Source organism: Marmota monax, unplaced genomic scaffold (assembly GCF_021218885.2).
Source record: "Marmota monax isolate L192 unplaced genomic scaffold, Marmota_monax_Labrador192_F-V1.1 WCK01_AAM20220418_F8-fsc00001, whole genome shotgun sequence".
NCBI classification, from domain to species: Eukaryota; Metazoa; Chordata; class Mammalia; order Rodentia; family Sciuridae; genus Marmota; species Marmota monax.
In genome coordinates this window covers 46,908,199-46,975,565 of record NW_026693777.1, presented here as the reverse complement: position 1 = coordinate 46,975,565, position 67,367 = coordinate 46,908,199, and the positions used below count along the sequence as shown (strand labels likewise).

At 37.6% G+C, this 67,367-nt stretch overlaps 1 protein-coding gene and 1 pseudogene across 1 annotated transcript; both read left to right on the top strand.

Annotated features, from left to right (window-relative positions):
- Positions 1 to 20,346: 20,346 nt before the first annotated feature.
- On the top strand, positions 20,347 to 21,585 carry LOC124104736 (sequestosome-1-like; annotated as a pseudogene).
- A 6,739-nt stretch (positions 21,586 to 28,324) lies between these two features.
- Positions 28,325 to 43,065, top strand: Gatm (glycine amidinotransferase). Its single transcript, XM_046461471.2, has 9 exons — positions 28,325 to 28,489; positions 30,243 to 30,461; positions 36,163 to 36,358; positions 37,110 to 37,300; positions 38,555 to 38,692; positions 38,831 to 38,995; positions 39,378 to 39,441; positions 39,897 to 40,013; positions 42,027 to 43,065. The coding sequence occupies exons 1-9, from the start codon at positions 28,421 to 28,423 to the stop codon at positions 42,137 to 42,139; spliced, it is 1,272 nt and encodes a 423-aa protein (XP_046317427.1). The 5' UTR covers positions 28,325 to 28,420; the 3' UTR covers positions 42,140 to 43,065.
- Positions 43,066 to 67,367: the final 24,302 nt, after the last annotated feature.

The window sequence follows — 67,367 nt, the reverse complement described above, 5'->3', positions numbered from 1 at the left end:
AGTAACTGACTTATTCTTACACAATTTCTGCATGTCTCAGCCCATGGAAATCCCAGTTTCCAAGTTAAAACTTAATTTCTGTATTAAATTTAAAAACAAGACTCTCCTCGGATCCAAAATTTAGTGGTAGATCAAAATCCAGACAAACTGAATTTATCTTGCTATAGCCTAGAAACATTTCTAGGTTTAAATTGTTTCAAACAGGTTTATTATACAAAATATTTCCTGAGATTTTTCTAAAGAGATACATGTAAGAAATAGTTTCTCTTGATTTCCATTGCTACATTCAAAGTTACAATTTGTCAGTCCATGGTGGGATTATCTGTTAATTTCAGTGACTGGGGAAGCCAAGATAGGAGAATCACAAGTTTGAGACCAGCCTGGGCATTTAGTGCGACCTTGCCTCAAAATACACAATAAAAAGGGCTGGGACTGGGAAGCTGGGGTTGTGGCTCAGTGGTAGAGTACTTGCTTCATATGTGTGAGACACTTGGTTCTATTCTCAGCAACACATATAAATAAATAAAATATATAAATATAAATAAATAAAATAAAGGTCCATCAACAATTAAAAAAATGTTTTTAAAAAGGGCTGGAGGGCTGGGGATGTGGCTCAAGCGGTAGCACGCTTGCCTGGCATGCGCAGGGCACTGGGTTTGATCCTCAGCACCACATAAAAATAAAGATGTTGTGTCCACCGAAAAACTAAAAAATAAATATTAAAAAATTCTCTAATTCTCTCTCTCTCTCTCTCTTTAAAAAATAAAATAAAATAAAAAAATAAAAAGGGCTGGAGATGTAGCTCAGTGCCAAAGCACTCTTGGGTTTGAGCTCGTGTACCAAAAAATAGTAACTATTTTTAAAAACCACACACAAAAGTTAAACTTAGTATAATAATTAATTTAATTGATAAAAATCTCAATATACCTAGAATTCAGAAGAAGTAATTAGAACTTGTTTATTTTTAGGGTAATGATTATACATGAATTTTGTACCTTTAGCATCAATAATAATATATGTTAAATATATTTCACTACATGAAACATACCATAATTATGAAAAAGCTAAAGAAAATAGCTAAGCCATCAGCATGAGTCATCTGTAGAAGAATGGATACTAATCTTTTCTGTTTTTCCATTTTCAAGTTATATTTAACCCTAATATACTTGAACATTAGCAATGATTATAAATTATAATAGATGAATATAGAGATCCATTTAACCACACTGGAAAAAGCATGATTTGCAAATGTTTTAATCTCAACATGTTCATGCTGATTTGTCAAGTGGCCTCATGTGCCAAACAGATGATCTTTTTTTTCCCCCTAAAACTGGGGATTAAACCCAGTGACACTCTACCACTGAGCTATATCCCCAGCCTTTTTTTAATCTTTTAGTTTGAGACAGGATTTTGCTAAATTGCCAACGCTAACCTCAAACTTGTGATCCTCTTGCCTCAGCCTCCTAACTGGGATTACCTTTTCTTTAATAAGATACAACATCTTTTCACATGTCCTTATCTTAAGATATGTAATGAACACCCCCCCTACATATGACATGATTAAAATTCTTCTTTAGAATTTCTGTCTTTATTCTTTCTCATATATCTAGGCTAGATTAAGAAAATATGGAGTTGGGAAGGTAGGGAATGAAAATATTTGTAGTACTACAAAAGATTCGCAGGCTCTAGGTGACAGAATTCATTCTGAAAGTGTTTTTTTTTTTTTTTTTTTCAGGTTTTCAGGAAATTACTTGATTCATCTTTTTTTTTTTTTTTTTTTTTTAATGTTAGGGATCAAACCCAGGGCCTCATGCTTACTAAGCAAGTGCTCTACCACTGAGCCACATCCTCAGCCCTAAAAATTAATTTTAAGATAGTTTTTTTCTCTATGATGTTGGTTCACACTTATCAACTAATGATATTTGTGTATTTTTAAACAAATGTTAATTGAACATTTACTTCATACTAGATTCTGTACCGGAGACTGAATATATGCTGGTCAAAAAACAAAACAAAACAAAAACATGTTCTTGTCTTTATAAAGCTTAGTCTACTGTGGAAGCATTAAATCAGTAAACAAGTGAATAAACTGGATAATTAAAAGGTGATGAATATTTCTCTGAAAGAAATAAACAGAAAAGTGTTAATTTAAACAGATATTAAGAATGGGGGATGGATTGACGTGTTTTTTCTAATTTCATAGGCCATTGAGTCACTCAGTGCAACACTTCTAATCCCAGATGTCTGGGAGTTTTTCTCACACACCAAGTAATTCACCAGTAAACAGCTGGGTGTACTCCAATTCAGTTCAGTTCTGACAATGTCCACATGCAGATAGCATTAGATCCAACAGGTTAAGTGGTTCCGTCCCTCAAAACTACCCCCAACTTCAGATGCCAATCACAATCCCAGGTTGTAACCTGTGCTTCTCACCCACCAACTGTAAATTGGATATACCACTACCCTCTTCCCTGGTTCTGTTAATTTTCTAGGACAGCTCATGATCTTGGGAGAAAGCTTTATTTACATTTACCAGATTATTAATAAAGAACATAATAAAGAACACAGATGAACAACCAAATGAAAAAATACAAAGGGCGAGGTTTAGAATGGTCCAGAGCACAGGATATTTTGTTTCACAAAGTTGTGGGACACCAACTTCTGAGCATGTGGACATATTCACCAACCTAAAAGCTCTCCACACCCCTCTTCAAGTTCAGGGAAGATTATGGAGGCTTCATCACATACGCATGACTGATTATTAACTCCATTTGTAGCCCTCCCCTCTGGAGATGGGGTAGTAGCTGAAAGCTCAAAGCTTACAATCATGGTTAGCCTTTCTGGTGATTAGCCCCCAACCAAGAGCTCAGCAAGAGTCACCTCATTAGAACAAAAGACTCCTATTACCCAAGGAATCTCAAGTGGATTCTCAAGGAATCTCAAGGAGCTCTGTGTCAGGGACTGGAGGCAGAAATCAATCTGTATACTTCTTATTTCACAGCAAGGAAGGAAGGAAAGCCTCTCTGAGGCAGTGACATTCCAGCTGTGTCTTGATAGATAAATTGGAGTCAGGCAGAGGAACTAAAGGAGGAAAGTGTAGGAGTGAGTGGGAAAAGCCTTAGCTAATTCCCTGAAATTAGAATATGCATTTTGTGCTTAAGAAATTAAAAAAAAAAAAAAAACTGAGCATGGTGGCATGAATGTGTAGTCCCAGCTACTCAGGAGGCTGAGACAGGAGGTTTGCTTGAGCCCAGGAGTTTGAGGCCAACTGGGTAACATAACAAGACCATCTCAAAACAAACCACCAACAAGAACAGAAAGAAATACAAAGATGCCAGTTTTTTCCTTTACCACACTTTTGGCATTTATTTTCTAATAATATTTTTTAATTTTGTTATATAGAGATAGATATATCATTACCTTGGGGACATAGTTAGCTGTTTACGAATAGAAACTAACTTTAAATATATTTAAAGTTTTGTATATTATATATAAATACATGTATATTATATGTATATATTATATGGCATACTTAACATAAATCTAGTGGTATACTGGAGTATAGTTGATGTTTACTAAATACTTGTTTCTTACTATCTTTACTGTGTGGTCAACTTTATTTTCCAGATTGTATACCTTGTCTTTATTATCTGACGTTCTTTCTTCCAAGTGACCTAGTCTGTTGGTTATGCTTTCTATTGAGTCTTTTATTTGGTTTATTGATTCCTTCATTTCAAGGATTTCTGACTGTTTTTTTTTTTCCAGAGTCTCTCTTTCTTGAAGTAATATTTTGCTAACTGTATTTGCTCTCTTATCTCCTTGTTGGAGTGATCAATTTTTCATCAACTTTACTGTCCATGGGTTCTGTTATTGTAGTATGGTTTGTTTGGGGCATTTTCCTCCCTGGTTTTTTCATGTTGTCTCTGTGTCTTCCTTTCTTGCAGTGGATCTGACACATTACAGTTTCTTCCCAATATTCTTGTAGTACCCGTACAGATTGTCTGTACCTCACCTTGATATTGGGCTTCCAGACCCTGCTGGTGTCCCTCATAGTATGCTACTGCAACTAAAGGTGGTGGCAGCAATAGCCGAAGTAACGTGAGATAATAATGGAGGTGCCCCAAGATGGATGTAATATCTTACAGAGATGAGGCCAAAAGGGTGGGCCTTACACTGCCTTTGGGATGCCTGCTTTGAAATGCAACTGCTTATAGGCCCTGTTTGTTGTCAAAAAGGTAGGGGCTACTGTGTGGGGAAGGTTATGGCGACGACTACAGTGTCCCAAGATGGAAGTGGGTTAGGCTTGGGTTACCAGGTGGGGGGGTGGGGTGAGTAGCACATGGATCCTTCTCTAAAATAGACCATATATTATGCCACAAAGCAAATCTAGCAAATATTTTTAAAAAGTAGAGGTACTATTCTGCATTCTATCAGTTCATAATGGAATGAAATTAGAAATCAATGATAAAATAAGAAATAAAAGCTACTCCACCACCTGGAGACTAAATAATATGCTACTGAATGAACAATGGGTTGCAGAAGACATCAGGGAGGAGAGATGAAAAAATTTTTAGAGATGAATGAGAACACAGATTCAACATATTGAAATCTCTGGGACATTATGAAGGCAGTTCTAAGAGGAAAGTTCATTTTATGGAGTTCATTCCTTAAAAGAAGAAAAACTCAACAAATAAATGACTTAACATTACATCTCAAAGCCCTAGAAAAAGAAGAACAAATCAACACCAAAAGCAGAAGACAGGAAATAATTAAAATCAGAGCTGAAATCAATGAAATTGAAATGAAATAAACAATTGAAAAATTTGACAAAACAAAAAGTTGGTTCTTTGAAAAAACAAATAAAATTGACAAACCCTTAGCCATGCTAATGAAGAGGAGAGAGAAAACTCAAATCACTAACATACATGATGAAAAAGGAAATATCACAACAGACAACACAGAAATACAGAAGATAATTAGAAATTATTTTGAAAATCTGTATTCCAATAAAATAGAAAATATCGAAGTCATTGACAAATTTTTTGAGTCATATGATTTATAGAAAATGCCATCAGAAACTTATCAACCAAGAAAAGCCCAGGACCAGATGGATACACAGCCAAGTCCTACAAGACCTTTAAAGAAGAACTAATAACAATACTCTTCAATTTATTTCAGAAACTAGAAAGAGGAAGCACTTCCAAACTCATTCTATGAGGCCAATATCACCCTGATTCCAAAACCAGGCAAAGACACATCAAAAAAAAGAAAACTTAAGACCAATATCTCTCATAAACATAGATGCAAAAATTCTCAATAAAATTCTGGCAAATTGAATACAAAAACATTGTATCAAAAAATACATTATGATCAAGTGGGATTTGTTCCAGGGATGCAAGATTGGTTCAACACACAGAAATGAAAAATTTAATCAATCTCATCAATAGACTTACAGATAAGAAACATATGTTCATTTTAATAGATGCAGAAAAAGCATTCAACAAAATACAGCCCCCCTTTATGTTCAAAACACTAGAAAAACTAGGCATAACAGGACTATATCTCAACATCATAAAGGCTATCTATGCTAAGCCCCAGGCCAGCATCATTCTAAATGGAGAAAAATTGAAAGCATTCCCTCTAAAAACTGGAATAAGACAGAAATGCCCTCTTTCACCACTTCTATTTAACATAGTTATCAAAATACTAGCCAGAGCAATGAGATGAAAGAAATTAAAGGTATATGGAAAGGTAAAGAAAAATTCAAATTAGCACTATTTGCCAATAACATGATTCTATACCTAGAAGACCCAAAAAATTCCACCAGAAAACTTCTAGAACTAGTAAATGAATTCAGCAAAGTAGCAGGATACAAAATCGACACCCATAAATCAAAGGCATTTCTGTATATCAGTGACAAATCCCCTGAAAGGGAAACAAGGAAAACTACTCCATTTACAATAGTATCAAAAAAATTAAAAACTTGGGAATCAACGAAAGAGGTGAAAGACCTCTACCATGAAAACTACAGAATGCTAAAGAAAGAAATTAAAAAAGACCTTAGAAGATGAAAAGATCTACCTAGTTCTTGGATAGGCAAAATTAATATTGTCAAAATGACCGTACTATACAGATTTAGTGCAATTCCAATCAAAATCCCAATGACATTCCTCATAGAAAAAGCAGTCATGAAATTCATCTGGAAAAATAAGAGACCCAGAATAGCTAAAGCACTCCTTAGCAAGAAGAGTGAAGCAGGTGGCATCACTAGACCAGAACTTAAACTACTACAGAGCAATAGTAACAAAAACAGCATGGTATTGGCACCAAAATAGACTTGTAGATCAATGGTACAGAATAGAGGACATAGATACTAACCCACATAATTACAGTTATCTTATATTTGACAAAGGCACCAAAAACGTACCAAAAAGAGAAAAGATAGCCTCTTCAACAAATGGTGCTGGGAAAATTGGAAATCCATGTACAATAAAATGAAATTAAACCCCTTTCTCTCACCATGCACAAAACTCAACACAAAGTAGATCAAGGACCTAGGAATTAAACCAGAGACACTGCGTCTATTAGAAGAAAAACTAGGCCCAAATCTCCATCATGTCAGATTAGGCCCCAACTTCCTTAGTAAGACTCCTATAGTTCAAGAATTAATATCAAGAATCAATAAATAGGATGGATTCAAACTAAAAAGCTGCTTCTCAGCAAAAGAAACAATCAGTGAAGTGAATAGAGAGCCTAATATTGGGAACAAATTCTTACCACATACATCAGATAGAGCACTAATTTCTAGAATATATAAAGAACTCAAAAATCTTAACACCAAAAAAACAAGGGTGGGAGGGAAAGGGAGGATGCAGGGGGTTAGCAAGGATGGTGGAATGTGATAGACATCATTATCCAAAGTACATGTATGAAGACACTAATTGGTGTCAACATACTTTTTATACAACCAGAGATATGAAAAATTGTGTTATATATATGTAATAAGAATTGTAATGCATTCTGCTGTCATTTATTTTTTAAAAAATTAATAAAAAAGAATAATAAAAAAACAATAAATGGAACTGAACACTTCTCAGAAGAAGATATAAAATCAATCAACAAATATATGAAAAAATGTTCAGCATCTCTAGCAATTAGAGAAATGCTAAGAATTCATCTCACTCCAGTCAAAATGGCAGCTATTGAGAATACAAACAATAAGTTTGGCAAGGATGTGTGGGGAAAGGCACACTCATACATTGCTGGTGGGACTGCAAATTGGTGCAGCCAAAATGGAAAGCAGTATGGAGAATCCTTGGAAAACTGGGAATGGAATCACCATTTAACTCAGCTTTCCCACTCCTCGGTCTATACCCAAAGGATTTAAAAATAGCATACTACAGAGACACAGCTACATCAATGTTTATAGCAATACAATTCACAATAGCTAAACTGTGGAACCAACCTAGATGCCCTTAAGTAGATGAATGGATAAAGAAAATGTGGTATATACACACAATGGAATATTATTCAGCATTAAAAGAGAATAAAACCATGGCATTTGCAGGTAAATGGACAGAGCTGGAGAATATAATGCTAAGTGAAGTAAGCCAATCCCCCCAAAAAAGCAAATGTCGAATGATTTCTCTGATTTGAGGATGCTGAGTCATAGTATGCTGCGGGGGGTTGGGGGGAGGCAGATGGAATGATTATATGAACTCTAGATAGGGCAAAGGAGAAAAGGGGAGGGAAGGGAACGGAGGGGGCATAGAGGTAGGAAAGACGTGATATGCGATGGTCATCATTACCCTAAGTACATGTATGAAGACATGAAGGATATGACTCTACTTTGTGTACAACCAGAGATATGAAAAATTATGCTCTATATGTGTAATATGAATTGTAATGCGTTCTGTTGTCATATATAACAAATTAAAAATTTAAAAAAATAGTTGGCTATAAGCCCCTTATGAAAATATTACTGTGTAAAAATATTAGAAGAAATATATGTCTTTTGATTTTAAAATATGATTATGGGCTCTTTTTGCTCTTTTTATTAATATAATATCAATATGTTAAGATTAGTATAATGACACCATTGTTAACATAAAGTAATGAACCTTTGAGTTTTCTATTCCAAGAAACTCACTAAACTCATTGGCAAATATTGTATGTTCAAAATTACATTTTATACATTAATTTAAAATCATTAATTTATCATTTGTAGCAGCAATATTCAAATATACTAACCCCACTAACCCAAGTTATCCGCTAACAATCACTTATACTTTTTTTATCCTTCAGAAGGTCAATAGAAATAGATTTTATATTTAAAGAACATATCTTTATGATATCTTTGAATTAATTTTATTTAGTTCTTCATGAATATGAAACATTTTTATTTACAGATAGTAGTATAAATTCTACCTCAAGCCTAGTACTAAAATTAAGCAGATATTAACATTTGGGTATTTTTTTTCAGATCTTACTGTTTTCCTTTGAAAAGAAATAAACCATATCAGGTATATCCAAAGCTTCATCTCTCTTTTTCTTCCCTTTCTCTCTAGAATTAATGACTACCCCATAATCAGGGTTGCCTATTTCCATGTACATTTTTATGCTTTAGACTTTTATGTGTGTTTGAGTATATGCAAATTTCATGTGATATATGTTGTGTAGTATTATTCCATGTACTATAACATATATTCTATGCATAAATATTTGATATATTTTTAAATTATACACAAATGTGTTAGATATAAACCAGATAGACATGCATAACTGTATACATTAGTATCATCTATGTTTTAAGCTTTTAAAAAAAAGATTTTTTATTATCTTCTTTTATGGCTTGTTTACTCAATCATTTTTGTCTTGGATATTGATTTTTATTCATGAAAATCTAGTTCTTTAATTTTATATGATGTAGGGAGTTTCCCCATGTATAAACATCATATACATTCCAAAAAAAAAATTCAATAACTGTCTTTGATCCCATTCCCTTCTCCAAGATGAGAGTTCGTGCTCTACATTTCTTCAATTCTCTATGCATACCTCTCAGCAATTACCATACTGTATTATAGTTGTTGTATCCTTGTCTATTTAAACTCCTTAAGGACAGAAAATGGGTCTTGCTCTTGTTTGAATATTCTGTACCTGCCACAGAGCCTAAAACAGTTAGGTGTAAAATAAAAATCTGTTGAGTGAATAAGTATTCATTCAGAGGCTGGATTGGTCATGGAAAGTCCTCAGTGCCATTTCATTTTGTTCATTCTGTGTGCCTGGCAATGCACTGGGAAATGGGAGGAAATGACATCCAGAGCTCTAAAATGTAAAATGGCTGAGAGGACAGAGTTAATGGCATTCACTCTAAAAACAACAACCAACCAACAAACAAAAACCCCTTTACTCTAGTCCATTCATTTACAAAGCCTCAACATAAATCTAACTTCCTCCAGATAGATTTCCTTCAGATCTTTGGTTTAAATTTCTCTTAATTTAATCTGAGGTCTTGTAGTACTATCCAAACATTTATGCATCTAATTACATTCTGTTTACATTATTAGGCAATTATTTAAATTGGCTTTGTATTCTCTCTCCAATGAGAGCCTACATGATTTGAGAATGTAACCCCTTTTTCCTAAAGATTTATAATTTTTGTTTCCCATTTTGAACAAAATGCTTGGTATTTAATAATTAAATCTGGCTGTTCCCTCCTCAATTACTAGAGATTTACTTAGGTTTTATTTGAATTCAGAGGATGAACTTGAAAAATCTCAAGACAATATGGTTTGGATATTATACCTAGGTAAATTAGAGTCGAGAATTTTAGTCAATCATAATGACGCCTAGAGTTTTTGAACCCAGGCTTGTCAAGTAGTTGGCCTAATATTATATAAGGTCTGATCTTGCAGGCTGAGCTAGAGTCAAGGTCAACCTAGAGAAAGGAAAGGACTGATATATTATAGTAATGCCCAGATATCTACTTCATCAGAGTTTCCCTGAGTGCTTTGCTACACCCCACTCAAAAATGGGATGAAATCTTTAATATCTACTTTCTTAGGCACCAGAATCAAGCAAAGGAGAGAGAAATAATTCTTTGATGTACCATTATATTTCACTGATTAACAAGATCTCACTGGAACAGTCCTGAGAGAGGAGAGAGGAGAATATGGAAAGAGGGAAGGAGGGAGAGAAGAACTTTTGGCCTTAAAATGGGAGAGCTACCTCCAGAAGAAACTTATCCATGGTTGCCAAAGTAGCAAAACTAAAAATGAAGGGAGCAAGATTCATGTTCTGGATCCTCTCAAATTGAGCAGATAGGAAACTTTTCTTTAGAATAATCACATTGTTCATATTATCCTTGGTACTGAATGTTCCATTTGTCCGTGTAATGAAGGTCAGTGTTTCTCTCCCACACCCAAAAATGTGTACGAGTGGCCATGAATGCCCAGGCATTTAAAAAAAATTTTTTTGTCCAACTTTTTTTTATGTTGCTACTCCCAGGCCTTCAAGCTTTTCTGACTTCAAGTAAACTCAGTATGTTCGAGAACCATGAATTGGTGTCTGATCTGCTTTGTATTGGAGTCTTGGCAAACATCTCACCTCCAGATGGAATTCATTTATTCTTCCACTGGTTTTCCTCAGCATATAATCTACACCCCTTTTAGTGCTTGGCTTCCTTCTGCCTTTATTGAGTTAGTTGTTTTCCTATCAGTCATGACTTGAATCCCTCCTGATTTAAAGAGTCATATTAGTCATCTTTCATGTCTTGTTCTATCTTTTCCCAACAGGCGTTAGCATTGCTACAGGGTTGCTGTGTGGTCTTAAACAATTAATTTAACTTTTCTGAGCCTGATTCCTATAATCTGCAATAATGGATTATTATGATAATTATGATAATATTAATATAACATACTTTATATTAATTGTAATTATCACCTACCTTATAAGGATATTATGAGATAATTTATAAAAATTTATTTTTAAAAGCAGAAATTCTATTGGCACGTAATGTAAGATGCTATCAAACAATAATACTTACATATATCGGATGCCAGGGACAGTGCTAAGTGCTTTATATGTGTGATTTTGTTTAATCCTCTCAGTAACCTTGGGAGGTTAGAACTATATAGATGAGAGAACTGAGTCATAAAAAGGTTAAGTAACTTTCTTAAGTTCACACAGCTATTAAGTGAGCTAAGATTTAAAACCAAGCAGTATGGCTGGGCCCAAAGTTCCCACTCTGAACCACTACACTATGCTATACTATAACTGACTTTGGATTTACAAACTAGGTCCATTGATTAATTGTTATGTGACCTTATGCAAAGCTGAAAATTTCTATATGTAATCTCAATCATTTATAAAATTGAGGATAAACCTACTACCTACGTTGTAGTTTCATTTATCCAACAAATATTTATTGAGCTTCTACCATATGCTATACGTGGAGAGGACTACAATATTATGATAGTTATATTCACATAATGCACTTGCTACATTTTCAGGCACATATTTAATGGTCAGTGTAAATTATTTTAATTAATAATAGTAAGCCAATAATCTCTCAGACATATTTCCTACTTGGCTAGAGATTATGTATATGTAATCACCATGTAGCTGTTTTATATGGTATTTGAAATATTTCTGTGTCACCAATCTAAAGGATATTGTCCTGCTATTTTAGCAAAAAAAGAAGAAATAAAAAACAAGAAGACAAGTATCTCTTAGGACTAAATAGAGAAAATGCCTTGAAGTGGATCTATTACATGGTAAAGGCCAGGTCAGGATGTGAAACATTCTTCCTACCAAGGAGCTTGAAGCAAATATGGTAGATGTGAGGATACCAAGGTAATCAACTATCATGCTTTCAGGAACTGTATGGTGAGGTCATCTTGGGAAACAAAAATGGGCCCCACATTACTTTTCTGTAGCGTGTTAAAGAGCCCAGCAATCACACATCTCAGAGTCCATAGAGAAATGAATGGCCTATGATGCTCTTCTGTGCTGGCCTATGGCACCCTTGGGGTATGCACTTGATTTAAACCCACATTGTAAGAGTCAAAAGTATTTGCTAGTAAGAGACTTTACCTTTCTAGATTGCTTATAATCAAATTAGATGATACATATGAAATCATTTTGAAACATTATACACAAGCATGTACACATACACACAATGAAGAGTTTCACACAAAAGTATTGTCATCATGCACAGAGAATGCTCAGTGTAAGAACCAAATGTGGAAAATGCTTTCTTCCCCATTTCTGAAGTTGCTCTGCATCTTCTTTTTCTTAATGTAACTTCCTGTCCTGCTCAGTTCCTCTTCTCCCCATTTCAGTTCCTAATAAGAATAATAGCAATGATGACTAACATGTAGTGAATGATTTAAATATTTTACATGTAACAATTCATTTGGTGGAACATGCCTGTAATCCCAGCAATTTGGGAGGCCGAGGGAGGAGGATTGCAAGTTCATGGCCAGTCTTAGCAATTTAGCAAGGCCCCAAGTAACTTAGCAAGACCCTCTCTAGGAAAAAAAAAAAGAGGGCTGGGGATGTAGCTCAGTGGTAAAGCAACCCTGGGTTCAATCCCAAGTACCAAAGAAAACAAAATAATTCTATGAGTTACATACTATTGTCATTCCTATGACATTGAAGAAGCTGAGGGACAGAGGGCTTAAATAACTTATACAAGGTCATACACCTAGTAAATTTTAGGGTCAGGCATCTATGAAGTTTAGCTCCAGAGCCCTCACTCTTCGCTACCCTGCTAGACTGTTACACTGTGTGGCAATGCTTGCCATGGGTTTACGTACACATTTGCTTTGCTAAAACCTTTCTGACAGCAGTCAGCAGTTTTCCTCTTCACCTTTCACAATTTAATTAATGAAGCCAGAGTCATATTTTTATAAAACCAACTCCAACATAAAATGTAATATATGTGAATCAGTTATGAGAAATAGCAAATTTTACCAATGGATACAATTCATATTACAAAACTTTATTTGTAGCAATTATCTGAAGAAAATAATAATTTAGCAATTCTGCACAATATTAACTGAGCAATTAGCTATCTTGAGACCATAAACATATCTATTCACGAAATGAGGTCAAAAATCTCAGCTGTTTATTTCCTGCCAGTTATTTTGTATAAGATAACATTCAAGTTGCTACTTGCTGAAGAGTAAGGCACAAAGTTGGCAAAATCAGCTTTAATAATGGCATTATAAAAAGAGGTCTTCAAATGTCTCCAAAATGCTTTTCTAAAGTATCAGAATGGAATGGTGAAAAAACTAGGACTTGAAAGAAACTGTGGGAATGAACTAATTTGTGCAGCTAGGCCTGGAGAGGTTAAATGACTTGTCCCAAGTTGTCCAAGTAGTTAATGACCAAACAGTGTCTAGAATTCAGGCATTTGGGTTGGCATGCATGATACACTTCCCTCAGCATGGCCTCTCCCCCTGGAACTTCCACAGACAGATTGCTGTCATGCATACAGTGATGTGAGACTCCTTCCAGTTGCAAAACCTTGTATTAGCTTCTCTAATAAAGACACTACCATTCTTTCCGGAATCATATACTTCATTTTATATTTAAATATATAGATTACATACATCATGCTAGCTTAATTTAAAAACAGCTCTAAGGGTTTGGCTGCTGTGACTTAGATCCTGAAGGACTGACAAGCCCACCCTCTATTTATGTGAAATAGTAACAGAAGCAATCTCAGTGATGCTGTCCTATGTTATTTTAGGATAAGAAGCTTCAACTTCTAGAAGTGGGCCTTCTCTCCACCAAAGTGATGATTAAAAGTAGCTTATTATCTTTTTAGGATGGTCGAGAAAGTATTTTACCATCAAAGTATTTTAGCATCAGAAGAACCATGGAGTCAAGGAAATTTTTGCCTTAAATGGTAGTTCTCTTAAGGAAAATAATTCCCCTTCCTTTTATTGGTTTCTTTTAGATGAATATTTTTTTTATTTGTGTCATCTAGATATTTTTTGTTTTTCCTAAGTTCATTACCAAATGATTTGTGTCTATTCAAAACACTTTGTTGCCTAAGAAAAAAGCTCTGTACTACTCAGGAACTCACTGGACCTGTTAGCAGCAGACCCTATAATGGTTGGTATGTTGGGTCCCCTTGGAAATTGCAATCTAGCAGCATTGACATTGCCTGAGGAGCTATTAGAAATGCAACTCTTGGGCCTGGATCAGAATCTGCCTCTCAACAAGCTCCCACCTATTCAGATGTGATTTTGAGTGCCATCCTGGATATCTTTGTGTGAGCATCTCCTCCATAGTCTAAGTAGGGCAGACTGCTGCACTCCACCCTGTGTAAATACTTCAAGTTAAAAACAAGAAGTTTTGGATAACATGGGGAAATCACTTAGTTGATTTTGTTTGACAGTTATTAGGTACAGAAACTTGAATTGGAAGAAAGCTTAGAAATCATCAAATTCAACCATCATCACTACTGTGAATTTAATAAAATGGTCATTTTTTTTTCTAAGAAGGTGAAGTTGTGTTCAGGATACTCTGTTCAAGAAAGTAAAAGCACTTGATTAATCTAAGAAAGGCAACCATAAAAATTGGAGAAATATATATATATATATATATATATATATATATATATATATATATATATATATATATATATATATATATTTGGTACTGAGGATTGAACCCAGAGGCATTTTACCACTGAGCCATATCCCCAGTCATTTTTATTTTTTTAATTTTGAGACAAGGTCTTGCTAAGTTACTGAGAGTGGCCTCAAACTTGCAATCCTCCTGAATCTGCCTCCTAAGTCACTGGAATTACAGATGTGTACCACTGTGACCAGCTTACATATTTTTAAAACAGTTTAGTAGTTAAAGAAATAAGTTTCTGATACTGTGAAAGCTTATTGATATGAAATATCTGTGCCATGATGGCATGCCCTAGAGAGATTTTTAACTTAAACTCATATATAAAGCCACATCCTAGGCTTTATATCTGCCAAAAGTTGCTGTTTTGTGCAGTAATCATTTTAGTGTGACTTTCCACAAACTCAAACATTGCTCTTATTTATTAAACTAAAATTTCCATTAATAAATTGGGGAGAAGGGATGATTCTCCCTGACAAAAAAAATCCCACCTTTCCTCCTTCAGGTTGGTCTTAATGACTCACTTTCCAAGAAAGAGCATGAAAAGGAAAAAACACTAACTTTACAGTCAAGAAATCTGGGAAGCATTACCTTAACCAAATAATCAGGGTTACTTTCATTAGTCATGCAAGGATATTATACACTCCTGGTATGATGTGGTGAACTAGGAGCTTTATTTCTGCAATATTCTTTCCCCAAACCTACAATGGCAGCCTACTTATGAGAATAACATAAAAAAACCCCAGTTTGAAGGACAGTGCAAAATACATGACTAGTATTCCTTAAAACTGTCAAGGTCTTGAAAAACAAAGACAAAGAGATTGTCACAGAGCAGAGGAGATGAGAGGAAGACATTATAACCAAAGGTAATATGGAATCCCAGATTGGAGTCCAGAACAGAAAAGGTACATTGGTGGCAGAACTAGTAAAATTAAGTAAAGTTTAGAGTTTAGTTAATAATAAAATTTAAAATGCTGTTTCCTTAGCTTTGACCAATTTACCATGGTCATGTAGGATGTAACATTAAAGGAAACTGAAACAGGTTGACAAGTATACAAGAACTCTCTGTACTATCTTTGTAACATTACTGTAAATCCAAAAACTTCAATAGAAAATAATTTTAATATTAAAGTACAGATAGGTGTCTTCATCATCATCGTCAATCATCATCATGTCTTTCACAAGTTTAGAAGGCAGATTTGTGCAAAAATGCCTACTTAAGACGTACACATTTAATACCATTTTGCTAAGTCTGGAAGTTGAAGGTTTTCAGATTTGAATTACCAGAGTGTAAAATTAAAGTCCAGTTTTCCGAAGTCCACATAACTCTTGAAAAGAGAACTGCTCTGAGAATCTCATTAGTGTTTGATGAATTTGAATGGGCCATTTTGCCTTCCTGGGCCATGGTTATTCCAGCTACAAAACCAAGTCTGTTCCAGTTCTAAAATTATAAAAATATGCCTTTCTCAAATGTTTTAAATATTGTTTTAAAGCATGATATCTATTCTAAGGACAAAATAAAAATTTGATGAGGTGATTAGTTCCACAAACACATACAAAGCAGCAATCTTTGTACTAGGCACAGTAGTGATAGCCCTTGCTCTCCAGAGGTCTCAGCTTGATGAAAGAGACATATCCATAAACAGCCTGTTAAGCTATGTGATAAGTGCTATAAAAGAGCTATTAACGAGGTGCACTGATGCACAAGAAAATATCACTTCACTCCTCCAGTAGAGGTTAGAGAAGCATTGAACAGAAGAAACTAGAAATACGTGAAATAGGCTGGATGCAGTGGCACAGGCATGTAATCCCAGTGGCTTGGGAGGCTGAGACAGGAGGATTGAAGGTTCAAAGCCAGCCTCAGCAAAAAGCGAGGTGCTAAGCAACTCAGTGAGACCCTATCTCTAAAAAAAATACAAAATAGGGCTGGGGATGTGGCTCAGTAGTTAAGTGTCCCTGAGTTCAATCCTGATACCAAAAAAAAAAAAAAAGGAAGAAAGAAATACTTGAAATGGTACTATTTGGTTTAACCAGAGTCAGTGAGGAATCAGTGCCATAAATATTTATCTTAATTGGTTGCATATGAAACTCTGGTAATTATTGTATTTTTCCAGCAATAAATTGGCTGCCAAGTCAGAAATTTGGTTGCTACCAAGATGAGCCAGAAAAGCATAGTGAGTGTTTCATGTTGCAGACACACTCTTATGGGAATGTTGGTATGCATGAAATCTGTCCCCTGAGGTGAGTTAATTGCTGACACATGAACAACATAACTTTATAGAAAAGGCAGTCTGTTGGCTATCATAGTCTGCGATTTCTAAATCAGGCCTTCCTTAAAAACAAACAAACAAACAAAACAAAAACAAAAACAAAAAACCTCACACTTCTCAGACTACACCATTTCCATTTTATGGTATATCTGGCCCAGGCTTTGCCATATGCAGTCTTGGTTATTTGTTTTGCTTTTAAATTTTGAATAACATGGTAGTAAAGAGAATTTAGGGCTCCCAAGCAAAAGTTTAAAATTTTCTCCTACTCTGGCCCTAATCTGGAAAAGGTGGCTGAAAAAATTCTAGGGGAGTAGTTTGGGCTTTAAGAATGAAATGAGGGACAAAATCTAGGGACAGTTGTCCTCCCACCACTATGGTGTCCAAATAATATTTCCTACAAATCCAGGAATTGTTTGTGGGTAGAGGCATCTTTACAAATTTACCAATTTTGAGTAATTCTATTTGATCGAGACTTTCTTTAACAGATAGAACATTACTGTGGTAAAAATTTAAGTGATCCCAGATGCAGGGGATAAATACTTTCTGTTGGAATGTTGCCCAAGACAAGTAGGACTATTAAAGAGTGGTGTTGAACACTAGCAAATGTTGATTCTCCATTTCTCATGACCCAACAAGAGAAGTGCCTTTTGTTGGGAAATTTTGAAAAATTCCCCCTCATCAGCTACAAGTGAGATAGACAAGAGGGAAATAGCAAACACAGATCTAAGCAGACCCTGCAAAGTGTACAACAGAGAGACAGACAGAAGTGCCTTCCCACGCTAATCTCCCTTTCCTACCAGATCAGTGTGGACATAAGAGGAGCCAGGTGTCTGTGGGAGGTTTTCTCCCAGAGCGGTGTCTACAGTTTTCTTGGGGGCAGAGTTGCAAGGGAAAATAACTGTGACAACAAAAGTTCTTTCTAAACAGACACAAGACCCTTTGCTTTCAAAAAAGTTAGCATTTAGTTATTTTTTTTTCTGATTATAAATGTAATAATTATCATACAGAAAAGTATACAAGTTGCATAAAATTTTAAAAAAAGAATGTAAAGATTATACCCATTACATCTCTATCCAAAGATAAACACTGTTATTGAAATTTTGGTGAATTTCTTCCCAGGATTTTATTTGCATGTGTATTTGACATGTTTGAGAGACCACTGTATATACAATTTCCCATGCTAATCTTTTTATCTTAATACCATAAGAATTTTCCTAGGTTTTTAAAAAAATTCTTTGTAAACATTCTTTTTAGCAGCTGTGTGTTCCATCCTATGATGAAATTTAAATATTCTAAATCCTAAATTTATTCATTCACTTGAGAAATATTAAGAAAAAATTATTTATTCATCTAAGAGCCAAGAACTTTGTCAAACACTGAATATATTGTAATTTTTTAAATTGTTGTCAATTAAACAGATTGGTCAATCTGTTTCTTATTTTATAGCATTTTTTAAAAGATGTAGAGCAGAAATGAAAAATAGTAAGTCATATTGGAAAAGGTGGCTGAAAAATTCTAGTTTGGGCTTTAAGAATGAATGGGAGACAAAATCTTGGGACAGTGGTCCTCCCACCACTGTGGTGTCCAAATAATATTTCCTGCAAATCCAGGAATTGTTTGTGGGTAGAGCCATCTTTGTGGCACTGATTGTATGAAACATAATAATAGAGATTCACTAATTTCTATATGGTTTCTGGAATTGTACAATTCACCTTCCTCACTCTTAAGCTCTGTCTAGATCTGACTCACCTTCCCTGGCCAGCACTACCAGTGCCAGGGTGTTGGATTAAGAAAAGGAAGTGTGCCAACTTAGGGAGAGACTTGGGGCACAGCTTCTTCAGCAGGGTGGATGAAGCTATTTTAGCTCCTGCTAAAAGTCTTATGGTTGAACTCAAGTGGGGTGAATATGTAGTGTATTTCCAAAGAACTGTCCCAATGGAACAGACCCTTCTGGAACATTCTTCTTCTTCCCTTATTTGACTGCAGTGCAGTGATTTGACTACCCATGCTTAAATATCTTTTCTTACTTCATAGAGTTTTCAATAGAACATCCAGGCCATTCCTGAGTTTGCTCAGAGCCCCCACACTATGTTCTGTTCTCTATCTTTAGCATTCAGTTATAACCTACATAAGTTCAGTTTATCAAAGTACAGTATTATCCTAAGAAAGAGAATTATTTGATAAAGAGCTCCTGTAAGAAAAACTTAAAGATATCCTAAAAGATAAACAGTAGCATGTGACACAGCATGAAGCTTACAGGAGAGGATCTAATATTGGGAGTAGCTGGACTGCATATATATATATATATATATATATATATATATATATATATATATACACACTCACACATATACCATGCAACAGATATTCCTCAAGAGAATTTATGGGAGTATAAGTGGCATAGAAGTTAAGGGCACAGGCTTTTTGTATTTTGGCTCTATCGGCCACTTAGCGGATTTAAACTCTGAAGGCAGTTTCTTCATCTAAACAAGAATACCTCATAGATGAATAACTATAACATTTGTGAAGTTATGTTAGTCAGTTAGTGGCGGATGGAAAATTGCTCATCTTATGGCAACTGGAAAGCAGTAGGGCGGGGGAGCAGGGGACACGAAATAACTTCACAGGGCATGTTGGTAACCTACTTGCTCTGACCATGCCCCACTACCTACTGTTTCCACCACCTCCTTGTAGTCCATTCAATTATCAATGGATCAGTCCCCAGGTGAAGTTAGAGCCCCATGATCCAATCACTTCCCAATGTTCTCTGAGCATTTATTGATTGGGGAGCAAACCTTCAATACATGATCCTTTGAAGGACTTTCTAGATCCCAACCATAACAGAAATCCTTATCTGCACATTGAAAGTGCCCAGTAAATCACAGCAAGTGCAGACCCTCTTTAATTTGTGATGGGGTTACATTCTGACAAAGTTGAAAGTGCTGTAAGTAAAAAATGCATGTAATACATCTAACCTCCCAAGCATCATAGCGTATCTGCAGTATCCTGTCAAGGTCAGTTGTTTCCTCTGTGGATTCTGTGGGTGACAGGGAGTTGTGGCTCGCTGCCACTGCCCAGCACACCCAAGCATATCAGACTGTATATCACTGGGGAAAGAAAAGATCACGATTCAGAATTTGAAGTACAGTTTCTATGGGTATGCCTATTGTTTTCATACCATTATAAAATCAAAAATTGGTAAACTGAACCACTCACAGTCAGGGATTGTCCATCATTAAGTACAGTAAAAGTGTACTTAATTATGGTAAAAAAAAAAAAAAAAAAAAAAAAAAACCAACAACATTGAGACCCAGCTGTGTTCCTGCTGTTAGACTTGCGGTTGTGGCTGGCGTCTCTCAAGGTGAAGGCCCACCTTTGGGGCAAGGAGGAAGCAGAGCGCGAGATCCTCCGTTTCTGCTTCTGTTTCAGCCCTGAGCTCCAGGCGGATGCCAAGGCCACTGCCCGCCCAGGCCCCTGAGAGCGGCTACTGAGCCGGGTGGTCGCCTTGTTCCCCCGCGCTGCGTCCGGGCGGCTTCCAGACGCACTACCGCGATGAGGATGGAGACTTGGTTGCATTTTCCAGTGATGGGGAGCTGACAATGGCCATGTCCTACGTGAAGGATGACATCTTTCGCATCTACATTAAAAAGAAGAAGGAGTGTCGGCGATATCATCGTGCGCGTGTGCTCAGGAGGCACCCCGCAGCATGTGCACCCCAATGTGATCCGTGATGGTTGCAATGGGCCTGCCGTAGGAACTTGCTGTAAGTACAGTGTGTGCCCAGACTATGCCTGTGTGGTGTCTGTGAGGGGAACGGCATGCACAGTGAGCACAGGGAACTCCTGTTCCCCAGGCCCCTTTGGGCACCATTCTGGGGGCTTCTTTCACAGCCGCTGGCTGCGGAAGTTGAAACATAGGCAGGCTGGGAGATGGGTCCACCAAGAAACTGGAGCCCATGTCCTCCTTGAGCGGGAGATACCCGCCCCCACCCCACAGCAGAATCAGCTTCTGGTCCATGGGAGGATCCCAGTGTGAATTTCCTCAAGAATGTAGGGGAGAGCATGGCAGCTGCCCTCGGCCCTCTGGGTATTGAAGTTGATGTTGGTGTGGAACATGCAGGAAAAAGAAGCCACCTGACACCTGTCTCCCCAGAAAGCTCCAGCACAGAAGACAAGTGTAGTTCTCAGCCAAGCAGCTGCTCTTCCAAACCCAGCAAACCAGATGGGAATGGTGAGAGTATGGCACAGTCACTGGCAGAGCAAATGAAAACGATTGCCCTGGAGTTGCTGGGGCAGCCTGAGGAACAGATGGAGTCTGATAACTATCCTGCAGGAAACGAGGACTGGACTCATTTGTCTTCAAAAGAAGTGGACCCATCTACAGGTGAACTGCAGTCTCTACAGATGCCAGAATCAGAAGGGCCAAGCTCTCTGAACCCTTCCCAGGAAGGATCCACAGGGATGTAGGAAGCTGCTTTGTACCTACATCTTCCACCAGAGGCTGACCCCCCCCCCACCCTCTGCTGATTGAGTCACTCTCCCAGATGCTGTCCATGGAGTTCTTGAATGAAGGCAGCTGGCTCACCAGGCTTCTACAAACCCAACATTACAACATTGGGGCTGTTCTGGTTACTATCAAGTATTCGAAACACCCACCGCCATTGTGACAACATTTGTGTCTATCCCATACTCCTTTTTTGTCTCATAGTTGCTTTGAATTAGCAGGGCCTCTGAAAGGGCCAGTTTCTCAGCATTCTTCTTCCAGAATCTATGGGTGGGGATGCGTGAAGACATTCAGGGCAGTGGGACAAGTAACATGAAGGGAGAGTTGCAAGTGTGTGAGAAGTACCAGTTTCCCCTGTCCAAGGCCTTGCCCTGGCTGGGGAGGGCAAGGACATGCCTGCATACTCCTCTCCCTGCCATCACACCAGCAGTTCAGAATGTCTTGCCTAATGGCTTTCTGCTTTTTCTTTAAAAAAAAAAATGATTAATAGTATACTGACATTTTTTTTTTTCCAAGAAATTGGAATGTTGTCAGGGAGTGAATGGAGGAGGCTCCTACAGGAGTACCAGGGAGGAGGGGCAGCCAGGCTTGTGGGTTTCCTGCTTGGGGCTGGAGGGCTCAAAGGGGAGGTTTGAGCTGTGGTTTTCATTGGATATTGCCTCCTTGTGTCATGACTACTCTGGTTTTTTCTATTTCCAAATGTGTCATTTGTTTTTAAAGTAAGAAAATTCCTCTGTAGCCATCTGTTATCTGATTTGTAAACAACCTATAATTTAATGGTACAAGCACTTTAAAAATATATTGAGCACCATTATGGAATAGGGCTATGTGGTAACACCCCCTCCCCCCACAGCCCCCATCCCACACACAGAGACTTTCATAGTTTATGTAAACTGAGTTTTTCTGTATGGGTTAATTTACACTAAAATGATAATATTACCTTTTTCAGAAGGGTGGATTAGATTTATTACATTATTGATTGGTTTCTAAGCAAGTCTCAAAGGCTCCTCCAAAATACAGGAATGTTGGTGATAGTATCTTTTACAAGCCCCTTGTTTCTTTTAGAGTAAATTATATTTACTTCACTTTTATTTACTCTAAAAGAGAAACTCCCCTTCAGTCACATAGCTCTGATGATACATTTCATAATTTTTAGAAAAAAATAAAAGGCTATTTAGCCACAGTGTCTCTTGCAATATATTTAAAGGAGTATTCTCCTTTTGTGATTTTAAAGAAATATTAATTTTGCCTTCTTTGAAAGAAGGATGTTAGTTAGTTCCTGAAAATAGGCATCAGTTCCTCCCTAAATAAAATCTTTCAATTTTTCTCTCTCCTAAGATTGAGGTAACAAGAAATATGTACAAATAGCCAATAAGCATACTTAAAAAATGATCAACATCAGTAATCATTAGGGAAATACAAATCAAAACCACAATGAGGTACTACCATACATCCATTAGAATAACTGTAATCAATATAATCAAAAAGATAGACAATAACAAATACTTGAAAGGATATAGAGAAATGGGAAGCCTAAGACATCACTGGTAGGAATGTAAAGATGGAGCAGTCACCGGAAAAACAGTGTGTCAATTCCTCAAAACATTAAAAATGGAATGGAATATGACACAGCAACTTCCTTCCTAGGTATATCTCCAAGAAAAATAAATAAAAACCTTTAAGCCAGGTATTGTGACTGAAGGTTTAGGAGGCGGAGGCAGGAGGATCGCAAGTACAAACCCAGACTCAGCAACTTAGCAAGGGTCTAAGGAACTTAGCAAGACCTGTTGCTAAATAAAATATTTTTTAAAGGTCTGGGGATGTGGCTGAGTGGTTAAACGCCCCTGGATTTAATCTCCAGGATCCACCCCCCCAAAAAAAAAACTTTGTCCACACAAAAATTTGTACATGTATATTCATAACAGCATTATTCATAACAGCCAAGAATATAGTATTTTCACCAGCTGATGAATAGATAACAAAATGTGGCATGCCCATATGATGGAATATTACTGGGCCCTAGAAAGGAATGCAGTACCCATGCAAGTTACAATATGGATGAACCTTAAAAACATATGAAGCAAAAAAAGCCAGACCCAAAAGGCCATATATTACATAGTTCCATTTATGTGAGATTCTCAGAAAAGGTAAATTAGTTGATAAAAAGTAGATTACTGGTTGCCAGGGGATGAAGGGGGTGTCTGCTAATAGGTAGAACATTTCTTTGAGGAAATAATGAGAACATCCTGAAATTAGCTGCACAACCCTGCGAATATACTAAAACCTACTGAATTGTGTACTCTTTTTTTAATTTTTTTTTAGTTGTTGGTAGACCTTTATTTTATTTATTTATATGCGGTGCTGAGACTTGAACCCAGTGCCTCATACATGCTAGGCTAGCACTGTACTACTGAGCTACAACCCCAGCCCTGAATTGTGTACTCTTAAGGGAAAACTTCATGCTATGTGAATTATACCTCAATAAAACTGGATTTTAAAAAAAGAATGAAATGAGGCTGAAACAAATGCAGTTGCTTTTCCATTAACAAAAATTGCCTACCATGTACTTTGATATCAAGACAATATCAGATGAGTTGACCTTTGCCTTAGTTTAGGTTTAGTTAGGACCTAAAAAGGAGAATAGTGTTTAGTGTTTTTGAATTCCAGAAGGGTGTCTGAAGACTAAAGAGAAAGATGGTCTGTTGGAGCTGACTCCAGATGTTTCTTCCTGTTTTCTTGAAGTCAAATCAGTTTAAGTGCTGAGTTAAACTGAAATTATATTAAATACTGGAGAAAGCTGGGTGTTAATTTGGCTAGAACTACTGTTTTTGCAGTTGCCTTCTGATGAAAGAATCTACCTTGTTAAGAAATGCTAGGCAGTAAAAACTTAGCTGTTCTTAGCTAATAAAATCCTTAAAAGTATTTGTAAGGAGACAGTGCTGTGGCCACTTGCACAAGATTTTATTTGAAATCAAAGATGGCAAAATATCAGAGGGAGGTCTGGGCTTAAGGAGCAGCACTAAAGGACTGAGTGAGGTCTCTGCTTTGTCAGGCACTATGCTAGGTGTACAGTGGTCCTTAAGGAGCCAACGTCTCAGTGAGAGACTAGCTATTAACAAGAGACAAATGATTAGCAGGCAATTCCAGGGAAGTATGATAAATACAATGGCTAGAACACAAAAGGGTTGTAGGAACAGACAAGTTCCGCAGCATTTCAGGTCCAGAAAGTAAATTTTATCATTTACCCAGAATTGACTAGGCAGGCAGGGAAGAGAGAACATTAAAAGAAATATACTTGAGAGAAAGGACTGAACTGAACTACATTTGCCAAACTCCTCAGACTTTGAGAGAGAAGCTAGAATACTGATTTGATTGTCAAATGAGGACCCTATCTTTCCAGCCACCAGATCACTGGCCTGCAGGATAAATCCTTCTCCATGCCAAGGTTCCCAGGAATGAGGTTACATAGTGAGCTCAAAATTTGGAGGAGGTCAATGAATAGTCTTGAGGGAGATTTCATCAAAATCCATGACATTATTTTTGTCCTCGGGTTTTACATTTCCTGGGACTAGAATATTCTGATGCCATCCTTAGAGTTGAATTAATAGACTGATAGATTGATAAGGCACTCAGGCTTCCTTTTTAAATTCTCCATATTGATAGCCACACCTCCAATAATGCAGTCCATTAAATATATTTTTGTTTATTTATTAGGTAATTCATTCAAGTGTTCAAAATTCAAAGGTACAATAAAATTTATAGTAAAAAACTCACCCCTGTCCCCCAGCCAGCCAGGTCCCTTCCCCAGAACAATCTATGTTATTAATATCTTGTGTATCTTTCCAGAGATATTTTATTAATGCAGTACAAATAATACCTTTTTTAAAAAGCACATCTTTTTAAATGTATATTCTAGTCATGAGGATATATTTTAGCTACATGTTTAATTTTATTAATATCATTTTTTTCTGATTTGTACCTATAGTGTAGGAGATAGGATATCCTGTCTCCTACACTATAGGTACAAATGTGTCTTAGAATGGGTGATTTCTGCACATAGCTTGTATCATCCACTGAGTGCATATATCAGTTTCACAGACCATCTGTATCTCTAACTGCTAGAAATACTTAACTCTCTTCATTTGCCCCCTATATACAGGTTCTGATATCAGTCATGAAATGAAATAGTAAAAATCTTACAACAGGCTCTTTTGTTGTTCATTTTGCTGACCCAATGACTTTATTAGTTTTTCTTCTATTTTAATATTAGCACACATTTCATAAAGTCTGAATTTTGTTGGAATCTGGTAGAGTTTGGCATATATTTTAAGCAACAGTGATGAGAGAGAAACTGAAAACAATCTTTTCCCATGCTTCTGCTGTGTTTTCTGTTCCTTGTTCTTTTAACCTCTCTTATTCCTCACTACCTAAATTATGCCTTTAAATTAACCTACAAGGGTATACTACTATTAGATTTGAATACGCATAACCATCAAGTATGAGACTACCAAGATCCTAAAATTATTAGTTCAATCTAAGTTATCGGGAGAATGGAAGGCAAGGCAAGAGTTCACACTAGTCCATTTCTTCTAAATAAGGCAGCAACTAAAGATCAAGGCATTTTCAAGGCATTGTCTGTTATCTGTAGCCTTCCCTTATATCTGACTCATATTTGTCTCTATTTTCACGATTTAATTTCTCAAGCCAGGGGCACATTGCCAAAGACCATTTGAAACCACAAGAGTTTCAAAGAACACCCAAAGGGCTAGTGGGTGTAGAGTTGGCCCAGTATTAGGCAAACTACCCAATATGGAAGACTTGAGCTTTCATTTGATGAAGTCATTCCAAAAATTGTTACAGATTTTTTTAAGAACAAAAAAATAAAATATAAAGGAAAAGGATGAGGGGAGTGCTTTGATTTGCTTTTATAAAGTAGGACTGTTTTGGTGGCTCTATCCACACATTTCTTCCTGGATTTTAAGAGGTTAAGAGTAGCTGTATGGCCATTATAAGAGGGTTTTGTTGTTGTTGTTGTTGTTGATGTTGTTGTTGTTTAATGTAAATCTAATGACACCCTAGCCTTATTTTTACTCAGTATTCCTGGTTCTTATATTTGCAAAATTAAAATAGTGTCTTTAATGGGTTACATGAAGATTTCTCCTATCTTAGAAAGATATGATATAGGGGAAGTCAAAGCCTTGTTTTGTATATTTACCATCTTCATAAGTTCATTTTACTGAGAAGGAGCTCATCTCTGGCTACCCTAAGGACACTAAGAGAAGCAGACCTCAGAAGTGGCTGCATTTTTCTGTTGGGAGAGGTACTTTTTAAATTTTGAGAAATGTTAGTGGTTTCCCAAAGCCCTCACTAAAAGAAATGTTTAGAAATTCTGTTCCAGGTCACACAGCATGTTAGTAGCAGAGTTAAGGTGTAAACCTAGACTTACTGGCTCCTTTCACAGTATTATGACATTCGTTACAGTGGTAACATATTACCTCATATTCACATAACTCTTAGTGCTATACCAGTTTCTGCTTGTACAATCTCTCATTTAGGCCCTCCACAGCCCCATGTACTAGGACAATAAATGCAATTGTTCTCACTTTGCAGATAACAAAATGGCAACTCAAGAAGACGCACATAGTCTAGGACAGCCAAGACTAAAACGCAATTCTCCAAATTCCTTCTCCAAGGCTCTTCCCACCATGCCATTCTGTTTGGTGCCTTCCATCAATGAACATAGGAAAACAAGTTTGAGACCCCAGGTGGTTGAAAATAAAACAGGTGGTTGAAAATGAATAGTTATGGAGCTGGGGTGGTGGCTCAATGGTAGAGCACTTGTCTTGCACATGGGAGGCACTGAGTTCGATCCCCAGCACCACATAAAAATAAATAAACAAAATAAAGACATTGGGTCCATCTACAACTAACAAAATTTTTTTAAAAAGAAAATGAATAGTTACATATTTGTAAGTACAAAAATGAAATATTTGAGTCTCTTGTCTCTTCTGCTGTTGTTCTCTAACACATTTCCAGCATTAAGATTTTGCTCTGTGAGGGGACTAATTTTTTTTCTACAATAACCCCCTAATCAATTTGAAACACATGTAGTTGAAGGAAAGAAGTTATCTGTAGCTTTCCCTTATTTCTGATTCATATTTGTCTCTATTTTCATGATTTAGTTTCTCAAGCCAGGGGCACATTGCCAAAGACCATTTGAAACCACAAGGGTTTCAAAGAACACCAGAAGGGCTAGTAGGTGGAAAGCGCAGCACCCAGGCAGCAGATGACCTGAATTCCACACCTAGTTTCCACGAACCCAGTATTGACCCCAAGAAGCCATCTAATCTTTGGGTGGTTCTATTCTGTAAAATCTGGGGGCTGTGTTAGTACACATATGTGAATTTAAACCTAAGACTGCACTCACACTTCGCATATTTAAATATTTTTAAATATTTCTTTTTAGATAATAGATGGATACAATACCTTTATTTAGTTAGTTTAATGTGGTGCTGAGGCTAGAACCCAGTGCCTCACACGTGCTAGGCAAGTGCTCTACCCACAACTCCAGACCCTTAATTTTTTATGGTACATTTAAAACAACATATAGAGAGAACATAAATTTTCTTTCGTCGGAAGTTGAGTCCTCACCTCTTCCCTGACATTAGTGGGCTTCCTGCCGCAGTCCTGCGGCGTGCAGCAGAACCCAGTCAGGGGACGGACAAGCTAAAAAAAGGGCAAGTCCGGAGACTTGACCTCGGCCAGCGGTAGTTCCCGAAAACTCCTAATTCGGGGCGGCCGGGGGCCGCGGCCCAGGCTCCGGCCACCTGTTCGGTGCAGCCAATGGGGCCATGGGGGTGGCCCGGGCGGGGCGCGGCTACAAAAGGCTGTGGCCGCGCGCGTCCGCACATCCCGCTCCAGGCGCGCTCTCGGGAGGCTCAGGCGAAGGCTGCCGAGCGCCGGGAACATTCCGCTCGAGGACCAGATCGGCCGGGGCGATGCTGCGGGTGCGGTGTCTGCGCGGCGGGAGCCGCGGAGCCGAAGCGGTGCACTACATCGGGTCTCGGGTGCGTGCGCCGCCCGCCTGGTCTGGCGACCGCCTGTCTCCCCCTCGCTGGGTTCCGCGCGGACCGGAGGCCCCGCTCTCTCCCCCAGCCGCCTTTTCTAGCTTTCCACACTCTGAATTGCATGCCAATGTCCCTTCTGTTCCTTCTTGGAAGCTTGGCTGCCGCAGCGCAGGGGGCACCACCTTCCTCAGACAGACCTTAGTTTGCTCCATCGAGCTTCGAGCGGAGGCGAGGGTTGGGAACTAGGGACTCCTTAGTAAAAGGGTGGCATTGTTGAGGTCCAGAGCCTTGCATAGGCATAGAGTTCGGGGAGTTTCGGGAAAATGCGTATGAGGTGGATGGATGGGGAGAAGAGGCCAAGTGGGAATCGGAACTGAGAGCAAGCAAACAGCTTGTCCGGAGTCTTAAAAGGAGTTGGAATGAATTCATCCTGTCTCCAGACTTTCTACCCCGTCCCCTTCCTCTGATTTCCTGGGATGTCAGCACAGACCCTCTCTTGCCTCTCAGATAGGAATAGCTCGGCGGTCCTTCCGGGCTATCAGCCACCCTGGAAACAGCTGATGCTCTCCGTCTTGCTTTAATCTCCATCTCTGCGCCCCTACTGCCCTCCTTCCTTTTTAAAAAGAGGAGAGGGATTTAGGAGCCTAGGGTTTGCGTAGTGGAAGAGGGACTCTTCCTGCTTTAGATTTATAGATCCTTCATTTTTAAAAGTTTTTTTTTTTTTTAATTCTTAGATCTTTCTAGTTTAAGTTGTGCCTGGGTTAATCCTTATCTTGGCTAGGGTACTGTGGACCATCTGTAGAACAGTGCAGATGGCAGCTGGTCACTTTCAAAACTGAAGTGCTAAAGAATGTGAATTGCATGTCAGAGATGGGAAAAAAATGATTTGAAGCTGATTGTTCTGAAAGATGGGATCCTTTACAAATGCTTGCACATTGTTATTTGGGGAAAAAAGAAGTAAGCCTAATATTAATATTGGTAACCTTTGGTACTGAGGGGGAAAGGAGGCTCCTGCCTACAGCTGAACTTGGCAGGGAGGTATGAGACAACTTTTTGGGAAGAACGTGACCCATCACCTGCAGAAGAGTTGCTGAAAGCTGGATAAGGATGGACTGCAAAAACCTGTTCTGAAATAAGTGGGGGAGTATGGTCACTGGGGACAAAATCTCTTCTGGGGGATTTTTAAAAGTTAACAGCAATTAACATAATAGATAAAAAGAGAATATATGAATACACAAGAAGGTGAAAAATAACCTGTAATCCTTCACAGGTTTGTAGAAAGTATACCATGCAAAAGTCAGACGACTTGGCTTGAATTAGGTATTTGATAAAAGCTTGATAACTAGATTTGTTTAATCAGCTATTTGACCTTGTGCAGGATCCATAAAATGAACATATTAAGAGGTTTGCTAATTAACTAACAGGATTAAATTTGAAGGTAAAAGGATACATGTCAAGTATTTTAAAGGTCAAAACTACAACTCATTATAGTTGTATGGATCCAATTTGCCAATTACAAAAGCACATCAAGGATGGAATGGTTGTACATATTATTAGCATGAGTAGTATTGATTTAATTCAATAATACCCAGTTCCTGTGAACTGTTAACATCTGGTTTATGTTCTCCTTTAGGATTTTAAATGTCTGGCTGTGTTATGCTGGGTTTTCACTCCTCACCCCATCTCCACTTCCTCCTACCTCCTAATATGGAATGAGGCTACATGATAAACTTTTTGTTGTTGTTTTTGAAAGCTTGGAAGAACCTTCACAGGATGGGTGCAGCGAACTTTCCAGAGCACCCAGGCAGCTACAGTTTCCTCCCGGAACTCCTGCGCAGCTGATGACAAGGCCACAGATCCTTTGCCCAAGGACTGTCCTGTCTCCTCTTACAACGAATGGGACCCCTTAGAGGAAGTGATAGTGGGCAGAGCAGAAAATGCCTGTGTCCCACCATTCACGGTGGAAGTGAAGGTAAACAGAACTTTTGTGTGTGTGGAAGTGGGTTCTTTCCTCACCTGCTGCTGCCTGGGCTCTGCTGCCATCCTCTGGAACTGCTTTCACTTTAGCAGGGAGGGGTTCATTTTAAATGATCTTGCTTTTGACACTTCTATGGTATTTGACACTATTTATACCAATTCCTTTCTTCTTCAAACTTTCCCAGGATCCTGAGACACCTTTCTGGGAACATAAGTTCTTTCACTGATTCTCACAATGTAACACAGCCTATAATGTTGAACAGAATTTCACTTTTGGTTCCCTTCTCTTAGCCATTCCGACAGCTTCAGGGCCTTTCTCTACTGTGCTCTAGATTGCACTCTAGATCAATACTTTAAACCTAAAGTATTCTTTGTCACAGAACCTCAAACTTGGCACATGTAGAGTTCAGTTGCCAGTCATCCTGTTTCATTTGTTCCTTTTAATTTTTAGGTGTTCCTGTTCAGTCAAGTTAAAACACCACGTGGTCATCTTTGATTTCTCCTTTAGTCACATTCTTCACATCCATTCTCCAAGATTTAACAAGTCTTTTGTCAAAAATGAATCTTGTCTCCATATCCTGCCTCTGTCTTAAGTCAGGAGCTCATCTGTTCCTAGACTATTGCAGTTAACTCCTAACTTGTCTCTGCCATTCACTCTACTCCACAGACCATATTCCAGCTACTATCAAAGTGATTTTTTTTAAACCCAAATTTGATCATATTACTCATCCTGCCCCTTTACTTTGATAGCCCTCCCATTGCTTAGGAAATGTTCTCACTGTATTCAGGCTGGTTCTGGCTGCAGTTCCAGGACTCCCCATTTCAATCATTGTCTCATGTTAGAGATGAGCTAGTATGGCAGGTTAGCAGATATTCATTCCTGTGTAAGTTGCTTTCTCCTCTAATATTCCACCCTGGTTTTCAACAGACTTTGTAAGAAAAATATATAATCCTTAACAAGCCCCATGCCTTTTCTCCCACCCAACTCTCCACTTATTTTCCTACACCCTCTTGAATGTAAATTAAACCTACAGCTAGCTCCAATGATACCTTTCCCAAAGTCTTCCAGAACTTTCCTGGCAACAAGGCATATTTCTCTTTTTAAAAATGCCTAGTATTTTTCATCTGTATATTTTTATGACCAGGGACCCCAAAGACTCATATTTAGATGGTACACTACATAAGGGTCCCCTATCTCAGGGAGTACCTTCCCCATCATATAAGAAGCTTAAGCTAATAATGGATTACAAATATGTCTTAAATTTACTTAAGTTCTTCCTGAATATTTTACATCTGTAATATAGATTGAGGAAGAAAGTCTGAAACAGTACTGTCATCAGCAGAAATATTGCCTACCATGTAACAGGGTTCTAGAGAAATTAACACAGAAGAACTGCCTAACTACTTGGTGAAATAAGTTGTTCACAAAGAAATAAATACCAAGTATCTTGTGCCCACTGCTGGCAAGGCTGTGCTAGGAGAGTAAAGAAAAACACATGACCAGGTGCTGAATGGTTAGGAAGTCTTCTGGAAGTGGCTTTTGAGTTAGATCTGGAGGACATGGCAGTAGAAAAAGTAATACTTTCTTCTGATTGTTCTGATATTTTGAAATTTGAACAGATAAATTTACATATTCTAAAAAGCATGGTCTTTTAAACTCTTTTCTTAAAAAGAAGTTGCCTCCTCCCCTAACCATTTTTTTAAAGTTGTATATGGACACAATACCTTTATTTATGTATTTTTTTGTGATGCTGAGAATCAAACCCAGTGCCTCACATGTGCTAGGCAAGTGCTCTACCACTGAGCCACAACCCCAGCCCTCAATAGTTATATTTTTACTTGTCTTAAAATTTTTTGTTTTTGTGCTGGGGATTGAACCCAGAAGCACTTTACCCCTGAGTTAAATCCTCAGCCATTTTTATTTTTATTTTCAGACAGTGGTATGCACCACTGCACCTGGCTAAAATTATTGACTTTGATATCATGTGATCTTATGGAATTAGAATTCTTTTTTTTAAATTTGGTTTTTAGTTTTAGGTGGACACAATATCTTTATTTTTACGTAGTGCTCAGGATCAAACCCAGTGCCTCATGCATTCTAGGTGAGCACTCTACCACTGAGCCATATTCCCAGCCCTGGAATTAGAATTCTTAGATATTATTTAGAGTTGTCACTTGATTTATGACTTTAGACTTTGTAGCTTCATGGGTTTGTAGAAAGTATACCATGCAAAAGTCAGACAACTTGGCTTTAATTAGGTATTTGATAAAAGCTTGATAGCTAGATTTGGCTAATCAGCTATTTGACCTTGTGCAGAATCCATAAGTTTCAGGGCACTAGTAAAATGAACATATTAAGAGGTTTGCTAATTGCCTAACAGGATTAAATTTGAAGATAAAAGGATACATATCAAGTATTTTAAAGGTCAAAACTACAACTCATTATAGTTGTATGGATCCAATTTGCCAATTACAAAAGCACATCAAGGATGGAATGGTTGTACATATTAGTAGCATGAGTAGTATTGATTTAATTCATTTTTCTGGTTATTTGTATTTTATTTGACAAGCTAAGCTAGGTCCTAAAAGAGCAGAAAGTAAATCAAACATATGCATGGCCCCTAGAAGGCAGAAAAAAATGAACACAGGTACATTAATCAGCTAGGGAACAATAAGATAAAATAATGTAGTAAAATAAAATAGGCAATTAGAGTGCAAGATACGTTGGAAGATATACATACTAAAGAAATTTTAAGGAAAGCAGTGGGGAACATAGTTGTCAGGAAGCCACTTTTTGAAAGCTAAGTGTTTTTTTATTCTGCAAAACTTAGTAAATACTTGCTTACGGGTTTGCTTTTGTCTATTTTATTTTAAATATATCCCTTGATAGAGGACCTTTTACAAACTCTTAGATTAATTAAGGTTAATGTAATATGAGTTTTTACTTTCAATAGAAAGTAAGTTTCTATTGATATTTCTTTGCATTCCAAAGACAGTATTTTAAAAAATCATTTGGCAAACCCCAATAAAAAGGATTTTAGGCTCCGGAGGGCTATAAAGTTTCCAGGAATGTAGCCACATCCTTGCAAAGGATTGTTGAAAAGATCATATGCTATGCATCTAATATAGTGTTCATTACTTGCAGACACTTGGTAAATGATTGCTAACTCATTTAGCAGGGTTATAAAGCAAGTGTAAGCAATGTTCAACTATCTTTTGGAAAATGTAATTTGCCCTAATCATGTGCACTTTGTCCAACCTTTGCCAGATTATAAGCTTTACAGACTCACACTTGTTCAAGTAACTTTTTTTCTCCCAGGAAAGTTTAAATATTTATCAAGGCAAGCTTCACTCTGCAGAAATAGTCACACAAGACACTTTGGAATGAGCCTGGCAAGACAACATAACTGTGTGCCTGCTGTAGCTCAGTGTTAAATTTTCAAAGGCTTCTTGTCTTTAGTGGATTGTAGGAGATGTGCCTGGCATGAGAAGGAGGACATGGCGAATAGACAAGTAGTACCAGGAATATAAAAAGAGTCATTATTATCTTCTCTTTCTGGTTGCTGCTGCAAAAATTCCTAGGGGTAAAATGCTGGAATGCTTTTGTTTCGTTTTTCTAAGAATGGACTGACCTTAAAAATATTCAAATGTTTAATAGTTGAGATAATAGTTTTTGTGGGTCAGAAATTGAGCCTGCTATTTGACTCTATATGTCCCAAAGTAAAAGAACTAGTTAATGATCTGAACAGGGGTCAGCAAACTTTTTCTGTATAGGGCCAGATAATAAATAATTCAGGCTTTACAGAACTTAGGTCTGTGTTACTAACACTCAACTTTCCCATCTTATTGTAATGCCAAAGCAGCCATAGGCAGTTTGCAGACAAATGAATATGCCTGTGTTCCCATAAAACTTTATTTATAAAACAAGAAGTGGGCCAGTTTTGGCCTGTGGACCTTAGTTTACCAACCCCCTTTTTAAGCTTCACTGGCATTCTTCATATTTCTAAAGATCAATTTTTCAGCTTTTCCTTTTCCTCCAGGCTAGGTTCCGGACTAACTGATGTGAACCTAAATACTGAACTAAAAAGCAGCAAGTCTGCATTCATGTATTTGATATTTATCAAAGAGAAGTAAAAAATGGAAGTATAGGTACAAACCTAGAAAAAATATGTCTTTGACATTAAAAATCCAGACTTGTAGACATTTAGTCAAGCCTTTATGGGCAAAAATCATTGGGAATGATATGAACTATCGTAAGCAATTTCAGTTTTAAACATTTTTGTACACTTCTCGGGATGCTAAGGCAGGAGGATTACAAGTTCAAGGCCAGCCTTAGCAATTTAATAAGGTCCCATACAACTTAATGAGACTATATCTCAAAAAAATAAAAAATAAAAAAGGGCTGAGGAGGTGACTTAGTCATAAAGCACCTCTGACTTCAACCCCTAATAACCCCCCACCCCCAAAAGTTTTTATACATCAAGTTAAAAATGTTCAAACCAATAGAGCATAGTCAAGCCCCTTACTCTTTCCAGAATACTGTGAGAATCAACCTTGGAGTTCTAGGCCTGCTTGTCTAGGTAGTAAATGAGCAAGTGACCTCCCTGAGCCTCTTCCCTTACATGTGAAACGAACATATAAATACCTGCTCTGTCTCTTGGGTAGGAGTGTCAGGAGTACCAATTAAGAGCCCATCTGGATAAAGTAGACACACTCTTTCACACATTATCCAGTTTTGCCCTTTTCTTTCTAGTACTACTATCTGCAAGTGTTTGATTTATGATGGAAACCTTCATATTGGTCATGATCAGTCCTGGTAGTTGGGTAGTTAATTAGTGATACAGAAAAATATTTAAAAAATTAACTGCCTTGAACATGTTTTCAACTAAAAATATGTAGATTTATGTGGATTTGCCAAATTTTTAATGAAGACCTGAGCCTTTTTCTTAGAGACTGGATTCTCTGATTGGAGACCTGCTTCAACTATCTTGATAAATTGTGAGATGCATCATATGCATGTCCCAGCATCTATCTTTATATGGAGAACTTGGTTATGCAAAACAGTCTAAATACAGAATCTTTCTAAACTTGTAAATTTTTGCATATAATTTCTGAAAACTTTCTATATGTTAAAAACTTATGAATTCTGCCAGGCGTGGTGGTACATGCCTGTAATCCCAGCAGCTTGGGAGGCTGAGGTAGAAGGATTGCAAGTTCAAAGCCAGCCTCAGCACCTTAGTAAGGCCCTAAGCAACTTAGCAAGACCCTGTCTCAAAATGCAAAATAAAAAAGGCTGGGGATGTGGCTCAGTGGTTCTTTTATTTTCTTATGCTGGTTTAGTTGTTGTCTAGTTTATTTTCTTTGAGGCTGATAGGAGTGCTTAAGTTCTATTTTGTCTGTGAAGTATAGCCAAGAAGATTCCAAGCTTGTCTGGGGGCAGACATGCTGTGAGTGATTGGGCATGAGATCTGAGGCCGAAGGATCCAAAGGCCTCAAATATCAAGATACTTTAGAACTCTTCATTCAACAAATATTGAGTGTCTGCCAGTATGCTTCATGCTGGGGATCAACAGTGTATAAAACATGGTTCTAGTCTTAATTCGATTACATTTTACAGAGTTGTTCACCACCCATTAACCTACCATGAAGTGTGTTTTTCTCCGATAATTATTTCATTTACTTTCTTCTGCTTCTAGGCCAACACATATGAAAAGCACTGGTCATTTTACCAGAAGTATGGAGGCCATTTTTTTCCCAAAGATCATTTGAAAAAGGCTGTTGCTGAAATTGAAGAAATGTGCAATATTTTAAAAATGGAAGGTGTGACAGTGAGAAGGCCTGATCCCATTGACTGGTCATTTAATTATAAAACTCCTGATTTTGAGTCTACGGGTAAGTGTAGCTCCTTGATTTTTTAATTTCTTTCTTAACTATGTGGGAAGAAAGCTCTGAGAATTTCTTGGATACTTCTTTGTTCTATCAATCCCTCAAAAATTTATAGATATTTAGGAACAGTTAGTTATGATTAAGATATACACATTCTAAACTTGATTGTAAATCTGTTGGAGTCTCCTTGAAAGAAGTAGTTTTTCCTAAACTTTATAGTCATCTTCTTACAAAAGAACAGTGAATTCTGTTTAATTTTACTTAATAACAGAAATTAAAAGGATAATAGAAACATTCCCATTTTCCTTTTAATTGTCTTTGCTGTCCAAGTGTTCTTGTGCTTGAGTTCCATAATTTCTAGTTCCAAAATGATCTTTGGCCCAATCTTTATTTCATGATACTGATAGTCCTTTAAGAACTCTGTTTCTGTATAGCAAAAAAGGACCTACAAATGGAACGGGCCTGGTAATTCAAGATCTCTTTAAACAGCCATTTTATTGCTTCATTTTTTTTTTCCTTTTTTGCTTAGCTTCCTTGCTCCTAGTCAGAATTCATGTTAGCATTCTAATATGTATCATTTGATTTTTTTCCATTTTTACATAATTATTTGCATATACACATAAACAGGGTTTTTAATAATTTCTTTTTTAAAAAAAGATTGCATCATATTATATAGACTTTTCTGTCCTGGAAATGTGTATTACTGAGGTGGTAATACAGAACTTTTATTTTTTTATGGAACTTTTTGGTCTGACAGGTTTATACAGTGCGATGCCTCGAGACATCCTGATAGTGGTGGGAAATGAGATTATAGAGGCACCCATGGCATGGCGTGCTCGCTTTTTTGAGTACCGAGCATATAGGTCAATTATCAAAGACTACTTTCATCGGGGTGCCAAGTGGACAACAGCTCCTAAGCCCACAATGGCTGATGAGCTTTATGACCAGGTGAGTCCTATTTATAGACTATTTTCTTAATAGCTTTTCTAAATAATCCACAAAGAGGTTCTCTGATATCTGATATATGTTGTGCATTTCAGAAACTGAGAACCTAATGTTTGCCTGATTTTTAAAAAGTGATTGTGTTATGATGAAAATAAGAGTAAATAATCTTATGATAATAATACTAATGATAATAACTCACATTTATTTGTTGTTTATCTTGTATTGGGTTTTGGGCTTAGCTCTTAATTTACTTCCTCAATCATGTTTATTCTTCACAACAAATGTAGGAGGAAGTAGTATCATTTTATCACGGGGAGGAAAACTTGGCATGAGGTTATACTGCTATTAATTAGTGGAGCCAGAAAAGTCACTAAGCTGAAGTCTTTCCTTCTAGAAAAAGAACTGGGTCTATAAGCCAGATTCATAATAAAATGAAATACACAGTTAGCCTTTCCTATCTGTAGATTCTGCATCTGTGGATTCAACCAACTACAAATCAAAACCAGTTTTTAAAAATTGTGCCTACGATGAACACGTATATACATTTTTTTCTTGACATTATTCCCAAAACAGTACAGCACAACTATTTACCTATATTTACCTATTACATTAGGTATTATAAGTAATCTAGAGATGATTGAAGGTATATAAGAAGATATTCGTAGATTTTAGACAAATAACTGCTATTTTATATAAGGGTCTTGAGCATCCACAGATATTGAGAGATGACTGTGTGTCTCTTACTATTTAATCATTTATAGGGAATCTTTAAAAATAAAAATTTCTTCCAGGAGTTTAAAGACAGAAATAATAAATTAATTCCACCATACTCAAATTTGGCAGGGGAAGCACAACATCTCATATGATGGTGTGAGTAGGCTCAGAACCAAATTCCTTTTCTAAGAAAAACAGAGTGACTTCATCCTGTTGATTTGCAGTGCTACAGATAGCTATGTAAATCCAGTACGGGTCATGAAATATTTTCAGAATCAATTACTACCCTGAACCACTCCTTTCTAAGTATCAGGTAATTACTGTAATGCATAGGATTTTTTGTTGTGGTGGTGATGGTAGTGGTGGATTTGTTGTTATGGTGTTTAACATGGACCTACATCTTTCCTTTGCCTGTTTTAGTCTGGAACTGAGGAGTAGTACTTTGAGAAGGATGATGTTGAACTAATGTTTTTAGTAATGTATAACCTTCTAAGTTCCTTATGAAACCAATACATTGTGTGTGTTCATTCTTATTCCTGTTAGGATTATCCCATCCATTCTGTGGAAGACAGACACAAATTGGCTGCTCAGGGAAAATTTGTGACGACTGAGTTTGAGCCGTGCTTTGATGCTGCTGATTTCATTCGTGCTGGAAGAGATATATTTGTACAGAGAAGCCAGGTTATAAAAGTTGCCTCTGAAATTTCATACTTTATTACTGTGTTTTTTCTAATGTAAAATATTTTCTTCTTACATATGTTAGTTTTATAAACATAGAACCAAATCTTTACAGATTATATGTATTCCTTTTATTTTCAGGTTACAAACTACTTGGGCATTGAATGGATGCGTAGGCATCTTGCCCCAGAATACAGAGTACATATCGTTTCCTTTAAAGACCCTAATCCAATGCATATTGATGCCACCTTCAATATCATTGGGCCTGGTCTTGTGCTTTCCAACCCTGACCGGCCATGTCACCAGGTAAGAGAGTTCTTATGGCACTGGACAAGCAATAGAGCCTGGCAACCAAAGTAATTACCACCTTATTTTAAGTACTTCCAAGGTTCCTAATGGTTCTAAATGACAAATTCAGCAATGTTCAAGCATATTATGATCAAACATTGGATTGCTTATGGTGTGTTTATTACAAGATGTCCAATGATCAGAAATACATATTATTACTGTGATAATTAGTATTATCATCAGACTTTGACTTTAGCTGCCTATATTATCAAAGTATTAAGTTTGTGTGTATTAGTGTGATAACTTGCCAAAAAGATATTAATGATGAGGGCTATCAGAGACCAAGAATAAGAATAATAAACATGGGAGTAAGCCTCTTGGGATTATTTTGGTCTTGCAGATTGATCTTTTCAAGAAAGCAGGATGGACCATAGTTACTCCTCCAAAACCGGTCATCCCAGATGGTACGTTAACTTTTATATACTTAGAAACTAAAATGAATACTTCAGTGACAGGAATCATTTATCTATAGAGAGCAGCCCAAATTTTAGCCAATTAGAGAAAATGTTTCCCCAGTAAAGAGTGAAGTGTTGACTATGAGTGCTAAAACCAGGCTGGGACTCGTGTTTTCAGGTTTTCCTTCCACAGAGAGTGAAAGCTAGAAGAAAGAATAAAACAACATCACATAAAGCAAGTTATGACTTCTTATAAGAAAACAGGATGAAGTCCAAATGTGTGATGAATATGGATTGATTCATAAGGTTTATAGATAAATTGTTTTAAGATGATTAAAGTAAGTTTTCACATGAAAAGTGAATTACCAAAAGCATTTAGCTGTCACTCTAATCTCCATTACTTGTATGTAATTCCTTACTTTAAACAAATGACATTTTTAAATTTATTATTTGCCCCTTTTCAGATCATCCACTCTGGATGTCATCCAAATGGCTTTCCATGAATGTCTTAATGCTAGATGAGAAACGTGTTATGGTGGATGCCAATGAAGTCCCAATTCAAAAGATGTTTGAGAAGCTGGGTAGGTAACAAACAGTGCAACATGCTATCATATGTGAAAGTGTTTAATGTACTGAAGAAATGACCTGCAAGTTCCTATGCATGGTTTATCTAATTCAATTGCTATCCCTTTTAGAAGTACCAAGTTATTATTTTTGTAAAAGCCAATATTTTTGTTTTCAATAAGTACAGCCTCAAAAGGTTGGAGATGTATCCAGAGATCCCCAAACACCTCCTTAGCAATAAGTTTACCAATCTTCTATGATTCAGCCAGTGTCCTAGTGCCCCTGTGTGGAGAACCAGCTACCCTTTTGCAGATGAGCATATGGATCCATCAGCACTTCCCCAAATAAGAAATTTTGAGGAAACTTTAAAAGTAGTTTAATTGTCATCACATACATTAAAGGGCTTTCAAGGGTACAGAAAATGACTTGTGTGTTCTGCAAGCAGTTAACAAAGTGTTGAACTGCAGCAGAAGGTGTCCATAGATCATTCAGCTTTGAGCTAAAGAGCAGGATTAGTTTTTATTCGAGGAGAGTTTGATAATCTTGATATTCTAAATTTAGACCAATGATTCTAAAACTATTGAGAGAAATATTAAGGAAAGAATCTTCATCTGAGTTATTATATAGAATATAGATGTATTCCTCTTATCATACTTGATGTATTTTGCATGTCAATTAAATAATGTCTAGGCAGTTTACTTGTTGAAATTGAATCACTTAAAAATTTTTTGTTTTATATTTGAGGTATTCTACTCAGCAGAAATTATTTGCCCCTTTAACACATCCTTCCTTGATGTAGTTAGTGTCCATTTTAAAAGATTGGCCTATCAGTTGTAGATTGAACAGAATCTAATGATTTGACCCCTAATATTATACCACTTTTTTTTTCTAATTTTATTAAACAAAAAATTGCTCAAGTTCAGTTTCTTTGTCTATTTATATTTTCTTGTTTCCAAACTTAAGATAGTATAAAGTACGAAATATCTGATTTATAATTTTACTTTTAGTACTTAAATTCTATTTAGAAAAAAAAAATAAAGTCTATTTAGACACAGGGAACTTCTTGATGCAAATTTCTATCAAGCAACTGAATTCCCTCTAATTCAGGATAAGCATGGCTATAGCCATCTGAATAAGAAAGACAGGTCATCCTATCAGGAAACTTGCTCATGTTTAAAAGCCCACTCCTTATCCCACATCCATTTCTTACCCCTACCCAAATCCTGCTATTATTCTTCAAAGCCTTGTGCAGTCTCATTTTCTCAGAAGCGTCCAGACAACTCAAGCCTCCTTTCTCTTCCTGATTATACCAGTGGACCCTGTAGCGACTCTCTGGCTTATCTGCCCCTTCAAAATAATGAGGGAGGAAAGTAGACAGTCTTTTAAAAACCCTACTATGTCTAACATAAAAGATTCTTCCTAAATACAGTTTTTTTAAGTACACGGTTCACATTGTATCCATGTCATTACAGGTGGCACCAGATTAAACCAGTAGTCTGATTAGGTACCTATATAACAAATAAACTCAGGTATTAAACTATCAGCTCTGTTTTGTTGTTTCCTTAAGGTGGACTGGCAAAGTTAATTCGTATCAGAAAAACTCTCCTTAGATGTGACTGCAGTCAACTTTTCAGGTTGGCTAAAGTATGCTTTTCCTACTAAGTTAACCTGGCCAAATTAGAAACAGTCTGACAAAGTGAGGCCTTCTAAAAGGCCTTGAAATTTCCGTACTGGATCATTTTTTAACATTTGATAGGTATTTCGGCTCATCCAGTCTATTGATTTGTGAACAGTTAATAGAGCAAAACTTCAGTCTCTGTTGACCTTTTGATAATGATCTTATATTAGCAGTGGAATAGAGGAGATGAAATATAGTTGGTGAACATAAAATTGAAAGAGAAAAGATCATTCTGGGTTGGGCCAGCCTCAAGGATGAGAGCCGCAGGATTCCTCCAGGTTCTTCAGGTTCACTTTCCAAAGGAGAATCATGTGAGTGTATCTAACTGACCTCGTCTGTATCTCCCATGCAGGTATCAGTACCATCAAGGTGAACATTCGTCATGCCAACTCCCTGGGAGGAGGCTTCCACTGCTGGACCTGTGATGTCCGGCGCCGGGGCACTCTTCAGTCCTACTTTGACTGAGCAGGCCTGATGGGGCATGTGGTATGGTCCCAGATCCACCTAAGAAGCTTAGGGGCAAGGTTCTTTTCCCGCTTTACAGAGTGCATGAACTGTAGTGCCTTAAACAATCATATCCTTAACAGGGGTCTCAAGCCTGGTTTACTTTTATTCCTTTTCTTTGACATAAGGACGGTAACTTCTGCTAGGTATAACTTTCTTCTCCTAAAGTTTTATTTACTATTTGGCTTCAAGTGTAAAACATTGGTGAATGTGTACCAAGACAAAAATTAGTCACTTGAGTAACTTGGCCACTAATATTTAACCATCTACCTCTGTTTTTAATTTTCTTTCCAAAAGGCAGCTTGAAATGTTGGTCCTAATCTTAATTTTTTTTCCTTTTTGGTAGACTTGTGAATGTTTTTATCACTTCTTTTTTCTAAATGAAAGACATAGAACATACCTAGATCCTAAGTAGAACTGGATAATGATTTCTTTTCTATAAAAAAAAATTGACTAGTTTTAAAAATTTTGTTTAAAAAAATAACCTCAACTATGCAGACATCAAAGTGAATTTTCCATGAATGTTTTTAATACTCTCATCTCAACATCTGTGATATGTGCACTAAAATCTTTGTCATGCAACTTACCTCATTTCAAGTGAATTATTTTAATCTTTTCCTTTCTTCCAAAAAACTTTACAGAAACATTTAGTGCAATAGCATATAGCTATCATTGCCCATCCCTCAGTTTCAGTGTTTAATATCTATTAGATACTTTGCATCTTTGGTAATCTAAGATTTGTTTACAGATATGCAAATTATTCAAAGCTTAGAGTATAAAAGCATTTTACTAATGGAGGTAAAACCTACATGTGATATGAAATAATTTTAACGTTCAATACTGTAAGTGTATTTTTATTCTAATAAACTTTTGTGTTTCTGATTGTATTTGTTACAGTTTGGCATCAGTCTCATTATTTTAATGAAGCAAATTATAGGAACGTATCTCTGAAATAATCAACACATTCCTCCCCAATTTAAACTTAATACTTGTATTCAGAAATGTTTAAGAAGATCGGATTTTAGTTTATTATTTCACTCATTCAAAAATATCTGATGAGCATAAAGGACTAATCCTAGGCCCCAGAAAGGAAAGTCTCTATTTTGGAGTTTCTCAATGTTTTCATTCATCAAAAATCTGCATAGGATGTGTAGTTGGAGTCACATATTTCAGCCATTCCCTTGCTGACTCCTTTAATCCCTTTGTATCCTGTTGTCCTTTTTTATCCATCACAGAAACACATGTTAATCTTACACTTGGAATGAATTTCTCTTGGGAAGTCTGTGCAGTTGGCATATTGAGGGGTATATGTCCCCAGGCCTAAGTTGTACTTGGCAGTTCTGCTACATACCTCTGCATTTCCCTCAGTAGCTATTCCAAACTTTCACTGTTTCCTTAGCTGATCGTGTTCTTTCATTTTTTCACTGAAAAAAAATAGAGATCATCAGGCATCAGTTCTCTCAGCTTCTGCCTCAGTCCCCTAGAGATTTATATATATTTGTACACTCTGGTTAAGGCTCTGTCTTTCCTGGCCTTTATCAGCTAAGCTTCTATAGGAAAGTCAGGCCTTCATGTTATCATTTGCTTATACTACCAAACCCTCTAAAAGGGACACTTTTTTCACTGCTGCACAAAAAGAGGTAAATCTTCTGACCAGGTCTAACCTACATGAACCTCATTTGATCCTAATCTTTCTCTCTTCAGGAACTTACTATATCAGTTACCATATAACTCCAGTGCCACCCTGTGTGTGTGTGTGGGCGGGGGGGGGGGGGTTCCCAGCCCTTAGAAAATAATCATGCTCAAAACAACCCCTATACTGCAATCCATAATCAAGGCTTTTTTTTTTTTTTTTTAGTTGTTCCAGTGTTGTTTTTCCATCTCTCAAACTAGACTCTAAGCAACATGAAGGCAGACACATTAGTTTCCAATCCAGTGCCTCAGAAATACTTGCTATTATTGAACCCATGACTGAAAAAACATGAAGACCTGATATGAAATCAATTTGGGTTGTGAATTTATTTCTAAAATTTAAAACATCACTGTAATCATCTTAGTACTTGGCACACTGACCAAAGAAGTAGAGTGGGGGAGCACCTTTTACCCCATTCTGTTTTACATGGCAAATGTTGGTGGAACAAGGATGAGGATGAGTGAGATCTAACCATTAAAATATGACAGCTCTTTGTGGTAGTCGTGTCCAAACTGATGGTGTCTGACTTTCAATCCTAGTCCCAAACACTATCCCAAAGTTTTACAGTTCCTGGCCAATACTTCCACCATTTAGGATGTTTTTTGGTGTGGGGGATGGGTACTGGGATTGAACCTGGGGGGGGAGGGCTCTATCACTGAACTATATATCCAGCCTTTCCTTCCTTCCTTCCTTCCTTCCTTCCTTCCTTCCTTCCTTCCTTCCTTCCTTCCTTCCTTCCTTCCTTCCTTTCTTTATTCTTTATAAACAGGCCCTAAATTGCTGAGGATCTTGCTAAATTGCTTAAACTGGCCTTCAACTTGTGATCCTCTTGCCTCAGGCTGACAAGTCTCTTGAATTATAGGCAGGAACCACTGTGCCTAGCATTGTTGCAGTCCTTTGATAGTATTAGCAACATTGGGGTTAGCCATTGAGTATGAAGCCAAACCTAGAGTGTGTCCTAACAGTATTCAAGTGTCCCCAAATAGTAGGTGAAGGGACAATGTCATTTACTTGCCAGGTATAAGAGAAATTTTCCCCTGGGAATGTTTCTCCAAGAGAACTGCAAATGCTGCCTTTCGGTTGGCAAAGTTGATTTGTATTATGAACTTCAGCCTAAGCAGGGGCCAGTGGCATGTCAGTTAGTCTATAAATGCATGGCTTGAGTTTCCCCTGTGTCCACTTATTTCAAGGATTAAGGTCAAGCAAGGGCATCAACTTGTTAACTCCAGTCACCTCCAACCCTGGCATAGTTTTTATTCCTTAAGCATCATCATGCCCTACTTTGAGTTGCCTTTAGAATTTCCATAGCAATTTTCCAAAGGCAGTATCATTCACAAAGACAGAAAAGGTCCCTTCTATTGTCCAGTTTTCTATTGCACATTTGCTAGGCCAACTTTATTGTCAGTGGCCCTTAGAATCATTATAGACCCAATTTTATGCCATGTGGGTTTTAATTTGTTCAATTTTATCATTGCCAGGAACACAGCTGGTAATTCAGTCCATCAGGCTGACTTATTCCTATCTTCTTCCATGAGGATTTTTGCCACATGCTAGATTAGGGCAGCTGTTTTCCAGACTGAGCCATGGTCCTTAAATCTGGAGCTACAATCTGTGAACCAAACTGATTGCCAGCCATCCTTGGGTAAGAGGTGGAAAGGAGGGGCCATCAATAACAGCAAGCAAGTCTTCCTGGAGACTCTATAGTCAGTCCTGGGGGGAAAGAGGCCATTTGCATATAAATACAGTGAATTCCTCCCTTGGAAACTCTTAGTATATACCATTTCCATTTTAGAATTGAAATTCTTTGGACATTATTCTCCTTGTTGAGATTCTTCTCTGTTATCACCCATCTTATGCTGGATATTTCAGGTCTTAATGTCTTTGGCTATTGGGGCTGCTACATAAATGCTCAATAGCAAGAATGTTAAGTGTCTTTCAAAAGGAATATAATAGCAGAATTTGGAACTTGTCTAGTTCAAAGGCCTACATGTCACTATTGAGCAGTGGCTGTGGGCTTTTGTCAGAAACTCCAGCTGGCAAGAGTACAGCTGGCTGACATTTTAATTTTATTTCATCATTGGGATTATATAATCCTAATGGAATGATAAACTACCGCCTTCTGCAATTCTAAGAAAACTTGCTCTTCAGATCCTTGATCAAATTTTTAAATTTTTTTCTGGGTAATTTTATGGAATGGAGCTAACAGTATCCCCACAAGAGGGATATTATTTCTCGAAAAGCCAAATAGGCCTACTGAGTGTTGAGCCCCTAATTTAGTTTGAGAGGTGAAAAGCAACAGCAATTTATCCCCAGTTATCTGCAATATGCCATGGGTTGCTCCAGTTCATAGGATCCCCCCAAATTTCACAGACTTTGTGGGCCCTGAATTTTGGGGGGAGGGAGGAATTAATCATTCTAAATTATCTGATACATGAACTTAGAATGGTCATTTTTAGCTTGAACCTCAGTTTTTGAGATAATCCTGTCATTGACAGTGCATTAGGACATTGTCTGTCTATATTTGATCTAGGTCCCACTGGACCAGTTTGTGACAATACATTAGAGAGTTCAATTATCTTTGAGGTATCATAGTAAATGTATCTTAGAGACTGCAACATGTGTATACCAACTATTATCTCTCCCTGGTGATAATAACACATTTTCTGTGGGATTCTATGGGATATACAAGCTCAGTGCTTACTATCTATCTCTTAGGGCATGAGACCTCAGCTTCCAGTACTGTGAAACATACCAAATCAGTGTACAAGTTGTACGATTCATTTTTATAGTCATTTGTGTGATTGTATGATTGTATAAAAGACAATGAAAGGACTGGGGTTGTGGCTCAGCAGTAGACCGCTCGCCTAGCATGTGCGAGGCCCTGGGTTCAATTCTCAGCACCATATAAAAATAAATAATCAAAATAAAGGTATTGTGTACAACTAAAAAATAAATATTAAAAAAAAGACAATGAAAAGGATCTCAGGGTGAAGTGATTCCCAAGTGAACATAGACTAATGAGATAATACCTCAACCTGGGAGGAAAACTGAGGAAGTCGCAAAATCAAAATTATTGAAATTAAAATATCTTGACCAATTGGTTAATGTTTGATTTATTTGACAGCATTCAAAACACTTCAAAAAGAATAAAGGGACACAATATTGATTGAAAATACTCCAAGAACCAAATAACAAAATTACAGAGGAAGCAATAAACTCTATTTTTGTCTTGTTTTGTTTTACAAAGCAAAGATGGTACTATGTATAGGTCAAGTACACTTAATCTGAAAATTGAAAATCAGAAGTGCTCCAGAGTGTGAAACATTCAAGTGCTGATTGATACCACAAACAGAAAATTCCTTACCTGACCTCACATGATGGGTCACAGTCAAATGCAGATGCACACCATACAGGCCATTCAACATCCTCAAGGAAAACAGACCTTTCCAGCCCCTTCAACTGCAATATGCCAACTTTGTTTTATACATAAAGTTATTTAAAATTTATATAAAATTATTTTCAGGCCATGTATATCAGGTGGATCTATATATAAGACATAAATAAGTTTCATTTTTAGACTGGAGTCCCATCCCCAAGATATCTTATTATGTAAATGCAAATACTACAAAATTCTAAAGAATCTGAAATCCAAAACACTTCTATCCCAAGCACTTCAGATGAGGGATACTCATCTGTATATATGTGCATATTAAACAATTCCTGCTATAGAGAATCTACTATATGCTGGGCATCATTATGGGTATAAAACATACTTTATCTCATTTCACCTAAGAAACATCAAGATAGTATTAATTTCCTTATTAAAAAAGAAAGAGGAAATAAAAATTAAGTGCTTATGTTCACATCTCACCTCTTTTACCCCCAAATCCTCACTAACATTACATCATTTCTGTCCCTCCTTTTCAGTGCCAATTTTCACGAAAAGTTTGTTGGTCCTGCCCATATCCATTTCCTCACTTTCTACTCACTGTTCTACTCACATCTGAATTTCGCCCCACAAAAGTGTCAAAAACTGCTTCCTCTGAGTTCAGGAAAGAACTGAACATCCCAATGACCACTTTCTAGACTTTACCTTGAAACAGTCTTCATCCTCTAGAGTTGAGTTCTGCAAATTCTGGCCTGCAGGTCATATCTGGAAGCACTGCTGCCTGTTCCTAACAGATCCTTCAAGCTAATTCTTTAATGGTTGAAAAAGTCACATCACATTCTTGAATGGTTGCAAAAAATAAACCAAGAATAATATTTCATGACATGAAATTCAAATTTCAGTGTCCATAAATAATGTTCTACTGAAGCTCAGTCATATTTATTCACACATATATCATCTGTGGTTGCTTTCTGTGCTACAATAAAGGAGTTAAATAGTTGAAACAGAGACTTGACTTCATTTTCTAAAAATGTTATGTTGTGCTGGGGATTGAACCCAACTCCTTATGTGTACTAAGCAAGATTCTAACACTGAATTAAACCCCCAGCCCACATGACAGAGACTTTATCTGGTTCTGTTACTGCTTCCCAATGCTGCTTGGTGTACCACAATCTCAGTGAGACAGTATAACTTGATAAGTGTTTCAAGAGTCTCATGATGCTTTATTTCTTCTATGTCCAGTCCATACCCATCCTGTTAAAACAAGAAAAACATTTCAAAACATCAAGTGTCATGCTTCTAAGGCACAACAAAATAATCCTTCTAAGGATTATTTTGATTAAATTATGTGGCAAAGCATTGTGTTTATTGAACAATGATATTATAGAAGATATATTGATATTTATCTGAAACAGTCACCACAACATTCTCAATTCACAGGAAAGCAATGCTCAGGGAAAAAAATAGAAAATTTAAAATGAAATATCTCATTGTAGCAAAATGTCTTCACAAAAATTTTAAAAAATGAAAATAATACTTCAACCAAAATAAGTATCCTACTGGCTTGTCTGTGAGCTCCACAGGGAAAGTCATTTGCTAAAAGTAAATTAAATAGCTTTTTTTTCTTTCTTCCCCTGAATTGCTAAGGTTCAACACAGGGCTTCATGCATTCTATTCAAGTACTTTGCCACTGAGTTACACCCCAGCCCCTTAATTATCTTTGATTGCAGCAGCTAAAGAAGTATCCAGAAAAAACAAACTTGTTTAAAACTATTAGCCTTTCGGTGTGTTGAATTCCTCTAAGAGTTGAGATGTTGCAGCAACATCAATAATCAGTTAACACAAATGATTTTGAGTGGCTTTCCTTGATAAATCAACAGATATTACCAATACTGCTCAGTTGTTTATTCAAGACTCAGTTGTTGATTATTTAAGGAGTCTTGAATAATCAACTGAGTCTAAAGTGATGGAAAAATTGTATGAAAGTCCTGACAGCTACTAGACTGATCTCTTACTATGGGAGTCGGGTCAGGTCACCAACCCCCTCTTCTCCCCATCCCCATAAAGCCTTTCAGTGAAATTCTCATTTCCCCTAAAACAAAGTCCCAAATACTTAAAATGGATGGCAAGACCTTGCCCCTGCCTACCTCCAGCGTATCTTAAGTCACTCTACCTCCACTCCTGCTATATTGGAGCCGCACTCTCTTCTGCTACAGGGATTTCAGCATTTTCCCTTGGAGCTGTCTCTCCTGTTTCCTATCCCCATCTCTCATCTCTCTTCTTTTTCAGAGCTAATTCTGATAGATGTGCTTCTCAGACGGTCATGTCTCCCCAGAACTCTACTCCTTTGGTTTAAATGGTTTCTCCATACAGTTGAACAGTGCTCGTTAATACTCTGGAATGTTTTGACTCCTTATTTTGAAAAGTCCCCATTGTGTTAATCAAGTTTTTTATTTTCTGTGCTGTATGTTTTGACATCTTAGAAAGTTTGCTGGCCAAGGAAAGTCTTCCCTTTCCAGGGCTTGCTAATTCTTAGAGTCAGCAAAGGACTTGGCAAAGAGCCAAAATTTATGTTTTTCACATAAACAAACCAATCAACCCCAAGCCTACAGCCCAGTCATGTCCTGATCTAATTCAGACACTGCACCAATATTTCCTTGCTCTAAAGCAACCCAGGGCAAGGTATTAGGCAACTAGAAACCATTCATTTAGTGCAAAGCTCATTGGAATTGTTCCAACTAGCCGATCCTGAACTGTTTGCTCTGCCTGGCCTTGCCTTGCCTTTCCCAGGGAAACTCCAAAGAAGGCTCATGATCCTTTCTGCCACCTGACCCAATCTGACATTTCCCCTATGGCCCTCCATGGTATGCAGTATCCATTCTTAGGACTTATGAATATAAAACACTTCTTTCCAAACCTCATTCTTGTTTTCCCACATGGTCACACCCTCTTTATCTTATCATGTCCAAATTCACATTCTGAGAATATCAACCCTGGATCACCCTAGATCATTTAGGTTCCTATTGGCTACACATAATGGAAATCCAACTTAAAGTAACTTAATCAAAAGGAAAACTTATTTCCTACAATACAAAGTTTAGAGAAAGGGAAACTCAACTACATTATTAAGGATCAAAGTTTTTCCCTCCATGTTTCCATTCTACCCTTTTCTTGTTGGTGCATCTTTCCTAAGGCTGGCAGCAAGATGAAGGCAGTGGTTCCTGGTGTACATTCTAGTGTCATTTCTTTTCTGCAAAGCTCTTTTGTGTAACAGACACTTTCCCCAAAGTCCTCTTAGCAGAACTCCTGGCATGTCCCATTGGCTGCTGGCTCATCTGCCCATTCCAGGCCAGTCACTGGTAATTAGGATGGGATCCATGTGACCAGGACAGGGATTAGCTCCACTGGGGGCACCCAGCTGCATGCAAGAGGAATGAAGAAAATTAGATTCTGTTGGAAGGAAGAAGGGGAGATGGATGCTGGCAAGAGAATCAATTTTCCCACTGTAGCCCTCAGCAAGATAGTCATGCTAGCAAGTTTAAAAAAAAATGGTCTTCTTTTCTTCTCTACTGTTTGAGTTTTTCCACACTGAAATTGATCTGTTTCTTCTTGTGTTCTCCCCAAAAATGTTTAAACATATAAACACCTCAATGTGCATCAGAAGCACCTGGAAGTCTTGCTAAAATGCAGATCCATAGCCCTACAACCAGAGGTTCTAACTTAGTAGCTTGGAGGGTATCTCAGATAATTATGGGTATGGGTCTGGAGACACTGAATTCAAAATTTCTCCAAAATAGAGAAGAGACGTTGCCTAGATGATGAATCCAGTGTCAGTTGCCTTTGGCTCAGCCCAGTTTTCTAGCATGGATGGACTCCATGAGAGGCAGCTTCTTTACTGAGTTGATGAGACAAATAGAGTAACTTTTACCCCCAAAAAATGATAATTTAAAATATTTTAATTGGCTGGGATGTAACTCAGTGATAGACAGCATGCCCAGCAGGTGTGAGGTCTTGTGTTCAATCCCCAGAACTGCAAAAATAAATAAGTAAATAATAAGTAAGCAAATAATACATGGTAATATATTTTTAAACATAGCATTATTATGGTATAAACTGAAATTTTCATATGGATTTTAATATTTAAAATGTAGACTTCAAATAAATTATTTCATCACCTACTTGGCTATAACCCCATTCTTAAGAGTATGCATCTATTCTCCTATGGGCTCAAGGGTAATTTGGTGGAAAATATTGAAAAGTCCTGATTGAATTGGTTTTCTCTTTTTAAAGAATGCTTAGGAAGGTATCAATTTTAAAAACTTCTGTAAACCAGACCTAGAGGCAGAAATTTTTCCCAGTTATTGAAAATCAGATTGATAGACTATTTTTATACAACAGGCAGTAGTATTTTAAATAAGATAAGAAAGTGTTGCTTAATGCAGAACCTCAGTGAAATGGAGAAAACTTATTTGATTTGGTATAAGGAAGCATGGGCTGTAAGGTGTCGTGGCACATGCCTATAATCCCTGTGGCTCAGGAGGCTGAGGCAGGAAAATTACAAGTTCAAAGCCAGTCTTAGCAATTTAGCGAGGCTCTAAACCACTTAGCGAGACCCTGTGGCTCAGGGGTTAAGTGCCCTTGAGTTCAATCTCTGGTACCAAAAAAGAAAGAAAGAGAGAAAGCATAGGCTTACCACTCATCTCTACTTGAATTGGAATTTATTATTAGCATATGCATTGATGATAATGCCCCAATCTTTTCAAAAACTATGTAAAATTCGCCATATAATTTTGTGAACAGGAGCAGGCCCAGCGGACTGCCTGCGTGGTAGACACATCGCCCCAATTGGAGGAGGGGTGGAGCAGAGACACCGCCAGCGCCTGTAAGGTAGGCAGACCTGCGACCGACCAGCGGAGCAAGCCCAGCGGCCTGCCGGCATGGTAGACATATCGCCCCAATTGGAGGAAGCTCCAAGCTGCTGCCCACAAGGTAGGCAGACCGCGCGTCCTGGAGAAGGGGCCCGGCGGCATGCTGGCCTAGTTGAAAGATCACCCCAATTGGAGAAGGGGCACAGCTGCCGCCTGCGCCTGCAAGGTAGGCAGACCTGCAACCTGGAGAACAGGCCCAGCGGCCTGCCAGCGTGGTAGACAGATCATCCCTATTGGAGGAGGGGCCCAGCCGTTGCCGCAAGGTAGGCAGACCACGCAACCTGGAGAAGGGGCCCAGCGGCCTGCCGGCGAGATAGACAGGTCACCCCAATTGGAGGAGGAGCACAGCCGCCGCCAGCCCCTGCAAGGGAAACTTTGCAACTATACAAGAGCAATATAAATATATAGGGGGGAAATTCAATAACACAACAGTTTCACCAAGCAGAAAGAAACGCGAGCAGTATGAAAAGATAAGGAAAGAAAGGACCACAAGCAATGCAGGTCAACTCAACTTTAGAAGAGGTAATAGCTGCAGAAGATGGAATGTCAGATAAAGAATTCAGGATTTACATGCTTCAGATGATCTGGAGTCTCAAGGAAGACATTAGACAGCAAAATCAGACAATGAAAGATCACTTCGACAATGAGTTACATAAACAAATCCAAGAAGCAAAAGATCAACTATACAGGGAGATAGAGGTTATAAAAAACAAACAAACAGAAATCCTAGAAATGCAGGAAGCAATAAACCAACTTAAAAACTCAAATGAGAATACTACCAGCAGAGTAGAACACTTCGAAGATAGAACATCAGACAATGAAGACAAAGTATTTCAACTTGAAAAGAACATAGACAGCTCAGCGAGACTGTTAAGAAACCATGAGCAGAACATCCAAGAAATTTGGGATAACATAAAGAGACCAAACTTAAGAGTCATTGGGATACAGGAAGGTATAGAGGTCCAAACCAAAGGAATGAGCAATCTGTTCAACGAAATAATATGAGAAAACTTCCCAGACTTGAAGAATGAGACAGAATCCCAAATCCTAGAAGCCTACAGGACGCCGAATGTGCAAAATCATAAGAGATCCACACCTAGACACATTATAATGAAGATGCCCAACATACAGAATAAGGAGAGAATTCTAAAAGCTTCAAGAGAAAGGAAGCAGATTACATTTAGGGGCAAACCAATCAGGATAACAGCTGATCTCTCAACACAGACTCTGAAAGCTAGAAGATCCTGGAACAACATATTTCAAATGCTGCAAGAAAATGGGTTCCAACCAAGAATTGTGTATCCAGCGAAATTAAGCTTCAGGATGGAAGAGGAAATTAAAACCTTTCACGATAAACAAAAGTTAAAAGAATTTGCAGCTAGAAAACCATCTCTTCAAAACATCCTCAGCAAAACATTACAGGAAGAGGAAATGGAAAATAACAATGAAAACCAACAGTGGAAGGTAGTACAGTAAAGGGAAAAATAATCAAAGAGGAAAAACAAACCATGTTAACTAACATAAATAAACAAATATGGCTGGAAGAACAATCCATATCTCAATAATAACCCTAAATGTTAATGGCTTAAACTCACCAATTAAGAGACACAGGCTAGTAGAATGGATCACAAAACAAGACCCAACAATATGCTGCCTACAGGAGACGCATTTGATAGGAAAAGACATACATAGACTGAAGGTAAAAGGTTGGGAAAAATCATATCACTCATATGGACTTCGGAAACAAGCAGGAGTGTCCATACGCATATCAAATAAAATAGATTTCAAGCCAAAGTTAATCAAAAGGGATAAAGAGGGACACTACATACTGCTCAAGGGAACCATACACCAACAAGACATAACAATCATAAATATATATGCTCCAAACAATGGTGCAGCTATGTTCATCAAACAAACTCTTCTCAAGTTCAAGAGTCTAATAGACCACCATACAATAATTATGGGAGACTTTAACACACCTCTCTCACCACTGGACAGATCTTCCAAACAAAAGTTGAATAAAGAAACTATAGAACTCAATAATACAATTAATAACCTAGACTTAATTGACATATATAGAATATACCACCCAACATCAAGCAGTTACACTTTTTTTTCCCAGCAGCACATGGATCCTTCTCAAAAATAGATTATATATTATGTCACAGGGCAACTCTTAGACATTATAAAGGAGTAGAGATAATACCATGCATCTTATCTGATCATAATGGAATGAAACTGGAAATCAACAATAAAAGAAGGAAGGAAAAATCATGCATCACTTGGAGAATGAACAATAGGTTACTGAATGATCAATGGGTTATAGAAGACATCAAGGAGGAAATTAAAAAATTCTTAGAGATAAATGAAAACACAGACACAACATATCAGAATCTATGGGACACAATGAAAGCAGTTCTAAGAGGAAAATTCATTGCTTGGAGTTCATTCCTTAAAAAAAGGAAAAACCAACAAATAAATGATCTCACACTTCATCTCAAAATCCTAGAAAAAGAAGAGCAAATCAACAGCAAAAGAAGTAGAAGGCAAGAAATAATTAAAATCAGAGCTGAAATTAATGAAATTGAAACAAAAGAAACAATTGAAAAAATTGACAAAACTGAAAGTTGGTTCTTTGAAAAAATAAATAAGATCAACAGACCCTTAGCCATGCTAATGAAGAGAAGAAGAGAGAGAACTCAAATTACTAGCATACGGGATGAAAAAGGCAATATCACAACAGACACTTCAGAAACACAGATGATAATTAGAAATTATTTTGAATCCTTATACTCCAATAAAATAGAAGATAGTGAAGGCATCGATAAATTTCTTAAGTCATATGATCTACCCAGATTGAGTCAGGAGGATATAGACAACCTAAACAGACCAATATCAATCGAGGAAATAGAAGAAGCTATCAAAAGACTACCAACTAAGGGGGTAGAGAGAGAAGAGGGGAGAGGAGGGGAGGGGAGGGGGGATAGTAGAGGACAGGAAAGGCAGCAGAACACAACAGACACTAGTATGGCAATATGTAAATCAATGGATGTGTAACTGATGTGATTCTGCAATCTGTATATGGGGTAAAAATGGGAGTTCATAACCCACTTGAATCAAAGTGTGAAATATGATATATCAAGAACTATGTAATGTTTTGAACAACCAACAATAAAAAATTAAAAAAAAAAAAGACTACCAACTAAGAAAAGCCCAGGACCGGATGGGTATACAGCAGAGTTTTACAAAACCTTTAAAGAAGAACTAATACCAATACTTTTCAAGCTATTCCAGGAAATAGAGAAAGAGGGAGAACTTCCAAATTCATTCTATGAGGCCAACATCACCCTGATTCCTAAACCAGACAAAGACACTTCAAAGAAAGAAAACTACAGACCAATATCTCTAATGAATCTAGATGCAAAAATCCTCAATAAAATTCTGGTGAATCGGATACAAAAACATATCAAAAAAATTGTGCACCATGATCAAGTAGGATTCATCCCTGGGATGCAAGGCTGGTTCAATATACGGAAATCAATAAATGTTATTCACCACATCAATAGACTTAAAGATAAGAACCATATGATCATATCGATAGGTGCAGAAAAAGCATTTGACAAAATACAGCATCCCTTCATGTTCAAAACTCTAGAAAAACTAGGGATAACAGGAACATACCTCAATATTGTGAAAGCTATCTATACTAAGCCTCAGGCTAGCATCATTCTGAACGGAGGAAAATTGAAGGCATTCCCTCTAATCTGGAACAAGACAGGGATGCCCTCTCTCACCACTTCTGTTCAACATAGTTCTCGAAACACTGGCCAGAGCATTTAGACAGACGAAAGAAATTAAAGGCATAAAAATAGGAAAAGAAGAACTTAAATTATCACTATTTTCAGATGACATGATTCTATACCTAGCAGACCCAAAAGGGTCTACAAAGAAACTATTAGAGCTAATAAATGAATTCAGCAAAGTGACAGGATATAAAATCAACACACATAAATCAAAGGCATTCCTGTATATCAGCGACAAATCCTCTGAAATGGAAATGAGGACAACCACTCCCTTCACAATATCCTCAAAAAAAATAAAATACTTGGGAATCAACCTAACAAAAGAGGTGAAAGACTTATACAATGAAAACTACAAAACCCTAAAGAGAGAAATAGAAGAAGATCTTAGAAGATGGAAAAATATACCCTGTTCATGGATAGGCAGAACCAACATCATCAAAATGGCGATATTACCAAAAGTTCTCTATAGGTTTAATGCAATGCCAATCAAAATCCCAATGGCATTTCTTGTAGAAATAGATAAAGCAATCATGAAATTCATATGGAAAAATAAAAGACCCAGAATAGCAAAAACAACTCTAAGCAGGAAGTATGAATCAGGCGGTATAGTGATACCAGACTTCAAACTATACTACAGAGCAATAGTAACAAAAACAGCATGGTACTGGTACCAAAACAGGCGGGTGGACCAATGGTACAGAATAGAGGACACAGAAACCAATCCACAAAATTACAACTATCTTATATTTGATAAAGGGGCTAAAAGCATGCAACGGAGGAAGGATAGCATCTTCAACAAATGGTGCTGGGAAAACTGGAAATCCATATGCAAAAAAATGAAACTGAATCCCTTTCTCTCGCCATGCACCAAAGTTAACTCAAAATGGATCAAGGTGCTTGATATCAAACCAGAGACACGGCGTCTGATAGAAGAAAAAGTTGGCTACGATCTACATACTGTGGGGTCGGGCTCCAAATTCCTCAATAGGACACCCATAGCACAAGAGTTAATAACTAGAATCAACAAATGGGACTTACTCAAACTAAAAAGTTTTTTCTCAGCAAAAGAAACAATAAGAGAGGTAAATAGGGAGCCTACATCCTGGGAACAAATCTTTACTCCTCACACTTCAGATACAGCCCTAATATCCAGAGTATACAAAGAACTCAAAAAATTAAACAGTAAGATAACAAATAACCCAATCATCAAATGGGCCAAGGACCTGAACAGACACTTCTCAGAGGAGGACATAAAATCAATCAACAAGTACATGAAAAAATGCTCACCATCTCTAGCAGTCAGAGAAATGCAAATCAAAACCACCCTAAGATACCATCTCACTCCAGTAAGATTGGCAGCCATTAGGAAGTCAAACAACAACAAGTGCTGGCGAGGATGTGGGGAAAAGGGTACACTTGTACATTGCTGGTGGGACTGCAAATTGGTGCAGCCAATTTGGAAAGCAGTATGGAGATTTCTTGGAAAGCTGGGAATGGAACCACCATTTGACCCAGCTATTCCCCTTCTCGGTCTATTCCCTAAAGACCTAAAAAGAGCATACTACAGGGACACTGCTACATCGATGTTCATAGCAGCACAATTCACAATAGCAAGACTGTGGAACCAACCTAGATGCCCTTCAATAGACGAATGGATTAAAAAAATGTGGCATTTATACACAATGGAGTATTACTCTGCATTAAAAAATGACAAAATCATGGAATTTGCAGGGAAATGGATGGCATTAGAGCAGATTATGCTAAGTGAAGCTAGCCAATCCCTAAAAAACAAATGCCAAATGTCTTCTTTGATATAAGGAGAGTAACTAAGAACAGAGTAGGGAGGAAGAGCATGAGAAGAAGATTAACATTAAACAGGGATGAGAGGTGGGAGGGAAAGGGAGAGAGAAGGGAAATTGCATGGAAATGGAAGGAGACCCTCAGGGTTATACAAAATTACATACAAGAGGAAGTGAGGGGAAAGGGAAAAAAAACAAGGGGGAGAAATGAATTACAGTAGATGGGGTAGAGAGAGAAGAGGGGAGGGGAGGGGAGGGGAGGGGGGATAGTAGAGGATAGGAAAGGCAGCAGAATACAACAGACACTAGTATGGCAATATGTAAATCAGTGGATGTGTAACCGATGTGATTCTGCAATCGGTATACGGGGTAAAAATGGGAGTTCATAACCCACTTGAATCAAAGTGTGAAATATGATATGTCAAGAACTATGTAATGTTTTGAACAACCAACAATAAAAATTTTAAAAAAAGAAAGTAAAATAAATATTTTGTGAACAGTCTTAATTTTCTATGACAACAATAATTACCTCTGAGATAGAAGGGAAACTTTGATTTCATCTCTCCCAATAATCACAAATGGTAAAATCTGTTTTAATGAGGTATTATTATATAGTATATTGCATATAAAGGGTTTTGGGGGGGCATTGTATGGATACCCAGAAAAATATATCCTCAGGTCACACTGAGACACTGAAGTTGTCATTCATACACCCCAATCTCAGGCTCCAGAACACAGGGATTGTGGCTTTTGAAAGGATCTCAAAAATTCTCTTCACTTCTGTCCCTGAGAAACGATTTCTATAACCAGCATCACTGACAGTCCCATTGTGCACTAACGGGAAGCAATTTGGCACAAGTTAGAATGTCTTCAGTTCTGTGAAACAGTCTATGGAAGGAAGAGCTCCAGGAATTCTCCCTTCTCTAATGCATGAGCATTTTTTTCTGTGAGACACTCCTCTTGGTATATTGTCTATTAGACAATCACATGGTATTATTACTCATACTTAAATAAGAAAAGTAGGAAAAGGAAAGTGGAAATAAGGAAAACATGTGCTCTCTTGCACCCCTAACTACTGCTCTACTTCTGCTCTCTCTGCAGAAAAACTTCTAAAAAGCCTTCTATCCCTGCTGCAATCCCTCCCTCCCAGCCTCTCCTAAGCCCACTCACTCAGACTTCCACACCCACCTCTCTACATAAAGTGCCTCTGTTAGGGTTTCTGAAGTTTTCCTCATTGCAAAATTTAAGGCACAGCTGCTTCTTCTTTTCCACTTGACCCATTAGCAAAGTCCTCTGGCTTAATCACAAGAATGCTCCAGAGTTCCGGCCCAGGCTCAGGTTTTCTCTTAGACTCTGTCTACATTTTCTCCCTTAGAAATCTCAACCGGGTCTTGTGTCTCTCTTTGTCATGTATGTGAATCCCAGATTTGTCTACACTCATGTATTCAACTGCCTACTCAATGTCTCTACTGGATGTCTAACAGGCATGTCCCAAAGTGAACTTCTGATCTTCCCCAAAAAACCCATCTCTCCCTGAGCCTTCCTCTGTGTAGTTAAGGTAATTCCATTCTTCCCATGGCACAGGCTAACAACCTTAGAACCTTCATCGCTACCAACTTGGTCCGAGTCATAGTCATTCCTTACCTGAGTTACTGAAAAATCTTCCTAGGTCACTGCTTCTGCCCTTGTCCCCTGTTAGTCTACTCTCCACACAGTAGCTAGGATGACCGTGTTAAATCAAAAGTCAGGTCATGTCACTCCTCTAACTCCAAACTTGCTGAGGGGAAGTCAATGTTCCTACAGGAGTCCTACTCAACTGGGCCCAATTCCACACTGGCTTCTCATCTCCCATTTTCCCTTCCTCACTTCACTCCAGCCACCCTGGCCACCTCACTGGGCCCAAAAAAACCCAGACATTTTCCCACAGGTCATTTGTTCTTGCTTTTCCCCATAGGGATACTGGACGACTTGTCCAGTATCCCTATGGATGTTCTCTGAATTCAGTTCTTTGCTTGAATGTGAGTCCTTCCCTAAACATATTATAGCAGTCCCCCCTTATTCTTGGGAAAAACATTCCAACACCCAGTAAGTGCCTGAAAAGTTGGATAGCACCAAATCCTATATATACTATGTTTTATTACTATTTTGATCTTAACAACCTCAGCATAGGTTTGTTTTCTTCCGGTATAGGTTTGTTTTCTTTCCTTTTCAAGAGGAGAACTTTTACCTTTTCACTTAAAGGTAGCACTTCACAGCTTCATGTTGGTAATTTGGCATATCCAAATTACCAACATCATTACTTTTGCACTTTGGGACCATTTTTAAGTAAAACAGGATTACTTGAATACAAGCACTGTGATAACATGACAGTTCATCTGATAACTAAGATGGCTATTGAGTGGCTAGTAGACAGGTAGTGTATACAGCATGGATACTCTGGACAAAGGAATGATTCATGTCCCAGGTAGAATGCAGAAAAATGGCATGAGATTTCATCATGTTGCTCAGAATGGTGTAAATTTTAAACTTATGATTTGTGTATTTATAGAATTTTCCATTTAATATTTGCAGACAACTGTTGACATCAGGTGACTGAAACTACCAAAAGTGAAATGGAAAATAAGGGGGAGTACTGTATTTAAAATCGCAACTTTTACCTACCATCTTATCACCACTAGAAACACTATCCTAACAGGAAAAGACTGAGGCTAATTTATTTTGAGTTTTCACTTGCATGAGTGAGGATTTCAAAAGGGCTCTTATAAGACAGAAAATTTGTTTGTACACATGACCAAAGGTCAGTAAGACTCTGAAGTTTCTCCTACATCTGAGTACATGTTATTCTCTCTGAGCCCATACATACAACTTTAAGTTCCATTTTCAGTTACAGATGAATGAAATTTCTTTTCTCTTGATGAAGACCTCTAGTCTCCACATAGTTTTATCTACTCCCCAGACTCATCCACCCAAAGTATACCAGTTTCAATAATATCCAAGGTCTTTGATTCACTTGAAGATTTGTTCAGATGGGCCATCTTCAGATGCTCACTTTTAAGTTAGAAAAGGTACTCAAAGACCGGTACTTCAGGAACAAGAGGTTGAGTCATTACCACAGGGTGTATCAAAATGGCATAACTCAGAGCAAGCAGGAGATGGCAAAGGATGCCTAATCTGTGTTACCATAGAAAATATATCATCTTGGGCTTATAGTTCAGAAGCTTGACCTTCTTATGGTGGATGAGAACTGTGAGTGAAAAAGCCACAGCTTCTGCATAGAAGTCCATATTTCCCCAGGGGGCTAAAGAAGGAAAGGGGATTAGTAATGTTGAATAAAATATTGAAAGAAAAAGTCAAAGACTGATTGATGTAATGCTTAAGAAGAGCCAGAATTCTCACTAACTAAAAATTGCAAAAAAAAAAAAAAAAGTTGGCACTTTTTCCTCTCTAGAAATGCCAATTTTCCAGTTGTAACCACCCGAGTGACAGAAACTTCTACCCAGACCTCTAACTTCTCTTACTAATTGGATAATAAATCTTTATACTGGTCCCAACAGGAAGAAGGAAGGAAACACACAAAGCTGGACATTGGATTTTATTTCGCACACATTCCTGATTATTCTGAACTTTCCCTCACCCTTAGGAATGAGTGGGTTCTTTTTGTTCCTGAGGGACTAAATCATATTTCTATGTGTCTCTGTCACCAACACTCCAAGATACACATGCTTGCTACACAAGCATTCACATGCCCCACAGGTGTTCACAAGACATACACAAGCAACCCTGCAAGAAGCACCCATGGCAGACTTGGGGAAGTCCCTGAGGCCACAAGCAACAAGGGAGATTAGGAGAAAGGAACGAGGGGAATTATTTGTCTACCTGCCACCAGCTCACTAGGAGAAACCATCAGCATCTCTATGTCTCCTTTGCAAATTGGCATTTGAATTCTGTTATCATTCTTATTATCAGTCTTACAGTCTTTCACGTCTTAAATTCACTCAAATAACCAGCTTCATCCCCATTCACACTCCTCCAAATATCGTTAACTATATTTTGTAAGAAGGAAATGGGCATTATCTAATAGACTCAAGGACTTAAAAAGGTTTCTAAGAGCTCCATCTGAAAAAAATAGTGACAAAGTACTAAGAAATCACTTTGTGTTTATGTTTTAAGACTACTTTCTATTAAATGTAATTTTGACATTTTTTTTCTAGGGAAAAAAATAAATGAATGATAAAATTCTTTAAAAAACAAAATAGAAATCTGTCAGAGCTAAGGAAACCCATGCACCTGGGAAAAAATAGTTGCAAATAAATACAAGTATTTGATGCAGATTAGAAACTCAAACTCTAGTTTCAAAGGGAAAAAAATGCTAAAAGTAAAGATGGAGGACGAGCTTTCTTATTAGGAAGTTTGTATTTGTCATGGTTCTCCAGAGAAACAAATCAGAGAGACTTTAAGAAACTGGCTCATGCAATTTTGGGGGCTGCCAAATCTAAAATCTGTAGGACAGGCTGGCAGGCTAGAAATTCAGGTAAGAGCTGACCTTGCAGTCTTGAGTCCAAAATCCTCAGGGCGGGCAGCAGACTGCAAACGCAGGCAAGTTTCTGTGGTGCAGTCTTGAAGAGAATTTCTTCTTCAGGAAACCTTCAATCTTTGCTCTCAAGGCCTTCAACTGATTGGATGAAGCTGACCAACAGTGTAGAGGGTAAGCTCCACTCAAAGTTTATTGATTTAAATGTTAATCTCACACACACACACACACATACATACATACACACACACACACACATATACAACCTCAGCCACATCTAGACTGGTGTTTGACCAAACAACTGCAATAACCTAGTCAAGTTGATAAAAAAAATTAACCATCATAAAGGTAGTCAAGAAGGAATGTTCCTGAGGCTGCGGTTGTGGCTCAGTGGTAGAGTGCTCGCCTAGCATGTGAGGCACTGGGTTCGATTCTCAGCACCACATATAAACAAATAAATAAAGGTTCATCAATAACTAATAAAAATTTTTTAAAAACAGAAGGAGAGTTCCTGTATGTCTTTGTTGTCTGAGGAAGGAAAACAATTCTGAGACTTAGGGAGACAATCAAGTGCCCTGGGAAAGGTCATCTAAAGCTTATTCAAGATGAGCAGATACCAGCCTAATGTTGTTAAAGCCTCAGTGGAAGAGATACGGTTTTGATTCTTGACAACACTGCTGAAGTTCCCAGAACTGTGACCAAGTACAAGAAGAGTCCTGGGTGGATTTGAAAAGTTCATTCCTCTTAAGGTCTGGATAAAATGAAGTAAGCAGGATAAAACCGAAAAAGCGATCATCAGTAATGTTTCAGAAAAGTATGGGATATAATGAATTATACCTAGGTGTCCATCCTTCAAAACCTCTTCTAATTGTGTATCACTCTCTCCACTTTGGGATTATTCTACGAATTATTTATGCTTAGCTCCTTGAGCTGAGTGCTATTTTTGTAAAAACCAAAACCATGTCAGTCTTTGACCCAGTTAACCATTGTCTGTGACAATGGCACCTGGTGGTAGATTAATTAATACACAGTAGAAATGAAGAATCCCTGGAATGCTGCCTTTGCAAATCTAAGCCAAAATCCACCCTGGGAGAGCTAAAGTCCAAGCCTGCTGTCTCAACATGCTACCTCAAAACACCCAACTCCCATCTCTTCCTTGCTTGTTTCTCTTCTGATGATTGTCAATCTCCTACAATTTTTAAAAGTTTCAATGAGGAATAACACTGTATTCTTAAGAAAAATCCTTTTACATCCCTATATTCATCTACTTGTCCAGCCTATACGGAATTTATACCATTACTCTTTCTATTCCCCTGGGTTTCTGCTAATTTTTATTATTCATGCTTTTCATTCTATAAAAATTAACCTCCCACCAAGGTCTTCACTAAACTAAATATATCATTTATAAGATTGTCTGTAATTCTACTAGAGTTTAATATGAGAAAAGGAAAGTAGGGAGTCTACACTGTGTTCTCTTGGTCTTGAAAATGATCCCAATGTGGAGCCCAGAATGGCAAATCCACAAAGAACAACTGTGGTGACTTCTGTCCTTACCCAAGAAAGAAAAAATACACACGAGAAGTTTTGTTCCTCCCACCAAAGTTTTTCCTCTACATATTAATATCCTTTATTCTCTGGGACAGAGTGGATTGACTTGGAAGAGAACGTTTTGCCAATTGTACAGGGCAGGCTACCAAGTCTGTGGCTCTTCCTATTTTTCCTTCTCTTTGCCTTCTACTTACTTGTAAAAATGTTAGTGCTCATTAGCACCTTCAGTAGGGTGCTAACAGAATTCAAATTAGTCAAACTTTTTATAGAAGCTTTTTCAAAATATGAAGAATAAAATTATTGACTATAATTGAAATTTGATTTACCAGTTGTCATTAACCTTGTCTGTGAAATCGAACAGCTAGTTCAGCATTTGTGAGATCCCATCTTCTTGAATCCCATAAACTATCTGTTATTCATACATAACAGATAGTTTATGGGATTAGAATACATCAATTAGTTTTATAGACAACTTCAATACGTGAGCTAAAGCCATTTCAACTTTTTGTTGTTTCCTAAGACAGAGTCTCAATAAATTGCTGAGACTGGCCTCAAACTTGCAATCCTCCTGTCTCAATCTCCCAAGCTGCTGGGATTACAGGCATGGGCCACTCTATCTGGCAAGTTTCAGACTTTCTGCAGACCATTCAAAGCTCTTACAAACAAGCTGCTTTAAAGATAACAATAGTGTTAAAGAGATTAAGAAAGATAATTTTAACAATACAAATTTCAGAATTATCTGAGCACAGGGAAATCCTGAAATCTAAGATTTCAACAAATCTTCGTTGGTTTTTGTTACTTTGGAGGCATTTTGGGGGTACTGGGGATTGAACCTAAGGCTCTTAAATACTGAGTCACATCCCCAACACTTTTTAAAATATCTTACTTTGAGACAGGGTCTCACTAAGTTGCTGAGGCTGGCTTTGAACTTGTGATCCTCCTGCCTCAGCCTCCCAAACTGCTGGGATTATAGGCGTCGACCACCATGCCCAGCTTTGGAGGCATTTGGATGGTTCTCTTCCATACTTGACTCAACATATGCATGTAACTTTGTATGCATAGTTACATGAACAGACTACTTAAAGGCATGTGCTGTTATTCATTTCCTAATTATTCTTCTATTTCAGAGAGATGTTTATTCTTATATTGACATTGCTGCTAATAGACCACAAAATTCAGAGAAATGTAATCCCTAACATTTTAGCTACTGTGGGACCAGTTTGATGTTTCATTGGTAGTGGCTTCCAAGATGTTCTGTGCCTCCCTGTTGTTAGTATCAGAAAGTATTTTTGTTACTCATATTCTGAAAATTCCTAACATTGTATGGGTTTATAAATGACTCAGCTAGAAAAACCTGCAGTACTCCAAAAAGGGCCAATTGGGAAAACAATAGAATGCAGGGTGAAGTGTCTGTCCATAGTATCTGATAAGAAAAATCATTCTAGGAAAGATGGAAAAAAGAGAGGACTCCTCCTAAAGATGAGTATGGTAAAATGTCACAGGGGCTATGTCAAGAAAGAACATTTTGCCAGGTGGTATGTACCTGTAGTCCTAGCTATTAGGGAAGCTGAAGTAGGAGTGTTATGGTTTAGATGAGGTGTCCTCCAAAAGCTCATGTGTGAGGCAATGCAAAAAATTTAGAGATGAGATAATCATGTTATGAGAGCCTTAACCTAATCCGTGCATTAATCCCCTGAAATGTATTAACTTGGTGGTAACTGTAGGCAGGTAGGGTGTGGCTGGAACAAGTGGGTCCCTGCTTGGGAGTGGGGTACCTTTGGGGTTTCTATTATTGAGCAGAGCGCTCTCTCTCTCTCTCTCTCTCTGTCTCTCTCTCCTTCCTGATCATCTTGTCCTGAGCTGCTTTCCTCCACCACACACTTCCACCATGATATTCTGCCTCACTTCAAACCTCCAGGAATGGAGTTGGCCAGCTATGGACTAAGACACCTGGAACCAACTGTGAGCCCCTAAACTTTTCCTCTTCTAATTGTTCTTGTCAGGTCTTTTGGTTGCAACAGGAAAAAAAAAAAAGCTGACTAAAACAAGGAGGATCACTTGAGCCCAGGAGTTCAAGGCCAGCCTGGGAAATAAAGAAAAACCTCCGTCTCAAAGAAAAAACAAAAATTTTTTATTACAAAATATATAAATGTAAAGTGGAACCTTCAGGCTACTCTATTCTTTTGCCGTTTGCTTAACTTTTATCCTGAATTTAGACTCTACCACTTGTGGGTAGATCAGTTTCAATTAGGGCTCCCAAGTCGCCATTTTAAAGGCAGCAATCAAGAGTGAGGGATCATCTGTGGGATAGGGCTTAGTTTATTATGCTAACATTCCTAGTTAGTGGGAATGCTTTGCTACCCACTATTATATTTGGGATGCCTTCTGAAAATAAATTGGGACTGAGCTCAATACATATGAGGGAAGAAAAAATTCATAAACTTTATTTTATTTTATAAACTGTAAAGGATATTATTTCACTTTATTTTCTTGAAGTTTCCTATAACCACATCTGAGTCTTGTCATCTCATTCCTACTATTGGCATATCAGGCAAAATGAAATTTCTTTTTTAGACAACAGGAATATTAGTTTCAATAATGGTACTGAGATGCTTATTATTCTCTTCATTTTGATAGAGTAAATTTTAACAGAGATAAAATTAGAGAAATACTATTTTTGTCTCAGATAAGCACTTCTGTAGCAGTATCTGTGCCTTTTGGCATCCTTGGGAACTACATAGATCTTTGAGTTACCCACATTTTAACCCCAGAGAAGCTTTGGGAGATTCCATAATGACAGAGGTGGAGATGAGTGAAACTATTCTAACCTGCAGCTACCCAGGGAAGATCTACTTTGCATCAATCAAACTGTAAATATTCTGAGCAAAACTGAATGCTCTGGGATTGTTGAAGGAAAAATAAATGCTCAGGTGATCCAGAGCTATACTGCCTTACTGGAATCCTCCTCTGTAGCTAACACAAGACCAAAGAGAACCTTCTACCAAAAGGCCAATCTTCTGGGTCTTCCCTCAAAGTATAAGAGATGCTAGGCCACCCTAAAGCTTGTGTCCAGACTAGTACTCCCCAAGATACCCCAAGATTAGGACTAGAGAGTAGACCAAGGATATTGAAGGGACTCCTTAACATCCTTATTCTGGCTTATACTGTCCTAGAAAGTTGGGCTCCTTTGATAATAGTCACCAATACTAAGACAATGTTCCCAGGGATAGATTTGAACCAAAAAGAACACCACAACTAGGGAACTTGTGATCTAGAAATTCAATGGGAAATTCCCCTGGGTTCTCACACTTCTAGACCTTGGTTTCTTCCAAAGGATCAAAGTACCAATTAATGAAACTAAAACCAGGAAGATAATGCCTACATATACATTCCATATTAATTGCTTAGGAAGGGGCAGGTAACTAACCATTTTGCATACCTAATGTGCTATAATAAGGAAGAGAGGTTTCAGTTTTGTCAGTGGATCAATACCTGGAGC

Excerpts from the sequence above, each read along its gene's own strand:
- Gatm (XM_046461471.2), top strand. The coding sequence starts at position 28,421 with ATGCTGCGGGTGCGGTGTCTGCGCGGCGGGAGCCGCGGAGCCGAAGCG. Across the intron at positions 30,462-36,162 it reads CATTCACGGTGGAAGTGAAG|GCCAACACATATGAAAAGCA; the intron begins GTAAACAGAACT and ends TTCTGCTTCTAG. Across the intron at positions 40,014-42,026 it reads AAAGATGTTTGAGAAGCTGG|GTATCAGTACCATCAAGGTG; the intron begins GTAGGTAACAAA and ends TCTCCCATGCAG.